At 42.4% G+C, this 72,089-nt stretch overlaps 1 protein-coding gene across 1 annotated transcript; it reads left to right on the top strand.

Annotated features, from left to right (window-relative positions):
* The first annotated feature begins 58,971 nt into the window (after positions 1–58,971).
* LOC311509976 (uncharacterized protein) lies at positions 58,972–62,490 on the top strand. Its single transcript, XM_084575437.1, has 4 exons — positions 58,972–60,132; positions 60,290–60,476; positions 60,821–60,948; positions 61,222–62,490. The coding sequence occupies exons 1-4, from the start codon at positions 59,902–59,904 to the stop codon at positions 61,537–61,539; spliced, it is 864 nt and encodes a 287-aa protein (XP_084431563.1). The 5' UTR covers positions 58,972–59,901; the 3' UTR covers positions 61,540–62,490.
* Positions 62,491–72,089: the final 9,599 nt, after the last annotated feature.

Here is a 72,089-nt window from a genome sequence, read left to right as displayed (position 1 = left end):
AAATTTCACCTAGAGACTTCATTTAAACTTTAAAATGTAGGTAAATTTGTCCTCTATAAAAGTTCTATTCAGATTTTTGATATCTTTTATACTTTTCGATCAATCACTCGTCAATCATCGTGATCAATCATGTGAAATTTCTGAGTTTATAATGGGTGTGTATTGCGTGGAATGTTCGGCCTAGAGTGGGAGACCTCAGAGGCTAGAGTGGTAGAGGCTGTCTGAAATTCACTGAAATTTTTCTCTTTCCACGCTGCTCCTGGGCACATCTTACATCGTAGACATTAGATTTTTTCCACTTTTGTAGAGGAACTTGTCCTGATTCATACAATGTGCTCGCCTAAGACGAGACATTTTCTGAATTTGAATGGCGTGCCCCAGAGTGAGGAGTGTCCCGCTCCAACTGCCAATAAACTCCCATTCAAAATATGAAGCTGATTTTCGAGGAAAGCTGAATCCACCCTCTTCTTATACTCGCCACAGTTTCCACAATATTTACTCCAGAGACACCAAAATTACATCAGTGTGTTCGGGAACTTCTCCTGCCAATCACTGTCTGTTTTTTTTTTCTGATGTGAGCTTTGGTTTTGCCTCAGTGAGCCCAAATGCGAGGACTGTCAGAGGGCAAAAAATCAAAATTTCTTCCTTCTCCTCTCCTGTGTCTGTGAGTAGTCATGGCAACCAGCAGAGTCACCATGGCAGCCTCAGGCCAGGGCCACAGCTGCAGCCATTTTTGTAGTCCTTGGCAGTTAATTTCAGTTTATTTAAGTAATTAGGCGTGTTCGACTTCATGCAGATCAGTTATTATGATATGCTCGTTATTTCAGTTGAAGCCATTTGATTTTACTTGTTGTACAGAATGTATTTTGTGGGTATTGTGAAGCTATACCACTAGGGTTGCCACCTTTCAGAAATGAAAATAAGGGACGCCCACCACGGCTCCTCGGGGCCATGACCACCACGGGCCGACTCCTGTGGGGCAGGGGGCCCGCAGCAGTGGTATGTTTTATTTTGTGCTGGTGTTTTTAGTAAAGAGATGGTCAAGAAAGCAATTAGTCATATTTAAAGCTTGAAATGCTTTATTAACAATAAACACATTCTTATGAAGTGCAGTTAATTAAATCTTAAATTAAATCTGTACCAATTTACTTTTTAACAACTTTATTTATTTATTTATTAACTGTTAATCTATTAGTATTTGTTTTTTTAAGTGGCCATATATAATATTTATATTGGCTAATACTACTGTATATTAAATAAATGATCATTCATAAACCACACATGTCAAACTCAAGGCCCATAACTGTATCAGGGTAGATAATATTTATATCTATCAGAACTGACCCGCAGGTATTTTGCGTGCGTCAGGTAGGTACGCCATTCGGCTCCTCCTCCCAACTTTACTGACAAACTCGTCAGTCTCATGGTTGCCTTGGCAACCGCTCAGCATATCGGTACGGCAGCGCGGCGCTCCGGTACAAGTATTAGAGAACTAAATACTAAAATATGTTAACGGAGATCCTGACACAGAGACGCAGTAACGCTGTACCAGTTAGCAGCGTTACTACTGCGTCTTTGTGTCAGACGTACCAGTTACTAGACAGTTTGCACACACGGCTAACAGAAAACTTACTATAAATGACAACACCACTGCAGCTAAACACCAGTCTGTTAACATACAGACACACTGAAAGTGTCTGTTAGCCAAATAACAGCAACATGTACAACACGGTATTAGCATTAGCATGCTAACTTAGCCCCGTGGCCCACTGTCCTAAACAACCAATCAAACCACAATAGTCTAATAAAGTCGGCTATGCCCATGAACTGAACATCTTCTGGCAAAATCATTGACCATTATTGTTAGATTTATTGTTGATGTGTGTGTGACAGACATGTGTTTTGGACATTTATGGACATACGGAACAAATCGCGTCCCGTATTGGTTCAATACCGGACGCAACATTTAATTGCCAATTAAGGGACGATTCCGTATTTTACGGGACGGGTGGCAACCCTATATACCACACTAAGCCAATGCTAAAATTAGTGGCTAGTGCATCATGCTAATTGCTAACATTAGCAGCTAATGCTAGAATTAGTGGCTCATGTGTGTAAATATACATGTTAAAAATTACTATTTGAGGGTATTGTGAAGCTATACCACACTAAGCGGGCAGCCGTGGCCTACTGGTTAGCGCTTTGGGCTTGTGACCGGAGGGTTGCCGGTTCGAACCCCCGACCGGTAGAAAGCGGCTGAAGTGCCCTTGAGCAAGGCACCTAACCCCTCACTGCTCCCCGAGTTGCGCTGTAGCATGGCAGCTCACTGCTCCGGGTTAGTGTGTGCTTCACCTCACTGTGTGCTTTGTGTTCACTAATTCATGGATGGGATAAATGCAGAGACTAAATTCCTTGTATACACAAGTATACTTGGCCAATAGACACTTAATCTTAATCTTAAACCAATGCTAAAATTAGTGGCTAGCGCATCATGCTAATTGGTAACATTAGCAGCTAATGCTAAAATTAGTGGTTTCACCATTTTGTCTCTCTCTGTCAGCATCTCCAGCTGACATTCTAACAGGTAGTTACAAGTAACTGCTTTGCTGATTAGGGCTGGCAGGCAGAAGTCCGCCGGTGTCCATTTTGGCTGTTATTGGCACTTAATATGAACTTGTCTGTGTAAAATGACAGAGAGAGCAGAGCAGCTAGTGCGTCAGCGCAAGCCACTAATTTCTAGCCACTAAAAATTAAATAGATGCTAATTGCTAGCACGTCAGCACTAGCCACTAATTTCTAGCCACTACAAATTAAAGACATGCATTAGCCTAATGCTAACATTTGGCGGCCATTTTAGTAGTTCTTAACACTTAATTTGAACATGTGTGTGTAAAATGACAGACAGAGAAAGCAGAGCAGTCAGCGCTAGCCACTATTTACTAGCCACTAAAAATTAAAAACATGCTAATTGCTAACACTAGGCGGCCATTTTAGCAGTTAGTGGCACTTAATAGACAGTAACACAGACACCTCAAGCAAGACATTTTCTGTAGTGACCGTCAATCTGCTCGTTGCTATGCCGATGATGCGACATATATCAGTCATCTGATTTGACAGTGAATCCAGCAGGACTGTGATTGGCTACTCGCATTTTTCGCGCGTCATATAAAAGCCCCCCTGCGGCTCTGCTCGTCCCCTTTGATTGCATCAGAGGTAAGTGCGTATGCTACGTTTTTTCTACTGGGCTAGCTTAATAACAGTAGCCTAAATTAGTAATCCAAAAATGTCATATAATTGTAGCTAGACATCAAGTTTTCTGGTATGAAGTAGGAATGTGCGATATGTCATCGTTAACGATATATTCCCCACGGTCAGCAGAGGAGCTCTTTCCTCACGCTCCGGCCGCCAATCAGAAACTCGGTCGGACCTCCACAGACAGCCTGAAATGTCTCTGAAGCAGAGACTAGGTGGATTCACGGACTAAACTCTGACAATCTACCTGTGTGTGTTCTCACTTTGTGTAAATCTGAGTCAGACTCGCAATTTACGCCGCAAAATATAGCGACACGAAGAAGTTTGATTTGTATTCACGGACTAAACTCTGATAATCTACCTGTGTGTGTGTGTTCTCGCTTTGTTTATTTCATGTACCACTTTCTAAATCTGAGTCTGACTCGCCATTTACGCTGCAAAATATAATGACATGAAGAAGTTTAATTTGATTTGTGTCCGATGAGTAGAGAGAGAGAGCGAGAGAGAGAGAGAGAGAGGTTTTGATAATGAGTAGGATCGTTTCCTCCACATAATTATGCTTATAGCCATATTTGACAATGCTATCCACAATTCTACGTAAATGTAATATTCTGTTTAATAGCTGTCCTCGGTTAACTATAAAAGTGTGTACATTCATACATGTCTAATTTAATTTTTGGTAATTAATGTACAGTTTTCTGATGATAAAATCCCATGTGATTTATTTTAATGTGTGGGGGTATATTTACTGGCACTGCTCTCTTTTACCTAGAGACTTCATTCAAACTTGTAATGTAAATAAAAGTCTACTCCACAGCCAGACCACAAAAAGTAAAGCTGTTTAAGATGTGCCTGTAATGCTGCTAGCCTGTTGCTAACACAGACTCGATCTAACAGAGTGAAATTCAATTTTATTGCAGGTTCTCTTTGGTCACGGTCAAAGTTTTCAAAGCGCTCATTGACAGCACTCATCAACGGAACTCATCGACAGAACTCATCAACGGCATCTGCACACATCACTCCTATTCATCACTGTCACATTACTATTCTGTTTTCTCCCACATATTATATATAATAAGACTAGATTATTTAAGGTTTATTTTAGTTAAATTTAGATTAGAGTACATTCAGTTGCTAGATTAATCTAGGTAGATTTAGTATTTTAGGTTAGGTTAGGTTAGGTTAGGTTGTACTTTTGGATTTGCCTTGTCTGTTTATCTCTCCAGCAGGATGCCCAGGAAGGGAAGGCGGTCCGAGGCAGCGAAGCTGAGATGGAGGAGGCTCAGCCAGGAGGAGCCAAGTCCATCCAGTCCCCCTCCGCAGGTACTTACACAGAAGACGTACTGCTGTGTTGCAGTGACAACTGTCTGCATGGAAATGTTGAAATTTAGTGTGTTGCATTTAGTGTTTTACATTTTAACGTGGTGTATTGTATATGTGTGTATGGTGTTCATGATCTAACTGCTATGACTTTTTTTTTTTTTTTGGTGTTAATGTTTCATTAGGCGGTCCAGACGGTGTCCCCCCAGGCCGAGGTGTCCAGGAAGGAGCCCATCCCAGCGAGACGGTCCAGGACCATGGACACCCCATCCCCTGCCCCCCGATCTCCTGTCAGCAACGTATGTTCCTCCCACAACTGACACACACACAAACTGATTTTAAACAACACGCTAGTGTTTATACTGAGACACAGTGTCTCTGTCACTGTTTAATTTGTTAATTATCTGTCAACAGTTGGTTGGATGGTCGCTGCCAACCAGACTGCTGTGGGGACCGGATGATGCGCGTGCCACCCTTGGTGCACGTGAGTATTTCCCTGTTTTATCCTTCAATGATAAATACACTTACTGATTAATTCATCCTCTGTATTTATTCTTGGTGTGTATATATATATGTGAAAACCTTTTCAATTACTTTTCTTTCTTGCTCTTTTTTAATTGTAGAAAAGAGTTATTCTTGTTTGATATTTCCTGGTTTGGGCTCCTACATAAATTTTACCTTACTCTGTTTTGTCTTTTTCTAAACAGGCCGCGGTACCGGTTACCGCCACCCAGCGAGGACATGGCCAACTTCGCTCTTCACTGGGCGGCAGCACAAGTTGGTCGTGCCACCCGAGTCTCCTGACAAGAAGGTATTATTATTTTCCAGTTTATGAGGAAATTGTTCATCATGAGAGGGATTAATGATTAAGAAATGCTAAAGAAATGATCTTTGTTTTTGCAGTTTGTTCTGATTGTTGGAGACTCCCATCTACGTGCCCTTGTAGATGGTTTGGTCGACATGCCAGAGGGATGCCTTTCCTTTGGTTTCATGTCCACCCCGGGGGCCTCTGCCTCTGAGCTGCGGACCGAGGTGCAACAGGCTGTGCTTCCTCGGATCCCTGAGGCAGTTTGTCTTCTGGCCCCCAGCAACAACCTGACCGCCAGCAGGACTGTCGATGAGGCTGCCATCGACTTTGCCAAGCTCCTCACTACGGTGAGGAACCGCTGGCCCAAGGTACGCTTTATTTCAGGTCTTGCTTGTTCTTTGGTCATTAGTATTTGCACTAGTAATAGTACATCGGCTACTCTAATGAGATTGAATGTATGAGCTTTTAATTAACAATGTATATTTATTATTACACGCATGTGTTTTTAAATGAAAATGTCATTTGGTAATGAACATGTTTTGTTCTCTACAGGTGTTTGTTGTCGATTTTCCTCCCCGCCTGAACGTCGAGGTGTCCTACCAAGACCTTCTTCGCCAGGAGTTCCACCGTGTTGCCGCGCGTATGGGTATGTATAAAAATGAACTATAATAATTAATGAATTAATTAATACAATAAATTATCTTTCACAGAGCTACATTTTAAACATGTTATATGTTCTTGGGCTAAAAGACTGGAAGAATATACTCAAATATGAACTGAGATGGAGTAATGTAGGGTGGGAAAAAAGCATATAATTGTTTTTTTCTTTTCTTTTTTTAAGGTGTGAAGTACTCCTCCGTGGTGGAGCACTTCCCTCTTACCCGACTGGAGCTGTGGAGCAGAAAGGATGGTGTAAGTAGAGTGGTAGTGAAATTTAAAAAAAATGTAGTGAAAGACTGATTTGCACTTCTTTGTTGTTGATATGGAAAAGCTCAGTGAACAGCAGCTGCTTTCTGGGGGTAAACTATGAGTTTGTAATTTCTGCAGGTCCACCTGAGCGATCGTGAGGGGATGGGGATCCTCGCCCAGTTGCTGTGGTCCACCGCCATGCAGCAGCTGGAGACACCACCACCAGCCCCCCAGGTCTCTCCCAGGCCCTCACGGCCAGTTAGGAAATTCTCTCCTAAGCTGGTTGTGACGGGAGATGTCCTTGCTCCACGGTCACCCGACCCGTTCCAGTGGAGGCCTGCTCGTCAGGGCAGCAAGGTAATTGTTACACAGTGTAATGTGTGTATGAGACTTGGTAAAAATGTTAGGATTTTCCTGAAATGATTTACAATTGCAAGCAAAAAGTTTTAAACAATATGATGATTTTTTTCACTCCAGATGAGCCAGCCTGGTGAACCTTCCCAGTCCCGGGGTTCAGCCCAGACCAGGATGGCTCAGCAGCAGGTTTGTTAACATTTCCTTGGGATGTGTTATTATTTTATACCTTGTGTATCTGACAAGACAACTCATCAGTGGTCTTTTTGTTTCACAGGAGGAGGAGTGCTTCTTCCCGCTGAACCCAGTCTGGTTCAGCAGCACAAACCTGCGTGCTATGGAGGAAGTCTCCCCTTCAAATCTCTCCCGCCCTGTGGACTGCCAGCCCTCTCCAAAGCCCAAGAAGGTAATTTTACTGATTAAGATTTTATCTGTTACTTTAGGGCCTGTAAAAAAGTGTCATCCTATCTACCACCTTATCTCCCTAACAGTCAATATTACTTATATTTTTCAAAAAGCATAACACTAATACTGTTGCTACTACTAATAATGAGAATAGTCTTTGAACTATCTCAACTATTTTCAAAAATAACTGTTATATATACACTATATTACCAAAAGTATTCACTCACCTGCCTTTACTCATTCTATGAACTGAAGTGCCATCCCATTCCTAACTCATAGAATTCAATATGATGTCGGTCCACCTTTTGCAGCTATTACAGCTTCAACTCTTCTGGGAAGACTGTCCACAAGGTTGAGGAGAGTGTTTATAGGAATTTTTGACCATTCTTCCAAAAGCGCATTGGTGAGGTCACACACTGATGTTGGTCGAGAAGGCCTGGCTCTCAGTCTCCGCTCTAATTCATCCCAAAGGTGTTCTATCGGGTTCAGGTCAGGACTCTGTGCAGGCCAGTCAAGTTCATCCACACCAGACTCTGTCATCCACGTCTTTATGGACCTTGCTTTGTGCACTGGTGCACAGTCATGTTGGAAGAGGAAGGGGCCCGCTCCAAACTGTTCCCACAAGGTTGGGAGCATGGAATTGTCCAAAATGTTTTGGTATCCTGAAGCATTCAATGTTCCTTTCACTGGAACTAAGGGGCCAAGCCCAGCTCCTGAAAAACAACCCCATACCATAATTCCTCCTCCACCAAATTTCACAGTTGGCACAATGCAATCTGAAATGTACCGTTCTCCTGGCAACCTCCAAACCCAGACTCGTCCATCAGATTGCCAGATGGAAAAGCGTGATTCATCACTCCAGAGAACGCGTCTCCACTGCTCTAGAGGCCAGTGGCGGCGTGCTTTACACCATTGCATCCGACGCCTTGCATTGCACTTGGTGATGTGTGGCTTGGCTGCAGCTGCTCGGCCATGGAAACCCATTCCATGAAGCTCTCTGCGTACTGTACTTGGGCTAATCTGAAGGTCACATGAAGTTTGTAGCTCTGTAGCAATTGACTGTGCAGAAAGTCGGCGACCTCTTTGCACTATGCGCTTCAGCATCCGCTGACCCCTCTCCGTCACTTTACGTGGCCTACCACTTCGTGGCTGAGTTGCTGTTTTTCCCAAACGCTTCCATTTTGTTATAATAGAGCTGACAGTTGACTGTGGAATATTTAGGAGCGAGGAAATTTCACGACTGGATTTGTTGCACAAGTGGCATCCTATGACAGTTCCACGCTGGAATTCACTGAGCTCCTGAGAGCGGCCCATTCTTTCACAAATGTCTTGTTTCACAGTCTGCATGCCTGAGTGCTTGAATTTATACACCTGGGGCCAGGCCAAGTGATTAGAACACCTGATTCTGATCATTTGAATGGGTGAGCGAATACTTTTGGTAATATAGTGTATATACATATATCCAGTGAGTTTATAACTGAAATTATTTAGATTTAATTGGTATTATGTTTTATTTGATATTTTGTGCAGGTGGCCTCCTCAGCAGCAGCCAAGTGCCCCAGGACCAGGACCCCCCGCAGCAACCGGCCTTCAGTGAACAATGTATGTTACCTCTTACCACACCTGACACACTCTCATCATTTATAAAATACACAGTGTCTTCACGGAGACACAACTATAGTGTCTACTCTGTCTGAGGTTTAATATATTATCTATCAACAGCTGGTTGGATCACCCCCATCCAGGTTGTCCTGGAGGTCGGAGGAGGAGGCCCCTTTCAGCCCGACTCCTTTGGCTCAGACGGTATGTTTTGTTGTTTGTGTTCTTTTTAGATCAAGTTGTTCCTTCTTCTTTTTGTAACCCTGTAGACTGCACAGCCTACACAGCCAAAGCAGAAGAGGTTTACTTACATATCGGAAGTTGTGTCTATTGATATAGGGTTTATGTGAAAGTGTCACCTAATTAAACCTCTGATAGTAGTTTTTGAATGAACTCCTTTGTGTAATTCTAATGAATTGATTGGTCTCATATATTGTTTGATGTCTCAGACGGCATCCCTGGCGCCAGTGAGACGGTCCTGGACCAAGGACAGCCCCCCCCCCCGTCCCCAACCTCCAGTGAACAACGTATGTTACTTCCTGCCACAACTGACACGCACACACACTCTCACAGAATACACAGTGACCTCACTGAGATCCACACTGTCTGAAGTTAAATATGTTTGTGATCATCTGTCAACAGTTGGTTGGATCACTCCCAGCCAGGTCGTCCTGGAGGTCGGGTGATGCGGAAACCCCCTGCTCTTCACCAGTTGCAAAGGTAAATATCACTCTACCTGAATTAAGTGTCTCATTTAAGTCTTCATTTTACTAAATTTGCTGTTATGCGTTCTCAGATGGCCAGGACTTCACCAGCCGGACCAGCCTGGACCATTATGGATGCAGCCTGCGACTCTCCTTCCCCTCCTAAGGTATTTTCTTCCTTCCACAATTGACACACACAGAATGTTTGTTTACAGTACAATAAGCTACATCTAAACTAAACTTTGCTTCATATAAAATCTCTGATACCATTATCTCTCTGCATTGCACAAATGTCAGTGGCTAATTGAAATAGATTTGGGAACAACAATATTTGTAACAACTTTTGTGTACATTGTGTTACATCATGTCTAAAGATTCATGGGTATTATGTTTTATTATAGACCACCCGAACACCGACTCCCTCACCAGCCAGTTGGCCCATGAGCTTCACCGATGCACCCTCCACCTCTCGTTCCCCAGCTACAGAGGTAAGTTTGTGTCCTCCTCAGCAGACACACAGGGCACATCCGGGCTTATCAGAGTCTCGATGTGTATGTGTGTGATTTACATGTTTAATCAATGGTCAATTGAAAAATGAGTGCAAAATGTAATCCAAATAACAAAACTAAGAGATTAACAAAGGTGAAATTCTCAACAAGATAACCATCAAGTAGTTTGACATAATTTCACTTATTATTTAAAGATAAATACAAGTAATGGAACAAAGTTTTTCTGAACATTATTATTATTTTGTTAGGTTCAGTTAATATCCTGAAGTATCAGTACTACCACTAGTAATGATAGTGATGCTATTGATGAAAACACAGTAATGATGATAGTATTAAGTAATCCATTTATAACACAATTTCAGGGCACAGCCAGGGAACAAGGTAAGTGTGTTCAAACGGTAAGGGCTAGTCATAGTCAGAGTGACAGGAGATACAAGCACTACTCCAGAAAACACCAATGCACCTGCATGTCCCTAACCTTTCTGGCTTACCAGAATGAGGGCTGCCAGTTCAACAGGACTGCCCTCGATAGAGTGCTGGCACAGGGAGACTCACTCTATGTGAAAACAAAACAAAAGTTAATTCGTGAGAAAAAATTCCAAAGTCACCATCTGACAGTTGAGGAAATGCCTAAAGAAGTCCCAACAGACAGAAATCTGTACAATGTCCACATGCCTGACATCAGATGTGGCTTGCTTAAACCTCAACCATCTAGCCCTGGAAGAGACCAGAGTTGGGTTCCCCTCGCAACACAGCTGGAGTCTCTGTCAACAGACGTCAGCCATGCTGTGATCATCGTAAGTCCAGAGTGCATTGCAGTTTTCCGAGACAAATCAGGACAGTATGGAGTCTTCGATTCGCACTCCAGAAATGCAGCAGGCTTACCCCACCACTTTGGAACTGCAATCACGAAGACCTTCCCCAAACTCAGTGATCTGGCTGACCACCTGCACAAACTGTTTGCAAACCGTGGAGGATTTGCAAGCTATGAGTTTGTGCCTGTTTGGTTTGAAGCTGTCGGTTCCAGTGAAAATCCCCAACAAATTGAAAGTGCCTTCTGCCCACTGCAAACAGAGGTTCCGACAGCCCAAATCTCTGACAGAAATTTGAAGGACCATGACATCTCCCCAGCAGTCCCACAGGCAACACCAAATTTCCCCAGGCTGATTAAACAACAGCGCCAAAAAGCCCAAACCCAAGACACCCTGTCTGAAACTGCCTTCTGCCCGCTGCAAGCAGAGACTCCGACAGCTCAAATCTCTGACGGAAATCTGAAGGACCGTGACATCTCTTCAGGAGTCCCACAGGCAACCCCAAATTTCGCTAAGCTGAGTAAACGACAGCGGAAAAAAGCCAGACGGAGAGCACGTGACGGTAAAGAGCACAGTGCACCACTGTCTCAACAACGAAATAGGACAAGAAGAAGCCGTTATGAAAAAAACAAGTATGCCAGCTGTCCAGAATTTAGAGCAAAAAAAATTCAGGCGGTGAAATCTAAATTTGCCAAAGACAGTCGTCATCACAGACAACGGCTACAGTCATTTAAACGTTATTATGCAGATCCCAACGTCCAAAGTAAAAAGAAGGAAGACATTATCAGGCGATACATGACAGATCCTGCCTTCAGAGGCAGACAGAAAAAGTACCTGACTGAAAAGTACAAGGCAGATCCTGCTTTTCAGACCAGGCAGAAAACATATGCGTCCCAGAGACTCAGCGCAAATCTTGAAGTCAGAGAAAATCTGAAAACATATCTGAAAAATAGATATGCATGCAGCCCGAGCTATAGGCAAAAACAAAAGCAAAATTTCAACACCAAATATCACAGCGATCCAGCATTCAGACTACGCTGTATACAACGCGTTAGCCAGCATAGAGTAACCAAATTGGCCACAAATGCTGCCTTTTGCATAAATTACAAATTGAAGAGAGCGTTGGGAATCAAAAGAAAATACAGACAGATTGTAACCCACCACCAGAAAACTCCCCAGCCCATCATCGATCCCGTGATGGAAGCAGCCATCGCATCATTTCGCGAGACCATTCGACACGGACCCACCTACATCTGCACCGTCTGTAACCGAGCACTGTTTCCGAATCAGGTCAAGCAATGCAAAAGAGGAAAGTATAGTAAAAATGCCAGAATAGCAGCAACATGCTTGACAGGAAACTATGTTCACTTCTGTGATGACGACTGCTCTTCCCCTTGCTCTGTTCCACCAGAGAGACTTGTAGAGTGGATCTGCCACACGTGTGACAACCATTTGACCAGAGGCAAAATGCCAACCATTGCGGTAGCAAACAACCTGGAATTGGCACCCATCCCTCCAGAATTGGCTGCACTTAATGTGCTCGAAAGGCAGCTCATTGCTAAAATTCTCCCATTTGCTAAAATCATAGCATTGCCAAAAGGACGACAGAGAGCTGTACACGGAGCAGTTGTGTGTGTTCCATCAGAGGTAGCAGTGACAGTGAACAGTCTCCCAAGGCCCAGCACTGAAGCACAGCTACTGCAAGTGAAACTGAAAAGACACATCAAATACAAAGGCTACCAGCACTTTTACACCGTCAACATGCAGAATGTGCTGGCTGGCCTGGCCAAACTCAAAGACATACATTCGGAATACAAAGATGTGTCTATTGATGAGAGTGCCACCTTTGAGAGTCTTCATGAAGATTCAGCTGACGAAGAAGACTCGCAGCTCATCAACGCAGAAGCTGTGCAACCAGAGCTGCACCGAGAGGAGATTGTAGAGGGTGAGATGGATTTGGAAGAGGTGTTCGGAAGCCAGAATGAGCCAGACCTGCCCGAGGAAGCCGACAAAGAAAAGGAGGAGCTGAGACCCGGTCTGGCTCTGGACACCTGCATGCAGCCACCAGACATTGCGCAAGAAATCCTTTCATACGGTGATGGAACATTCAGCATTGCCCCAGCCCAAGGCAACAAACCAGTGAGTTTCTTCACCGTACCAAAACTAGAAGCCATGGCCTTTCCCGTGCAGTTTCCAACTGGACAAAACACACTAGATGAAATCAGACCCGTCCCAGTGTATCCCAGCAAGTACTTCAATTCGAGACTGTTTTCTGCGGATACACGGTTTGCCAGTGACCAAAGTTACCTTTTCTTTGCGCAGTTTGTCACAGAGACCCATTTGGCCACAAATAGCATGTCGATTCAAATGCGCAAAGGGAAACCCAGAACCAAAGATGGCCGTAAAGTGAACAGCTTTATGCTCCAAAACAAAGAAGAGGTGGAGAGACTTATTCAAAACAAAGACGTGACGCGATTCATGCAACCCCTCAGAGGCACTCCGGCTTATTGGGAAAAAACACTAAAAGATCTCCACGCCATGGTTAGGCAGATTGGCAAACCAACGTTCTTCCTGACGTTCTCTGCTGCTGAGATGAGATGGCCCGAAGTCATCGACGTTATTAAAGCTCAGCAGGGGGAACTAGGCGAATTTTCAGAGCTTGATTGGAATGCAAAGTGTGACATTCTGCGCAGCAACCCCGTCACAGTGATGCGCATGTTTGAAAAGAGAGTAGACGCTCTCATGGCCAAGCTCATCCTCTCACCAGCACAGCCTATTGGCGAGGTAGAGGATTACTTTTATCGCGTCGAGTTTCAGGCCAGAGGCAGCCCACACATCCACATGCTCATCTGGATTAAAGACTCCCCCGTGTTTGGATTTGACTCTGACAGTAAGGTGTATAAGTTCATTGACAAATACATCACGTGCAAAATGCCTGACCCCGAGACAGACCCAGAGCTTTACAAAATTGTGTCCGAGGTTCAGATGCACAGCAGGAAACATTCAAAGTCATGCAAAAAAGGCAACGTTTCCTGCAGATTCGGCTTCCCTAAACTGCCCATGACAGACACAGTCATCACAACCCCCCCCATTGTTGATTGTAAAAGTTCAAAGGAAAACCAGGATGCAGCCGCTGAATTGAAGAAGCAGAGAAGGGAGCTTACAAGGATGCAAAGGGAAGCCAAGGCAAAGCTCAGTCCATTGAGGAAATTGCTCATGGATCCAGATGCCTCGTTCAGCAGCTTGTCAGACCTGCTCCAACAATGTAACCTCACTTATGCAGAGTATCATAAGTATGTTGTATGTCTGACAAGCGGCTGCACAGTTTTGCTTAAGCGTGATCCAAACGAATGTTGGATCAATGGCTACAATTCGGACCTGCTGCGAGCCTGGAACGCCAACATGGACATCCAATATGTAATTGATGATTACGGCTGCATAATGTACATGATGTCCTATGTATCCAAGCCGGAGCATGAAATGACTGAATTCCTCGACTCGGTCATCAAAGATGTAAAAAAATCCAAAGTAAATGAGCGTGAAGAGATGAAGCAGATCATGCAGGCATACGCTAAACACAGAGAGGTCAGTGCTCAAGAAGCTGTGGCTCGTACCTGCAGCTTACCTCTGAAAAAGTGCTCCCGTTCTGTTTTGTTCCTTCAGACTGATGAGGACGGTCTGAAAATGAGTCGTCCCGTTAGCAGACTCAAGGACATGCATCCAGATTCAGAGGAGGTGTGGATGTCAGGGCTGCCTGAAAAGTACCTAAACAGACCAGTTGAGTTTGACGGTATGTGCATGGCCAAATTTGCGTCCGAATACCGCGTAGTTTACGGCCAGCAAATTGAAAGTAAGAGTGCCATTCCCCTCCAAAATGACACAGGTTTTATTCAGAAGAGAACTGCCGGGAAAGTAGCCATAATCAGATTTGCGCGCTTCTCAGAGAAGAAAAACCCTGAGAAATTTTACAGACGGCTGCTCAAATTGTATTTACCACACCGATCTGATAAAGACCTCACAAATAAACAATATCCCACTTATGAGCAGTTTTACAAGTGCGGCCAGATGTGGGGTGTAGACGTCCACCGCACTGTAGACTGCAACAAACAAAATTACGAAGGTCAAGGCAAAAAAATTGACGCAGCGCTCCAACATTACCAGCTGTATGGTCCTGCCCTTAATGCTTGGAACACCTTCGCACCCGAGGTTGAAGTGGACCGGTTGGAGTGTCTTGCCGAGCGGGAACCATTGGAGACAGGGCATGAAGATGACGAGGACATCCCTGACTATAAATTTACCAATGATAGGAGGGGTGCCATGCCAAGAATCGATGCACCTCAGTTGAGTCCAGACTTTGTGAGAAAAATGTATCAAAGTCTGAATGAAACTCAGGCATCGATCTTCTACAGTGTGCGTGAGTGGTGCTTAAAACGTGTCTGGGGCCACAGCCCAGAACCGTTTTACTATTTCCTGTCAGGAGGAGCTGGCTGTGGCAAATCGCACGTCATCAAGTGCATTTATCAGGAGGCAACAAGGATTCTGCGTGAGCTGCCCAGATTCCGGGACCAAGCCGACATGTCCCAGCCTGCAGTGCTGCTGAGTGCGTTCACCGGCACGGCGGCATTCAACATCTCAGGCAAAACGTTGCACTCCATGCTCAAGCTCCCAAGGTCCTTGAAGCCACCATATCAGGGCCTTGGCAATGCACTGGATGAGGTGAGAGCAGCACTGTCCAACGCAGAGATTCTCGTCATTGACGAGATATCTATGGTTTCCAAAGAGCTGTTTGCCTACGTCCACTGGAGATTTCAGCAGATAAAGGGAAACAAGAGACCATTTGGAGGGATGTCTGTTCTTGCTGTGGGCGACTTTTACCAACTGCCGCCCCTCGGTAAAGCCAAGCCACTCTGCGTGTACGAGGAGACTGAGTTTGATCTGTGGAGGGATCACTTTGAAATGGTCAATCTGACAGAAATCATGCGTCAGAAAGACGACCGAGCCTTTGCTGAACTCCTGAACCGCCTTAGAGTGAAGCAAAAGGAAGATCCTCTGAGCGACGAAGACAGACAGTTGCTCATGCAGGCAGTGGCAGGCGTCCAGGATTGTCCAGCTGACAGGCTACACATCTACGCTACAAACAAAGAAGTCGACCATCACAATGCCCAAACTGTAGCCACCCTCCACAAGGATTTTCTAACTATTGAAGCTGAAAATTACAGAAAAGATCCCAGATCAGGCTGCATGTTGATCCTGCCCGAAAAGATCCGCGGAAGCAAACGAGACTTGCCTGACAACATAATGGCTGCTCAAGGAGTACGCGTTATGTTGATCAGGAATCTCGACGTGGAGGATGGCATGGTTAACGGCACATTCGGAACAATTTCACACATTGTGATGAGTGAGCGTGGACTACTGGCCGCCAGGCTGATTGGACTGCAGCTGGACAATCCTACAGCAGGACAGAGATTCCGCAGAAAGATCCTGGGTCCCTCAGATGACTTGGTCTACATTGAGAAATCTGAGGAGAACTTGGGCTGCAGGAAAGGAGTTGTGCGACGTCAGTTTCCCATCAAGTTGGCCTTTGCATGTACAGCCCACAAAGTGCAAGGCATGACCATGACGTCAGCGGTTGTGTGCCTCAAACGTGTGTTTGAACCAGGAATGGCATATGTTGCTCTGAGCCGCACAACCTCACTCCAAGGTCTCACCATCACAGACTTTGAAGAGAAAAAGATATATGCTGACCCCCAAATCGCAACAGCTATGGAAAATATGAATCATGCATCCTTCCAGAGTGCCAGGCCCCTGTTGACTCTCTTTAAATCAGTGGACCTGCCTCCAGAGACTCTAACAGTCATCCACCACAACACACAAGGACTTCCATCTCACATTGTGGACCTGAAAGTTCATCATGAGCTTAGACATGCAGATGTGTTGTGCCTCACAGAGACACACCTGTCAGGGTCCTCTGTATCCCCAACTTTCCATCTGGAGGGATACAACATGTTCACACGCAGCAGACAGCTGTCTTACAACACCTGTGTGGACATGGCAGGAAAAGATGGAGGTGGAGTTGCAGTGTATTGCAGAGGCAATGTTCAAGCAGAGCTTCGCAGGTACATGCATGGTGTGACTGATTTAGAGTTTCTTGTTGTCAAAATCGAGGCTCCAGTCAAAGTACTAATAGCCACTGTGTACAAACCACCAAATTTCCCACTAGAAAAATTTCTACCCAACATGAAAAGCCTCTTGGACGCATTGGACATATTAGATCACCAGCCAATCATTGTTTGCGGAGACTTTAACGAGGATCTCCTGTCTAAAGGAAAGAAAAGTATTAACAATTTGTTTCGGTCCAGAGGTTACACTCAGGTAATCACAGAATACACGACTGAAAAGAACACTCTGATTGATCACATTTATATTTCACATCCTGATAAATGTGTGCAGTCAGGTGTTCTCCAAACATATTACAGTTACCACAGTCCTGTTTATTGTATTTTGACTGGTTAATAGCCTCTCCAGCCAACACATGCCGCTAGCCATGTCTTAAATTCTAAATCATGAGATTTATGTAATGGTGCTTTTTTTAAGTGTTATTCAGCTTTTAAGTGACTATCTCCTCCCTCGCTCTTTTATTCTCTTTGGCCAGCCTCCTAACTCTGGCAACCTGTGTTAATAACTTGTGTCATTTCTAAATCTTTTTTTGAGTGTACAGTTTGTGAATGTTTAAATTACTCTACACAATAATCATGGTGTTGCACGATTGTGGGCTGGAAATGTGTTGGCTGGAAATAGTTAAGTCATAATCATGTTCATTCAAATAAAGTGTAAGTTTTCTTTTTTAAACACATTTATTTGGGGTCAGCAATATCTTTGAGACTGAGATGATGAGAAAGACAGTGCTAGTGTGCTCCAGTGTAAGACAGGAAGGTGCAGCTACACCAGCTAAGGACAGTGCCACAGTTGGACCACACCAGAGGATGCAGACCAGATAGGGACAGCAGTGTCAGAGAGGAAGCTGAACCCCAAAGGACGAGATCCAGGTGAATGCAAATAATAGAGTACTAGGTTAAGTTCAGGTCTGGATTACTCTCAATTGTTGCCGTTCTTTTTTTGATTTATTGTGAAACATAAAGTCAGTGTCAACACTACAGTCAAAAACATTACACTAGAACAATCTTTCTCTCTTAAGGAAGATTTGATTTTTGAAACTCAAATGTCGTCCTTAGCAGTCCAGAGAGGATGATGACAGATCCTGGAAGAAGACCCCCAGAGGACCGCACCAGATTTCCAGAGGACTTCACAGAGGATGCAACAACCTGACAGACGATGGGTGAGCAACACTTTCCAATATGTTTTAATGACAATAGTTTGTTTTGAAAAGTGTGTGTGATAAAATGCTTGAGCAAGATTTGATTTTTGAAACTCGATGTCGTCCTTAGCTATCCAGAGAGGAGGATGACGGATCCTGGAAGAAGACCTCCAGAGGACCTCAGCTGAAGAAAGCAACAACTAAGCAGAGGACAAGTAAGGGACATTAACCAATGTGTTTTCAACAACTGCCCTGTATCTGGATGAGTTTAACTCAACGCAATTCACGCTGCCATAAAGCTGTCTGTCTTATAGATGTCTCCTTTTGTGTGTTTGCAGACAACATGGAATATCAACAGTGCCCTGCCGCCAATCTTTCTTCTGCTACCTGCATCTTCTTCTTCTTCTTCTTCTTCAACTTCTGTTGCTTCTCTCAAGACTGTTTCCATTTTTGTTCATGAATTTATATTTACATGTATATAGTTGTAATGTTATATGTGAGTCTATGATGTTGAATTTATATTTATATGTATATAGTTATAATGTTATATGGTATATGTGATTCTATGCTACACTTTGTTGATGTTGAATTTATATTTATTATATTTATATACTTGTATGATTTTTTGTTACACTTAGTTGATGTTGAAAGCGAATAGATTGTTTTGTAAATAAACATGTGAAAAATGATTTTAGTAGTCCTTGGCAGTTAATTTCAGTTTATCTATCTAAATGACAAAGAGACAGAGAGAGGGTAAAAGACAGACAGGCAGTAACAGAGAGGTAAAGCAAGACATTTTTTGAGGTGACTGTCACTCTGCTTGCTCTGTGTGTACATCTGAGCTGAATGTTTTCTATTGTGTGTGTGCGTGACTGTGCTAATCTCTAGCCTTAGCCTAGTTTAGTGCGTCAGTGCCGCGCGTTAGCGTGGCAAATGGTAATGCCAACATTAGTAATGGTAATGCTAACATCTTTTTCCTTTTCTTTTTTTAATAACCCCGGCAGCAGGGAATCAGCGATGAAGGCACAGTCTTACAGTTAGAAAAACGTCAATATTAAACTTAACACATCCAGGCTGTAACAAGGAATCAGCGATGAAGTGAAGACCTTCAAACTGTCCTGTTAGTCCAGCTCTTTGTCTCATGATGGACGTCACCGCAGACTGTCTGGATCAGCTGGAGGAAAACTATAGGCAGACAAATAGACATGTCAAATAATGTTATGTAACATACTGAATATAACTCTTATGAGTGTTCAACAGCTCATTATTTATTTAATTAAAAATATCATATAATATTAAATTACTCCAATTATTTATATATACTGTCATTAATGTTGTTACAAGCCATAAACGTTTCCTACTTTATGTGGTGGAATAATATATTTTTCAGTTTGACACAGTTTTAGTGGCTAACCCCACTAGCCTCCGCGTTAGCTCGCGGCTAACTCCCGCGGCTAACTCGCGGTTAAGTCCCGCGGGTCCGCGGTTAAATCCCGGTTAGCTCGCGGTTAAGTCCCGGTTAGCTCGCGGTTAAATCCCGGTTAGCTTGCGGTTAGCTCGAGGCTAGCTCGCGGTTAGCTCGAGGCTAACTCCGCGGTTTAGTCCGCGGCGGTCAGCTAGCTGCTAGCTCCGCTAGCTCGCTAACATACATGAGCTATGCTGGAAGGCTAGCCTAAGGCTAAAACATTGGGCGGCTAGTAGTTAACTTCTATTAACAGTTCAGCTATGTTGGGCACAAACACTTAACATATAAATAATTCTAGAAACTCACTTACCTAATAAAGTGATAGCACCAACAGAGGAGGGAGGGAGAGAGAGAGGGAAGGAGGGAGAGGGAGAGAGAGAGCGAGGGGGGGGGGGGGGGGGGTCATGGAGTGTTCTGTCTCCCCATTGTAACAGTCTGAGAGTCCCTAATGTTTTGTCAGTCTGTGTCTGTAATGCTATAGTGGGAGGGGAGGTGGGGGGGTTGGAGTGGGGGGGTCATAGTGTCAGGTTCTGGCTCCCTACTATAGTCCTGTAATGGGTTTAGTAAAGACATGCTAATTGCTAACATTTGTGGTTAACGCTTTACTGCCATGAGTAGCTAGCGTGCTAGCCGCTCGTGGTAGTAAAGACATGCTAATTGCTAACATTTGCGGCTAATGCTTGACTGCATGTAAAGACATGCTATTTGCGTTAACCACAAATGCTAATTGCTAACATTTGTGGTTAACGCTTTACTGCCATGAGTAGCTAGCGTGCTAGCCGCTCGTGGTAGTAAAGACATGCTAATTGCTAACATTTGCGGCTAATGCTTGACTGCATGTAAAGACATGCTATTTGCTAACATTTGTGGCTAATGCTAGAATTAGTGGCTCATGTGTGTAAATATACATGTTAAAAATTACTATTTGAGGGTATTGTGAAGCTATACCACACGAAGCCAATGCTAAAATTAGTGGCTAGCGAATCATGCTAATTGCTAACATTTGTGGTTAATGCTTTACTGCCATGAGTAGCTAGCGTGCCAGCCGCTCGTGGTAGTAAAGACATGCTAATTGCTAACATTTGTGGTTAATGCTTTACTGCCATGAGTAGCTAGCGTGCGAGCCGCTCGTGGTAGTAAAGACATGCTAATTGCTAACATTTATGGCTAATGCTAGAATTAGTGGCTCATGTGTGTAAATATACATGTTAAAAATTACTATTTGAGGGTATTGTGAAGCTATACCACACTAAGCCAATGCTAAAATTAGTGGCTAGCGCATCATGCTAATTGCTAACATTAGCAGCTTATGCTAGAATTAGTGACTCATGTGTGTAAATATACATGTTAAAAATTACTATTTGAGGGTATTGTGAAGCTATACCACACTAAGCCAATGCTAAAATTAGTGGCTAGCTCATCATGCTAATTGCTAACGTTTGTGGTTAATGCTTTACTGCCATGAGTAGCTAGCGTGCTAACATTTGTGGCTAATGCTAGAATTAGTGGCTCATGTGTGTAAATATACATGTTAAAAAATACTATTTGAGGTGTGCTTTTTCAATACAGAACCCCGGCAACAGCCCACTCGGCACTCTCAAAATTTTCTGCGGGAATTTTCTAGTTAGTGCCGAGTGCCTATGACACGAGGCCACTCCTCCCATAGCAAGCTATGGGAGGAGTGGCCTCGTGCCATAGGCACGAGGCCACTATTGATCTTCTGCGTGTTTCTTTGCAGTTTTATTTTTTTTACTTATTATTCATTTTCCGCCCTTTTTCGCCGATTAATGCGGCCCGAACCGGCGAGAGGACCCCAACACATGATATATCAAAACGTGTGTTTTGATCCCGAATCCCGTGCTATTACTTTTATAAGGGATTCGTGAGTTTTTCGCGAATTTATTCGCGAAAAACCGCGATAAATTTCCCATTGAAATGAATGGAGAAGCCCGAAAAAATAAATAAATCAACAGACATTTTCAACAATGAACTGCTCTGGCATACTTTAACCGAGAGACTTCATTTGAACTTTAAAACGTAGGTACTCTTGCCTTCTCTTCAGAGATTCACTTCACTTGTCGACAACTTTTACCGTTTTTAAACTATGAAGCCTCAGAGTTGTGTAGGTTTTTACTCAAATTTCAGGGTTTATAATGGGTGTGTATTGCGCGGAATGTTTGTGCTAGAGTGGATGACATCATCAGCTAGAGTGAGGAGGAGAGAAGAAAATTAGTCAAAAAACTGTACAGAAACTGCTCCCATGGCCACAAATTTCACACGACAGACATAATTTATACATAGAAACGTAGGAAAATTTGTCTTCTCACTCATATCCGTCTGCTAAAGCTGTAAGTCTTATAGTTTTGGCGTCAGACACAAAGATGCGCCAGCAACACCCATCCACAGCTCCATAGACTGCCATGTTAAAAAGGCAGGGAAATTTCTGGAGGAAAGCAGAAGTAACCTTTTTTGAATCGCTTTAAATAGGTCACATTTCTTCATTTTACCCACAAATTGCATATGTAGACGTTCAGGAAAGCCTCAAGATGCCCAAAGTTAAGTCGGTTCAATGATTGGAAATACGGTTTGGCCACAAGTCCTTCCTGTTCGAGGCGTTTTTTCAGCATTTTCTCTCTCTCTCCCCGTCTTCCAACTGACATTCTGACAGGAGCAGTTGACCCTGGTAGCCATGACAACCAGACCCGAGTGGCGGGAAAAGAGCTCTGAGTGGATAACAGGATCTGCCAAAACATTAAAACCCCCTCAAACCATTACTGCAGTACTGTAGGGGGCCAGAACCTGACATTATGACCCCCCCCACTCCAACCCCCCCCCCACCCCCCCTCCCACTATAGCATTACAGACACAGACTGCCAAAACATTATGACCCCTCAACCCATTACAGGACTATAGTAGGGAGCCAGAATCTGACACTATGACCCCCCCCCCTCCACTCCATTTAAGCATTACAGACACAGACTGCCAAAACATTATGACCCCCTAAACCCATTACAGGACTATAGTAGGGAGCCAGAACCTGACACTATGACCCCCCCCCACCCACCCCCCACCCACCCCCCACCTCCCCTCCCACTATAGCATTACAGACACAGACTGACAAAACATTAGGGACTCTCAGACTGTTACAATGGGGAGACAGAACTCTCCATGACCCTCCACCCCCCCCCCCCCCTCTCCCTCTCCCTCTCCCTCCTTCCCTCTCTCTCTCTCTCCCTCCTCTGTTGGTGCTATCACTTTATTAGGTAAGTGAGTTTCTAGAATTATTTATATGTTAAGTGTTTGTGCCCAACATAGCTGAACTGTTAATAGAAGTTAACTACTAGCTGCCCAATGTTTTAGCCTTAGGCTAGCCTTCCAGCATAGCTCATGTATGTTAGCGAGCTAGCGGAGCTAGCAGCTAGCTAACCGCCGCGGACTAAACTGCGGAGTTAGCCTCGAGCTAACCGCGAGCTAGCCTCGAGCTAACCGCAAGCTAACCGGGATTTAACCGCGAGCTAACCGGGACTTAACCGCGAGCTAACCGGGATTTAACCGCGGACCCGCGGGACTTAACCGCGAGTTAGCCGCGGGAGTTAGCCGCGAGCTAACGCGGAGGCTAGTGGGGTTAGCCACTAAAACTGTGTCAAACTGAAAAATATATTATTCCACCACATAAAGTAGGAAACGTTTATGGCTTGTAACAACATTAATGACAGTATATATAAATAATTGGAGTAATTTAATATAATATGATATTTTTAATTAAATAAATAATGAGCTGTTGAACACTCATAAGAGTTATATTCAGTATGTTACATAACATTATTTGACATGTCTATTTGTCTGCCTATAGTTTTCCTCCAGCTGATCCAGACAGACTGCAGTGACGTCCAACATGAGACAAAGAGCTGGACTAACAGGACAGTTTGAAGGTCTTCACTTCATCGCTGATTCCTTGTTACAGCCTGGATGTGTTAAGTTTAATATTGACGTTTTTCTAACTGTAAGACTGTGCCGTAAACTGTTAAACTATTGCTCAGGTAGGAGTAATGAGTTTTATTGTTAAAATTATTATGATTAACGATCAATTATTACGATTTGCTCGTTCTTTGTCTGGGGATCCCAGTGAGATCCCTCCCACTCTCTTCCTTATTTGATGCTGGCTTTCAGGTGGAGCTGGGAGGGGTCTGCTGCCTGTACCTGCCCTTCAGTTTGTAGAAGGCGAAGCATAAAGGACGACCCTTCTCAGTGTTTCTCTCTCTCAGCCAGGCCTACTGCATCCTCCTCATCCTGTTTGGTTTGTTGTACCCTGCATGACATCAAACTCACACCCATGCAGTCAGAAGGAACCAGGCCTTAAATGACTATTTGAGTTGTGCTTTTTGTTATAGCTGCTGCTCATGGTAGTAAAGACATGCTACTTAGTAAAGACATGCTAATTGCTAACATAAGTGGCAAATGCTTTACTACCAAGAGCAGCCAGCGTGCTAGCTGCTCATGGTAGTAAAGACATGCTAATTGCTAACATTTGTGGTTAACGCTTTACTGCCATGAGTAGCTAGCGTGCTAGCCGCTCGTGGTAGTAAAGACATGCTAATTGCTAACATTAGCGGCTAATGTTTGACTGCATGTAAAGACATGCTAATTGCTACCATTTGTGGCTATTTGAGGTGTGCTTTTTCAATACAGAACCCCGGCAACAGCCCACTCGGCACTCTCAAAATTTCCTGCGGGAATTTTCTAGTTAGTGACTCGAGGCTACGCACGAGACACGACTCCCCATATAGCTCTAAGCTATATGGGGAGTCGTGTCTCGTGGCGAAGCCACGAGACACTATTGTTCTTCTGCGTGTTTCTTCTATATTATTATTCATCTTCCGTACCTTTTTTCGGTCTCTAACTCGCCCCGCAATTTTGGGGCGACACCGACAAAAATTACATCAAAACGTGCGCCTTTATCGGGAATGGTGTGCTATTACTTTTATAAGGAATCCACGAATTTTTCGCGAATTTATTCGCGAAAAACTGCGAAAATCGTCCCATTGAAATGAATGGGAAACTGCGAAAAAACGAAAAAACTGGCACTTTTGAGGGGCATTTTCAAAAGCTAACTCCTCCCGCAAAATTTCACCTAGAGACTTCATTTAAACTTTAAAATGTAGGTAAATTTGTCCTCTATAAAAGTTCTATTCAGATTTTTGATATCTTTTATACTTTTCGATCAATCACTCGTCAATCATCGTGATCAATCATGTGAAATTTCTGAGTTTATAATGGGTGTGTATTGCGTGGAATGTTCGGCGTAGAGTGGGAGACCTCAGAGGCTAGAGTGGTAGAGGCTGTCTGAAATTCACTGAAATTTTTCTCTTTCCACGCTGCTCCTGGGCACATCTTACATCGTAGACATTAGATTTTTTCCACTTTTGTAGAGGAACTTGTCCTGATTCATACAATGTGCTCGCCTAAGACGAGACATTTTCTGAATTTGAATGGCGTGCCCCAGAGTGAGGAGTGTCCCGCTCCAACTGCCAATAAACTCCCATTCAAAATATGAAGCTGATTTTCGAGGAAAGCTGAATCCACCCTCTTCTTATACTCGCCACAGTTTCCACAATATTTACTCCAGAGACACCAAAATTACATCAGTGTGTTCGGGAACTTCTCCTGCCAATCACTGTCTGTTTTTTTTTTCTGATGTGAGCTTTGGTTTTGCCTCAGTGAGCCCAAATGCGAGGACTGTCAGAGGGCAAAAAATCAAAATTTCTTCCTTCTCCTCTCCTGTGTCTGTGAGTAGTCATGGCAACCAGCAGAGTCACCATGGCAGCCTCAGGCCAGGGCCACAGCTGCAGCCATTTTTGTAGTCCTTGGCAGTTAATTTCAGTTTATTTAAGTAAATAACAAAGAAAGAGACAGAGAGAGGGAAAAAGACAGACAGGCAGTAACAGAGAGGTAAAGCAAGACATTTTTTGAGGTGACTGTCACTCTGCTTGCTCTGTGTGTACATCTGAGCTGAATGTTTTCTATTGATGCGGGTCAATCACGTGACCTTTTTGTTGTGGCCGCCATCTTTAGGACCATAGCGCCACTCAGCGGCGGGAGAAATGGCTAGCGTTAACGTTCAAGAAACGGGCTCTGCTAACGTTACTCAGATGATGTCGCATCTCTCTGACACAGAAAAGCAACGATATTAAAAAAAAATTTGATATTTTAGGTTTTGACCCGTATGTACTTCCGAATCAACTACTGACACCGCTGAAATCTGCCGTTAACTTGCCAAACATATCTTTTAGCGACATTTACATTTATCTGATCCACAACCCCTCCCCATACTCCGGCGAGTCCCTCAAGGCATACAAGAGCACGGAAGCCTTCATGTATTTCAAAGCAGGATGGGTGACAGATCCACGAGTTTATCATCTGGACATGAGGGAACTTTTCTTATTTACAGGAAAGGTAAGATATATGTTTACTTAAAGGGGAACTCCGGCGCAAAATGAACCTGGGGTTAATAACACGTCCGGCTATGCGTCCGGCTCGCATATCCAAGCGGGCGCCATCTTGGGGAAACTGAACTCTCTTCGTTCAGTGCTCTCAGTGCTTTCTTCCGGCAACAGACAGTTCAGATCCCCAAGATGGCGCCCGCTTGGATATGCGAGCCGGACGCGAACGGTACTGTATTCCTTTTTTAATAAACTGCCTGTATACTTGCAAAGTTATCAGTGCTTCGGTTTACATGTAGAGACCCTAGTTATGCTACCGTGTAAGTGTGGTGATATTGTGAGCCTTGTTAGTGGTATAGAAATAGCGATTTCTTTTTATGTGTCGGTGTGCCCCGAAGGCTAGCGTTATACGCTAATTAGCGTTTTGCAAGAAAACTGGTCACATTTGACTAACAAAACAAATGCATGGAAACAAATACCAGAGAACGGTCGAACTCGGTACACATGTGTTATTAACCCCAGGTTCATTTTGCGCCAGAGTTCCCCTTTAAGTTTACTACGCTACTAACTTGCTAGGTGGTGGTGCTACTGAGTGCTACAGAGCTGGTAGCCTCCTAGGTCAATGCTAGGATAATAATGGCATCTCGTTTTTTTAACTGACCTTAAATTTGTTAGCGAAAACATAGTAAAGTAAATTTAATTTAGAAAGCACTTTTACAAACAGCATAAGCTGACCAAAGTGCTGTACAGTGAACGACTAAACACAGCCTAAGCTAAGCAACACATACATACAGAGAATAAGCAGAAGTACAGGGTTAAAGAAAAAAAAATGCCAGGGAGTAGAGGTGGGTTTTTATCCTGGCTAACCACTTATGTCTTCTTTCAGCGTTTTTAGGAATGTTATAAAACGTATGTCCCGTTTTTTTTTTTTGACTTGCTGTTATCACAGCCCACAGCACAGCAGATAGAAGGCATTTTCTGTTTACTTCCTGTCACTGGCGGTCCCTGGGCGGTCCTAAAGATGGCGCCGGTATTATACAGTGACGTAACAAGATATCCACGTATTGTGTGTGTGCGTGACTGTGCTAATCTCTAGCCTTAGCCTAGTTTAGTGTGTCAGCGCCGCGCGTTAGCGTGGCAAATGGTAATGCCAACATTAGTAATGGTAATGCTAACATCTTTTTCCTTTTCTTTTTTTAATAACCCCGGCAGCAGCCCTCGAGTCACTCTCAAAATTTCCTGCGGGAATTTTCTAGTTAGTGACTCGAGGCTACGCACGAGACACGACTCCCCATATAGCTCTAAGCTATATGGGGAGTCGTGTCTCGTGGCGAAGCCACGAGACACTATTGTTCTTCTGCGTGTTTCTTCTATATTATTATTCATCTTCCGTACCTTTTTTCGGTCTCTAACTCGCCCCGCAATTTTGGGGCGACACCGACAAAAATTACATCAAAACGTGCGCCTTTATCGGGAATGGTGTGCTATTACTTTTATAAGGAATCCACGAATTTTTCGCGAATTTATTCGCGAAAAACTGCGAAAATCGTCCCATTGAAATGAATGGGAAACTGCGAAAAAACGAAAAAACTGACACTTTTGAGGGGCATTTTCAAAAGCTAACTCCTCCCGCAAAATTTCACCTAGAGACTTCATTTAAACTTTAAAATGTAGGTAAATTTGTCCTCTATAAAAGTTCTATTCAGATTTTTGATATCTTTTATACTTTTCGATCAATCACTCGTCAATCATCGTGATCAATCATGTGAAATTTCTGAGTTTATAATGGGTGTGTATTGCGTGGAATGTTCGGCGTAGAGTGGGAGACCTCAGAGGCTAGAGTGGTAGAGGCTGTCTGAAATTCACTGAAATTTTTCTCTTTCCACGCTGCTCCTGGGCACATCTTACATCGTAGACATTAGATTTTTTCCACTTTTGTAGAGGAACTTGTCCTGATTCATACAATGTGCTCGCCTAAGACGAGACATTTTCTGAATTTGAATGGCGTGCCCCAGAGTGAGGAGTGTCCCGCTCCAACTGCCAATAAACTCCCATTCAAAATATGAAGCTGATTTTCGAGGAAAGCTGAATCCACCCTCTTCTTATACTCGCCACAGTTTCCACAATATTTACTCCAGAGACACCAAAATTACATCAGTGTGTTCGGGAACTTCTCCTGCCAATCACTGTCTGTTTTTTTTTTCTGATGTGAGCTTTGGTTTTGCCTCAGTGAGCCCAAATGCGAGGACTGTCAGAGGGCAAAAAATCAAAATTTCTTCCTTCTCCTCTCCTGTGTCTGTGAGTAGTCATGGCAACCAGCAGAGTCACCATGGCAGCCTCAGGCCAGGGCCACAGCTGCAGCCATTTTTGTAGTCCTTGGCAGTTAATTTCAGTTTATTTAAGTAAATAACAAAGAAAGAGACAGAGAGAGGGTAAAAGACAGACAGGCAGTAACAGAGAGGTAAAGCAAGACATTTTTTGAGGTGACTGTCACTCTGCTTGCTCTGTGTGTACATCTGAGCTGAATGTTTTCTATTGATGCGGGTCAATCACGTGACCTTTTTGTTGTGGCCGCCATCTTTAGGACCATAGCGCCACTCAGCGGCGGGAGAAATGGCTAGCGTTAACGTTCAAGAAACGGGCTCTGCTAACGTTACTCAGGTGATGTCGCATCTCTCTGACACAGAAAAGCAACGATATTAAAAAAAAATTGATATTTTAGGTTTTGACCCGTATGTACTTCCGAATCAACTACTGACACCGCTGAAATCTGCCGTTAACTTGCCAAACATATCTTTTGGCGACATTTACATTTATCTGATCCACAACCCCTCCCCATACTCCGGCGAGTCCCTCAAGGCATACAAGAGCACGGAAGCCTTCATGTATTTCAAAGCAGGATGGGTGACAGATCCACGAGTTTATCATCTGGACATGAGGGAACTTTTCTTATTTACAGGAAAGGTAAGATATATGTTTACTTAAAGGGGAACTCCGGCGCAAAATGAACCTGGGGTTAATAACACGTCCGGCTATGCGTCCGGCTCGCATATCCAAGCGGGCGCCATCTTGGGGAAACTGAACTCTCTTCGTTCAGTGCTCTCAGTGCTTTCTTCCGGCAACAGACAGTTCAGATCCCCAAGATGGCGCCCGCTTGGATATGCGAGCCGGACGCGAACGGTACTGTATTCCTTTTTTAATAAACTGCCTGTATACTTGCAAAGTTATCAGTGCTTCGGTTTACATGTAGAGACCCTAGTGATGCTACCGTGTAAGTGTGGTGATATTGTGAGCCTTGTTAGTGGTATAGAAATAGCGATTTCTTTTTATGTGTCGGTGTGCCCCGAAGGCTAGCGTTGTACGCTAATTAGCGGTTTGCAAGAAAACTGGTAAAATATGACTAACAAAACAAATGCATGAAAACAAATACCAGAGAACGGTCGAACTCGGTACACATGTGTTATTAACCCCAGGTTCATTTTGCGCCGGAGTTCCCCTTTAAGTTTACTACGCTACTAACTTGCTAGGTGGTGGTGCTACTGAGTGCTACAGAGCTGGTAGCCTCCTAGGTCAATGCTAGGATAATAATGGCATCTCGTTTTTTTAACTGACCTTAAATTTGTTAGCGAAAACATAGTAAAGTAAATTTAATTTAGAAAGCACTTTTACAAACAGCATAAGCTGACCAAAGTGCTGTACAGTGAACGACTAAACACAGCCTAAGCTAAGCAACACATACATACAGAGAATAAGCAGAAGTACAGGGTTAAAGAAAAAAAAATGCCAGGGAGTAGAGGTGGGTTTTTATCCTGGCTAACCACTTATGTCTTCTTTCAGCGTTTTTAGGAATGTTATAAAACGTATGTCCCGTTTTTTTTTTGACTTGCTGTTATCACAGCCCACAGCACAGCAGATAGAAGGCATTTTCTGTTTACTTCCTGTCACTGGCGGTCCCTGGGCGGTCCTAAAGATGGCGCCGGTATTATACAGTGACGTAACAAGATATCCACGTATTGTGTGTGTGCGTGACTGTGCTAATCTCTAGCCTTAGCCTAGTTTAGTGCGTCAGCGCCGCGCGTTAGCGTGGCAAATGGTAATGCCAACATTAGTAATGGTAATGCTAACATCTTTTTCCTTTTCTTTTTTTAATAACCCCGGCAGCAGCCCTCGAGTCACTCTCAAAATTTCCTGCGGGAATTTTCTAGTTTTTACTTATTATTCATTTTCCGCCCTTTTTCGCCGATTAATGCGGCCCGAACCGGCGAGAGGACCCCAACACATGATATATCAAAACGTGTGTTTTGATCCCGAATCCCGTGCTATTACTTTTATAAGGGATTCGTGAGTTTTTCGCGAATTTATTCGCGAAAAACCGCGATAAATTTCCCATTGAAATGAATGGAGAAGCCCGAAAAAATAAATAAATCAACAGACATTTTCAACAATGAACTGCTCTGGCATACTTTAACCGAGAGACTTCATTTGAACTTTAAAACGTAGGTACTCTTGCCTTCTCTTCAGAGATTCACTTCACTTATCGACAACTTTTACCGTTTTTAAACTATGAAGCCTCAGAGTTGTGTAGGTTTTTACTCAAATTTCAGGGTTTATAATGGGTGTGTATTGCGCGGAATGTTTGTGCTAGAGTGGATGACATCATCAGCTAGAGTGAGGAGGAGAGAAGAAAATTAGTCAAAAAACTGTACAGAAACTGCTCCCATGGCCACAAATTTCACACGACAGACATAATTTATACATAGAAACGTAGGAAAATTTGTCTTCTCACTCATATCCGTCTGCTAAAGCTGTAAGTCTTATAGTTTTGGCGTCAGACACAAAGATGCGCCAGCAACACCCATCCACAGCTCCATAGACTGCCATGTTAAAAAGGCAGGGAAATTTCTGGAGGAAAGCAGAAGTAACCTTTTTTGAATCGCTTTAAATAGGTCACATTTCTTCATTTTACCCACAAATTGCATATGTAGACGTTCAGGAAAGCCTCAAGATGCCCAAAGTTAAGTCGGTTCAATGATTGGAAATACGGTTTGGCCACAAGTCCTTCCTGTTCGAGGCGTTTTTTCAGCATTTTCTCTCTCTCTCCCCGTCTTCCAACTGACATTCTGACAGGAGCAGTTGACCCTGGTAGCCATGACAACCAGACCCCAACCAGCTTACACACGTTCACACACGCAGCTGCTGGAAAACATGATCTGCCAAAACATTAAAACCCCCTCAAACCATTACTGCAGTACTGTAGGGGGCCAGAACCTGACATTATGACCCCCCCACTCCAACCCCCCCCACCCCCCCTCCCACTATAGCATTACAGACACAGACTGCCAAAACATTATGACCACTTAAGCCATTACAGGACTATAGTTGGGCTGCAGAATCTGACACTATGACCCCCCTCCACTCCATTTAAGCATTACAGTAATAGACTGCCAAAACATTATGACCCCCTAAACCCATTACAGGACTATAGTAGGGAGCCAGAACCTGACACTATGACCCCCCCACTCCAACCCCCCCACCTCCCCTCCCACTATAGCATTACAGACACAGACTGACAAAACATTAGGGACTCTCAGACTGTTACAATGGGGAGACTAAACCGCGGAGTTAGCCTCGAGCTAACCGCGAGCTAGCCTCGAGCTAACGGCAAGCTAACCGGGATTTAACCGCAAGCTAACCGGGACTTAACCGCGAGCTAACCGGGATTTAACCGCAGACCCGCGGGAGTTTGCCGCGAGCTAACGTGGAGGCTAGTGGGGTTAGCCACTAAAACTGTGTCAAACTGAAAAATATATTATTCCATCACATAAAGTAGGAAACGTTTATGGCTTGTAACAACATTAATGATAGTATATATATATAATTGGAGTAATTTAATATAATATGATGTTTTTAATGAAATAAATAATGAGCTGTTGAACACTCATAAGAGTTATATTCAGTATGTTACATAACATTATTTGACATGTCTATTTGTCTGCATATAGTTTTCCTCCAGCTGATCCAGACAGACTGCAGTGACGTCCAACATGAGACAAAGAGCTGGACTAACAGGACAATTTGAAGGTCTTCACTTCATCGCTGATTCCTTGTTACAGCCTGGATGTGTTAAGTTTAATATTGATGTTTTTCTAACTGTAAGACTGTGCCGTAAACTGTTAAACTATTGCTCAGGTAGGAGTAATGAGTTTTATTGTTGAAATTATTATGATTAACGATCAATTGTTACGATTTGCTCGTTCTTTGTCTGGGGATCCTAGTGAGGATGCCCCTCTTAAAGGTGGGGGTGTGACGATCCCTCCCACTCTCTTCCTTATTTGATGCTGGCTTTCAGGTGGAGCTGGGAGGGCTCTGCTGCCTGTACCTGCCCTTCAGTTTGTAGAAGGGCATAAAGGACGACCCTTCTCAGTGTCTCGCTCTCTCAGCCAGGCCTACTGCATCCTCCTCATCCTGTTTGGTTTGTTGTACCCTGCATGACATCAAACTCACACCCATCCAGTCAGAAGGAACCAGGCCTTAAATGACTATTTGAGTTGTGCTTTTTGTTATAGCTGCTGCTCATGGGAGTAAAGACATGCTAATTGCTAACATTAGTGGCTAATGCTTTACTACCAAGAGCAGCCAGCGTGCTAGCTGCTCATGGTAGTAAAGACATGCTAATTGCTAACATTTGTGGTTAACGCTTTACTGCCATGAGTAGCTAGCGTGCTAGCCGCTCGTGGTAGTAAAGACATGCTAATTGCTAACATTTGCGGCTAATGCTTGACTGCATGTAAAGACATGCTATTTGCTAACATTTGTGGCTAATGCTAGAATTAGTGGCTCATGTGTGTAAATATACATGTTAAAAATTACTATTTGAGGGTATTGTGAAGCTATACCACACGAAGCCAATGCTAAAATTAGTGGCTAGCGAATCATGCTAATTGCTAACATTTGTGGTTAATGCTTTACTGCCATGAGTAGCTAGCGTGCCAGCCGCTCGTGGTAGTAAAGACATGCTAATTGCTAACATTTGTGGTTAATGCTTTACTGCCATGAGTAGCTAGCGTGCGAGCCGCTCGTGGTAGTAAAGACATGCTAATTGCTAACATTTATGGCTAATGCTAGAATTAGTGGCTCATGTGTGTAAATATACATGTTAAAAATTACTATTTGAGGGTATTGTGAAGCTATACCACACTAAGCCAATGCTAAAATTAGTGGCTAGCGCATCATGCTAATTGCTAACATTAGCAGCTTATGCTAGAATTAGTGGTTCATGTGTGTAAATATACATGTTAAAAATTACTATTTGAGGGTATTGTGAAGCTATACCACACTAAGCCAATGCTAAAATTAGTGGCTAGCGCATCATGCTAATTGCTAACATTAGCAGCTTATGCTAGAATTAGTGACTCATGTGTGTAAATATACATGTTAAAAATTACTATTTGAGGGTATTGTGAAGCTATAACACACTAAGCCAATGCTAAAATTAGTGGCTAGCTCATCATGCTAATTGCTAACGTTTGTGGTTAATGCTTTACTGCCATGAGTAGCTAGCGTGCTAACATTTGTGGCTAATGCTAGAATTAGTGGCTCATGTGTGTAAATATACATGTTAAAAAATACTATTTGAGGTGTGCTTTTTCAATACAGAACCCCGGCAACAGCCCACTCGGCACTCTCAAAATTTCCTGCGGGAATTTTCTAGTTAGTGCCGAGTGCCTATGACCCGAGGCACTGCTCCCAGAGCTTGCTAGCTCTGGGAGCAGTGCCTCGGGCCATAGGCACGAGGCACTATTAATCTTCTGCGTGTTTCTTTGCAGTTTTATTAGTGCCGAGTGCCTATGACACGAGGCCACTCCTCCCATAGCAAGCTATGGGAGGAGTGGCCTCGTGCCATAGGCACGAGGCCACTATTGATCTTCTGCGTGTTTCTTTGCAGTTTTATTTTTTTTACTTATTATTCATTTTCCGCCCTTTTTCGCCGATTAATGCGGCCCGAACCGGCGAGAGGACCCCAACACATGATATATCAAAACGTGTGTTTTGATCCCGAATCCCGTGCTATTACTTTTATAAGGGATTGACGAGTTTTTCGCGAATTTATTCGCGAAAAACCGCAGAAAATTTCCCATTGAAATGAATGGAGAAGCCCGAAAAAAAAAAAAAATCAACAGACATTTTCAACAATCAACTGCTCTGGCATACTTTCACCGAGAGACTCCATTTAAATTTTAAAACGTAGGTACTCTTGCCTTCTCTTCAGCGATTCACTTCACTTATCGACTCCTTTTACCGTTTTTAAACTATGAAGCCTCAGAGTTGTGTAGGTTTTTACTCAAATTTCAGGGTTTATAATGGGTGTGTATTGCGCGGAATGTTTGTGCCAGAGTGGATGACATCATCAGCTAGAGTGAGGAGGAGAGAAGAAAATTAGGCAAAAAATAAAACAGAAACTGCTCCCGTGGCCACAAATTTCACACCTCAGATATAATTTATACATAGAAACGTAGGAAAATTTGTCTTCTCGCTCAAATTCGTCTGCTAAAGCTGTAAAGTCTTATAGTTTTGGCGTGAGACGCAAAGATGCGCCAGCAACTCCCATCCACAGCTTCATAGACTGCCATGTTAAATTTCTGGAGCAAAGCAGAAGCAATCCTTTCTTTGAATCGCTCTTTATAGCTCACATTTCTTCATTTTGCCCAAAAACTGCATATCTAGACGTTCAGGAAAGACTCAAGATGCCCAAAGTGAAGTCGGTTCAATGATTGGAAACACGGTTTGGCCACAAGGCCTTCCTGTTCGAGGAGGTTCGTTTCAGCATTTTCTCTCCCTCTAGCCATCTTCTAACTGAAATTCAAACTGGTAACCGTGACAACAAGGCCCCAACGGGCATACACACGCTCACAGGCAGCAGAAGAGGAGGGTCTCCACAGAAAGAGGCGGGAAACTTCCAACTGACATAAGTAACTGGTATGTGGGGCAGCCATTTTGGCTTTTGGCACCTAAGTTGAACAATGACAGGTGTCTGTCTGTCATTGGCTAGCGCGTCATGTTAATTGCTAACATTAGCGGCTAATGCTACTTTTTAGTGGCAAGAAATTGGTGGTAGCATTAGTGGCAGCATTAGCATGTTAGCGAATAGCATATTAGCAATTAGCATGTTAGCAATTAGCATGTATTTAATTTTTAGTGGCTTAAAAGACATGCTAACACTAAACCAATGTTAAAATTAGTGGCTAGCGGGTCATGTTAATTGCTACCATTAGCGGCTAATGCTAATTTTTAGTGGTAGAAATTGGTGGTAGCATTAGTGGCACCATTAGCATGTTAGCGAATAGCTAGCCACTAATTTCTTGCCACTAAAAATTAAAGACATGCATTAACCTAATGCTAACATTAGGCAGCCATTTTAGTAGTTCTTAGCACTTAATTTGAACATGCGTGTGTAAAATGACAGACAGAGAAAGCAGAGCAGCTAGCGCGTCAGCGCTAGCCACTATTTAAGCTCCCAGTGGAAAACAGGATCTGCCAAAACATTAAAACCCCCCAAACCATCCCTGTCTCCCTTGGTGCTGTCACACATCTGCTGGGCCTCTTAGCTATAGCTCTTCTCATTGACTGAATGACAACTTCATGTTTGACCTTTTCCTTTATTTTAAACACAAATTATATCTGGCTGCTTTGCTGAAACTCCTGACACAACATCCCTGACCCGTTTCCTTCATCTTATTAGGTCAGTGAATAGCTAAACTGCTAACAGACGCTAACGACTAGCCGTCCAGCATAGCGCATGTATGTTAGCGAGCTAGCGGAGCTAACGGAGCTAGCTAGCCGCTACCTTAACGCCGCGGACTCAACCGCGGAGTTAGCCTCGAGCTAACCGCTAGCTAACCGCTAGCTAACCGGGATTTAAACGCGGACCCGCGGGAGTTAAACACGAATTAGCCGCGGCAGTTAGCCGTGAGCTAACGCGGAGGCTAGTGGGGTTAGCCGCCGGCTAATTCGCCGCGTTGCTCGCGGGAGCTTATCACAGTAATAATGTTGAAGTTTTACAATTTAAAGGGAAGATATTTTTAAATGAAACTGTGTCAAACTGAAAAATATATTATTCCACCACATAAAGTAGGAAACATTTATGGCTTGCAACAACATTAATGACAGTATATATATATATAAGTGGAGTAATTTAATATATGATGTTTTTAATTAAATAAATAATGAGCTGTTGGACACTCATAAGAGTTATATTAAGTATGTTACATAACATTATTTGACATGTCTATTTGTCTGCCTATAGTTTTCCTCCAGCTGATCCAGACAGACTGCAGTGATGTCCAACGTGAGACAAAGAGCTGGACTCACAGGACAATTTGAAGGTCTTCACTTCATCGCTGATTCCTTGTTACAGCCTGGATGTGTTAAGTTTAATATTGATGTTTTTCTAACTGTAAGACTGTGCCGTAAACTGTTCAACTATTGCTCAGGTAGGAGTAATGAGTTTTATTGTTAAAATTATTATGATTAACGATCAATTATCACGATTTGCTCGTTCTTTGTCTGGGGATCCTAGTGAGGACACCCCTCTTAAAAGTGGGGGTGTGACGATCCGTCCCGCTCTCTTCCTTATTTGATGCTGGCTTTCAGGTGGAGCTGGGAGGGGTCTGCTGCCTGTACCTGCCCTTCAGTTTGTAGAAGGCGAAGCATAAAGGACGACCCTTATCAGTGTCTCTCTGTCTCTCAGCCAGACCTACTGCATCCTCCTCATCCTGTTTGGTTTGTTGTACCCTGCATGACATCAAACTCACACCCCTCCTGTCAGTAGGAACCAGGCCTTAAATGACTATTTGAGTTGTGCTTTTTGTTATAGCTGCTGCTCATGGTAGTAAAGACATGCTACTTAGTAAAGACATGCTAATTGCTAACATTAGTGGCTAATGCTTTACTACCAAGAGCGGCCAGCGTGCTAGCTGCTCATGGTCGTAAAGACATGCTAATTGCTAACATTAGCAGCTAATGCTTGACTGCATGTAAAGACATGCTAATTGCTAACAATTGTGGCTAATGGTAGAATTAGTGGCTCATGTGTGTAAATATACATGTTAAAAATTACTATTTGAGGTGTGCTTTTTCAATACACAACCCCGGCAACAGCCCACTCGGCACTTCAAAAATTTCCGCGGGAATTTTCTAGTTAGTGATGCAGTGCCTGCAATGCAAACTATTGACCCTCATAGCAAAGCTATGGGAGTCAATAGTTTGCAGTGCGAAGCACTGCAAACTATTGTTCTTCACTACGTTTTTTCTTCTTATTAGTGATGCAGTGCCTGCAATGCAAACTATTGACCCCTCTCATAGCAAAGCTATGGGGGTCAATAGTTTGCAGTGCGAAGCACTGCAAACTATTGTTCTTCACTACGTTTTTCTTCTTATTATTATTATTATTATTATTAAACTTTTTCCTACGGCCGATTTTCGAAACCTTTCAACTCAAATACCGTTCGTCGCACACAGACACAAAATACGTCAAAACGTGCGTCTCGATCGGACTCGGTGTGCTTCTATACAGTTCTTTCAAACAAGATTTTTTCGCGACGTAGTCGCGAAAAAACTGCGACAAATTTCCCAATTGAAATGAATGGAGAAGCCCGAAAAAAAAAATATTTCAACAGACATTTTCAACAATGAACTGCTCTGGCATACTTTAACCGAGAGACTTCATTTAAACTTTAAAACGTAGGTACTCTTGCCTTCTCTTCAGAGATTCACTTCACTTGTCGACAACTTTTACCGTTTTTAAACTATGAAGCCTCAGAGTTGTGTAGGTTTTTACTCAAATTTCAGGGTTTATAATGGGTGTGTATTGCGCGGAATGTTTGTGCTAGAGTGGATGACATCATCAGCTAGAGTGAGGAGGGGAGAAGAAAGTTAGTCAAAAAACTGCACAGAAACTGCTCCCGTGGCCACAAATTTCACACGACAGACATAATTTATACATAGAAACGTAGGAAAATGTGTCTTCTCACTCAAATTCGTCTGCTAAAGCTGTAAGTCTTATAGTTTTGGCGTCAGACACAAAGATGCGCCAGCAACACCCACCCACAGCTCCATAGACTGCCATGTTAAAAAGGCAGGGAAATTTCTGGAGGAAAGCAGACGTAACCTTTCTTTGAATCGCTTTAATAGGTCACATTTCTTCATTTTACCCACAAACTGCATATGTAGACGTTCAGGAAAGCCTCAAGATGCCCAAAGTTAAGTCGGTTCAATGATTGGAAATACGGCTTGGCCACAAGTCCTTCCTGTTCGAGGCGATTTTTCAGCATTTTCTCTCTCTCTCCCCGTCTTCCAACTGACATTCGAACAGGAGCAGTTGACCCTGGTAGCCATGACAACCAGACCCCAACCAGCTTACACACGTTCACACACGCAGCTGCAGGGGACGAGAGGCGGGAAAAGAGCTCTCAGTGGAAAACATGATCTGCCAAAACATTAAAAACCCCCAAACCATTACTGCAGTACTGTAGGGGGCCAGAACCTGACATTATGACCTTTTCCTTTATTTTAAACACAAATTATATCTGGCTGCTTTGCTGAAACTCCTGACACAACATCCCGGACCCGTTTCCTTCATCTTATTAGGTCAGTGAATAGCTCAACTGCTAACAGACGCTAACGACTAGCCGCCCAGTGATTTAGCCGACGACTAGCCTTCCAGCATAGCGCATGTATGTTAGCAAGCTAGCGGAGCTAACGGAGCTAGCTAGCCGCTACCTTAACGCCGCGGACTCAACCGCGGAGTTAGCCTCGAGCTAACCGCTAGCTAACCGCTAGCTAACCGGGATTTAACCGCGGACCCGCGGGAGTTAAACACGAATTAGCCGCGGCAGTTCGCCGTGAGCTAACGCGGAGGCTAGTGGGGTTAGCCGCCGGCTAATTCGCCGCCTTGCTAGCGGGTGCTTATCACAGTAATAATGTTGAAGTTTTACAATTTAAAGGGAAGATATTTTTAAATGAAACTGTGTCAAACTGAAAAATATATTATTCCACCACATAAAGTAGGAAACATTTATGGCTTGCAACAACATTAATGACAGTATATATATAATTGGAGTAATTTAATATAATATGTTTTTAATTAAATAAATAATGAGCTGTTGAACACTCATAAGAGTTATATTTAGTATGTTACATAACATTATTTGACATGTCTATTTGTCTGCCTATAGTTTTCCTCCAGCTGATCCAGACAGACTGCAGTGACGTCCAACATGAGACAAAGAGCTGGACTCGCAGGACAATTTGAAGGTCTTCACTTCATCGCTGATTCCTTGTTACAGCCTGGATGTGTTAAGTTTAATATTATTGTTTTTCTAACTGTAAGACTGTGCCGTAAACTGTTAAACTATTGCTCAGGTAGGAGTAATGAGTTTTATTGTTAAAATTATTATGATTAACGATCAATTGTTATGATTTGCTCGTTCTTTGTCTGGGGATCCTAGTGAGATCCCTCCCACTCTCTTCCTTATTTGATGCTGGCTTTCAGGTGGAGCTGGGAGGGCTCTGCTGCCTGTACCTGGCCTTCAGTTTGTAGAAGGGCGTAAAGGACGACCCTTCTCAGTGTCTCTCTCTCTCAGCCAGGCCTACTGCATCCTCCTCATCCTGTTTGGTTTGTTGTACCCTGCATGACATCAAACTCACACCCATCCAGTCAGAAGGAACCAGGCCTTAAATGACTATTTGAGTTGTGCTTTTTGTTATAGCTGCTGCTCATGGTAGTAAAGACATGCTACTTAGTAAAGACATTCGCGACGTAAGTCGCGAATACTTTCATACCTGTCTTGACCTGACCATTACTTTTTGAAGTCAAACATGAAATTATTTGCAACGTAAGTCGCAAATATTTTCACCAGGATTATTCATATATATGAACAGGTGATCATTAAAGCATCATAGCATCTTAGTATAATTGCATTGTAGCATCTTAGCATCGTAGCAACATAGTATCTTAGCTTTGTAGCATCTTAGTATCATAGCATCTTAGTATCTTAGCATCATAGCATTGTAGTAGCATCTTGGCATAGTGGCATCATCATAGCATCGTACTGTTACAGCAATATAGCATGGTATCGCAGACTGCTGCGGCCACTGCATCACTCTCGCGATTTCCCGCAGGGGAATTGTCTAGTTATTATTATTATTATTAAACTTTTTCCTACGCATTTTCGAAACCTTTCAACTCAAATACCGTTCGTCGCACACAGGTCAAAATACATCAAAACGTGCGTCTCGATCGGACTCGGTGTGCTTCTATACAGTTCTTTCAAACAAGATTTTTTCGCGACGTAGTCGCGAAAAAACTGCGACAAATTTCCCAATTGAAATGAATGGAGAAGCCCGAAAAAAATAAAAATTCAACAGACATTTTCAACAATGAACTGCTCTGGCATACTTTAACCGAGAGACTTCATTTAAACTTTAAAACGTAGGTACTCTTGCCTTCTCTTCAGAGATTCACTTCACTTGTCGACAACTTTTACCGTTTTTAAACTATGAAGCCTCAGAGTTGTGTAGGTTTTTACTCAAATTTCAGGGTTTATAATGGGTGTGTATTGCGCGGAATGTTTGTGCTAGAGTGGATGACATCATCAGCTAGAGTGAGGAGGGGAGAAGAAAGTTAGTCAAAAAACTGCACAGAAACTGCTCCCGTGGCCACAAATTTCACACGACAGACATAATTTATACATAGAAACGTAGGAAAATTTGTCTTCTCACTCAAATTCGTCTGCTAAAGCTGTAAGTCTTATAGTTTTGGCGTCAGACACAAAGATGCGCCAGCAACACCCACCCACAGCTCCATAGACTGCCATGTTAAAAAGGCAGGGAAATTTCTGGAGGAAAGCAGACGTAACCTTTCTTTGAATCGCTTTAATAGGTCACATTTCTTCATTTTACCCACAAACTGCATATGTAGACGTTCAGGAAAGCCTCAAGATGCCCAAAGTTAAGTCGGTTCAATGATTGGAAATACGGTTTGGCCACAAGTCCTTCCTGTTCGAGGCGATTTTTCAGCATTTTCTCTCTCTCTCCCCGTCTTCCAACTGACATTCGAACAGGAGCAGTTGACCCTGGTAGCCATGACAACCAGACCCCAACCAGCTTACACACGTTCACACACGCAGCTGCTGGGGACGAGAGGCGGGAAAAGAGCTCTCAGTGGAAAACATGATCTGCCAAAACATTAAAACCCCCCAAACCATCGCTGTCTCCCTTGGTGCTTTCACACAGCTGCTGGGCCTCTTAGCTATAGCTCTTCTCATTGACTGAATGACAATTTCTCAGTCATGTTTGACCTTTTCCTTTATTTTAAACACAAATTATATCTGGCTGCTTTGCTGAAACTCCTGACACAACATCCCTGACCCGTTTCCTTCATCTTATTAGGTCAGTGAATAGCTTAACTGCTAACAGACGCTAACGACTAGCCGCCCAGTGATTTAGCCGACGACTAGCCTTCCAGCATAGCGCATGTATGTTAGCAAGCTAGCGGAGCTAACGGAGCTAGCTAGCCGCTACCTTAACGCCGCGGACTCAACCGCGGAGTTAGCCTCGAGCTAACCGCTAGCTAACCGGGATTTAACCGCGGACCCGCGGGAGTTAAACACGAATTAGCCGCGGCAGTTAGCCGTGAGCTAACGCGGAGGCTAGTGGGGTTAGCCGCCGGCTAATTCGCCGCCTTGCTAGCGGGTGCTTATCACAGTAATAATGTTGAAGTTTTACAAATTTAAAGGGAAGATATTTTTAAATTAAACTGTGTCAAACTGAAAAATATATTATTCCACCACATAAAGTAGGAAACATTTATGGCTTGCAACAACATTAATGACAGTATATATATAATTGGAGTAATTTAATATAATATGTTTTTAATTAAATAAATAATGAGCTGTTGAACACTCATAAGAATTATATTAAGTATGTTACATAACATTATTTGACATGTCTATTTGTCTGCCTATAGTTTTCCTCCAGCTGATCCAGACAGACTGCAGTGATGTCCAACATGAGACAAAGAGCTGGACTTGCAGGACAATTTGAAGGTCTTCACTTCATCGCTGATTCCTTGTTACAGCCTGGATGTGTTAAGTTTAATATTATTGTTTTTCTAACTGTAAGACTGTGCCGTAAACTGTTAAACTATTGCTCAGGTAGGAGTAATGAGTTTTATTGTTGAAATTATTATGATTAACGAGCAAATTGTAATAATTGATCGTTAATCATAATAATTCACCTGTTCATATAGTCATAATATAATCCTGGTGGGGGTGTGACGATCCCTCCCACTCTCTTCCTTATTTGATGCTGGCTTTCAGGTGGAGCTGGGAGGGGTCTGCTGCCTGTACCTGCCCTTCAGTTTGTAGAAGGCGAAGCATAAAGGACGACCCTTCTCAGTGTCTCTCTCTCTCAGCCAGGCCTACTGCATCCTCCTCATCCTGTTTGGTTTGTTGTACCCTGCATGACATCAAACTCACACCCATCCAGTCAGTAGGAACCAGGCCTTAAATGACTATTTGAGTTGTGCTTTTTGTTATAGCTGCTGCTCATGGTAGTAAAGACATGCTACTTAGTAAAGACATTCGCGACGTAAGTCGCGAATACTTTCATACCTGTCTTGACGTGACCATTACTTTTTGTAGTCAAACATGAAATTATTTGCGACGTAAATCGCAAATAATTTCACCAGGATTATATTATGACTATATGAACAGGTGATCATTAAAGCATCATAGCATGGTAGCATCATTAAAGCATCTTAGCATCATAGCATTGTAGCATCATTAAAGCATCTTAGCATTGTAGTATCTTAGCATCATAGCATCTTAGTATAAGGAAAACACACACTTTATGACAACTACAGATGTTTAACATGTGTCTGCTTTGTTATTAGCTTGTTGCTTACATTTACTTATAACATTTGAAAGACATTTCAATTTTTTTGCATTGTCTTTGATAGGATTAAAGGGTTCCTGTGCTTCGACAGCTGAGAGTGATCATCGTTGATTCATCGCCCTCAACCATCGCAGAGCAGTATCGCCACCTCACCCACACACATACATTCACCACACCTTCATCTACACAGATTTAATTTAAGTATAACATATTACATTAATTTGTCTTAGATTAGATTATTTTACATTAGGTAGTTAGAGTTTAGGTAAAGGTTAGGGTTTAGGTTAGTTTGATAGGTTTGCCTGTTAAGCTTTGAAAAGTATTTTGTCTTGTTTTTTTTTTCTGTCTATTTTTTTGTCAGCAGGATGCCTAGGAAGTCCAGACGTTCCATGGCGGTGAAGCAGCGCTGGAGGAGGCTCGACCTGGAGGAGCTGAGGTCCACCCCTTCCCCCCTGGAGGTATTTACACAGTAGATAAGCTTCTGTGCCACAATGACATCTGTCTGCGTGAAAATGGCTCTAGAAATGTTACATCTATTGTTTTCTCCTTAACTGCTGAGTTCTGTATGTGTTTGGTCTTAATGTTTCATCAGACCTCCCCCCCGGCCGGAGAGGAGCCTTCCCACCGACCCTGCTCTCAAGCTCGTCCCCCCGTTCGTGCTCGTGAGTATCTCTCAATGATCAATAAATTAATTCATTCATTCAGCATTGTAGCATCTTGGCATAGTAGCATCATCGTAGCATCGTAGCATCGTACTATCACAGCAATATAGCATGGTATCGCAGACTGCTGCGGCCACTGCATCACTCTCGCGATTTCCCGCAGGGGAATTGTCTAGTTAGTGATGCAGTGCTACGCAATGCAAACTATTGACCCTCATAGCAAAGCTATGGGAGTCAATAGTTTGCAGTGCGAAGCACTGCAAACTATTGTTCTTCACTACGTTTTTCTTCTTATTATTATTATTATTATTATTAAACTTTTTCCTACGGCCGATTTTCGAAACCTTTCAACTCAAATACCGTTCGTCGCACACAGACACAAAATACATCAAAACGTGCGTCTCGATCGGACTCGGTGTGCTTCTATACAGTTCTTTCAAACAAGATTTTTTCGCGACGTAGTCGCGAAAAAACTGCGACAAATTTCCCAATTGAAATGAATGGAGAAGCCCGAAAAAAAAAAATTTCAACAGACATTTTCAACAATGAACTGCTCTGGCATACTTTAACCGAGAGACTTCATTTCCACTTTAAAACGTAGGTACTCTTGCCTTCTCTTCAGAGATTCACTTCACTTATCGACAACTTTTACCGTTTTTAAACTATGAAGCCTCAGAGTTGTGTAGGTTTTTACTCAAATTTCAGGGTTTATAATGGGTGTGTATTGCGCGGAATGTTTGTGCTAGAGTGGATGACATCATCAGCTAGAGTGAGGAGGGGAGACGAAAATTAGTCAAAAAACTGTACAGAAACTGCTCCCGTGGCCACAAATTTCACACGACAGACATAATTTATGCATAGAAACGTAGGAAAATTTGTCTTCTCACTCAAATTCGTCTGCTAAAGCTGTAAGTCTTATAGTTTTGGCGTCAGACACAAAGATGCACCAGCAACACCCATCCACAGCTCCATAGACTGCCATGTTAAAAAGGCAGGGAAATTTCTGGAGGAAAGCAGACGTAACCTTTCTTTGAATCGCTTAGAATAGGTCACATTTCTTCATTTTACCCACAAATTACACATCTAGACGTTCAGGAAAGCCTCAAGATGCCCAAAGTTAAGTCGGTTCAATGATTGGAAATACGGTTTGGCCACAAGTCCTTCCTGTTCGAGGCGATTTTTCAGCATTTTCTCTCTCTCTCCCCGCCTTCCAACTGACATTCGAACAGGAGCAGTTGACCCTGGTAGCCATGACAACCAGACCCCAACCAGCTTACACACGTTCACACACGCAGCTGCTGGGGACGAGAGGCGGGAAAAGAGCTCTCAGTGGAAAACATGATCTGCCAAAACATTAAAACCCCCCAAACCATTACTGCAGTACTGTAGGGGGCCAGAACCTGACATTATGACCTTTTCCTTTATTTTAAACACAAATTATATCTGGCTGCTTTGCTGAAACTCCTGACACAACATCCCTGACCCGTTTCCTTCATCTTATTAGGTCAGTGAATAGCTAAACTGCTAACAGACGCTAACGACTAGCCGCCCAGTGATTTAGCCGACGACTAGCCTTCCAGCATAGCTCATGTATGTTAGCAAGCTAGCGGAGCTAACGGAGCTAGCTAGCCGCTACCTTAACGCCGCGGACTCAACCGCGGAGTTAGCCTCGAGCTAACCGCTAACTAACCGCTAGCTAACCGGGATTTAACCGCGGACCCGCGGGAGTTAAACACGAATTAGCCGCGGCAGTTCGCCGTGAGCTAACGCGGAGGCTAGTGGGGTTAGCCGCCGGCTAATTCGCCGCCTTGCTAGCGGGTGCTTATCACAGTAATAATGTTGAAGTTTTACAATTTAAAGGGAAGATATTTTTAAATTAAACTGTGTCAAACTGAAAAATATATTATTCCACCACATAAAGTAGGAAACATTTATGGCTTGCAACAACATTAATGACAGTATATATATATAATTGGAGTAATTTAATATAATATGATGTTTTTAATTAAATAAATAATGAGCTGTTGAACACTCATAAGAGTTATATTAAGTATGTTACATAACATTATTTGACATGTCTGTTTGTCTGCCTATAGTTTTCCTCCAGCTGATCCAGACAGACTGCAGTGACGTCCAACATGAGACAAAGAGCTGGACTCGCAGGACAATTTGAAGGTCTTCACTTCATCGCTGATTCCTTGTTACAGCCTGGATGTGTTAAGCTTAATATTATTGTTTTTCTAACTGTAAGACTGTGCCGTAAACTTTTAAACTATTGCTCAGGTAGGAGTAATGAGTTTTATTGTTAAAATTATTATCAATTGTTACGATTTGCTCGTTCTTTGTCTGGGGATCCTAGTGAGATCCCTCCCACTCTCTTCCTTATTTGATGCTGGCTTTCAGGTGGAGCTGGGAGGGGTCTGCTGCCTGTACCTGCCCTTCAGTTTGTAGAAGGGCATAAAGGACGACCCTTCTCAGTGTCTCTCTCTCTCAGCCAGGCCTACTGCATCCTCCTCATCATGTTTGGTTTGTTGTACCCTGCATGACATCAAACTCACACCCATCCAGTCAGAAGGAACCAGGCCTTAAATGACTATTTGAGTTGTGCTTTTTGTTATAGCTGCTGCTCATGGTAGTAAAGACATGCTACTTAGTAAAGACATTCGCGACGTAAGTCGCGAATACTTTCATACCTGTCTTGACGTGACCATTACTTTTTGTAGTCAAACATGAAATTATTTGCGACGTAAATCGCAAATAATTTCACCAGGATTATATTATGACTATATGAACAGGTGATCATTAAAGCATCATAGCATGGTAGCATCATTAAAGCATCTTAGCATCATAGCATTGTAGCATCATTAAAGCATCTTAGCATTGTAGTATCTTAGCATCATAGCATCTTAGTATAAGGAAAACACACACTTTATGACAACTACAGATGTTTAACATGTGTCTGCTTTGTTATTAGCTTGTTGCTTACATTTACTTATAACATTTGAAAGACATTTCAATTTTTTTGCATTGTCTTTGATAGGATTAAAGGGTTCCTGTGCTTCGACAGCTGAGAGTGATCATCGTTGATTCATCGCCCTCAACCATCACAGAGCAGTATCGCCACCTCACCCACACACATACATTCACCACACCTTCATCTACACAGATTTAATTTAAGTATAACATATTACATTAATTTGTCTTAGATTAGATTATTTTACATTAGGTAGTTAGAGTTTAGGTAAAGGTTAGGGTTTAGGTTAGTTTGATAGGTTTGATAGCCTGTTAAGCTTTGAAAAGTATTTTGTCTTGTTTTTTTTTTCTGTCTATTTTTTGTCAGCAGGATGCCTAGGAAGTCCAGACGTTCCATGGCGGTGAAGCAGCGCTGGAGGAGGCTCGACCTGGAGGAGCTGAGGTCCACCCCTTCCCCCCTGGAGGTATTTACACAGTAGATAAGCTTCTGTGCCACAATGACATCTGTCTGCGTGAAAATGGCTCTAGAAATGTTACATCTATTGTTTTCTCCTTAACTGCTGAGTTCTGTATGTGTTTGGTCTTAATGTTTCATCAGACGTCCCCCCCGGCCGGAGAGGAGCCTTCCCACCGACCCTGCTCTCAAGCTCGTCCCCCCGTTCGTGCTCGTGAGTATCTCTCAATGATCAATAAATTAATTCATTCATTCAGCATTGTAGCATCTTGGCATAGTAGCATCATCGTAGCATCGTAGCATCGTACTATCACAGCAATATAGCATGGTATCGCAGACTGCTGCGGCCACTGCATCACTCTCGCGATTTCCCGCAGGGGAATTGTCTAGTTATTATTAAACTTTTTCCTACGGCCGATTTTCGAAACTTTTCAACTCAAATACCGTTCGTCGCACACAGACACAAAATACATCAAAACGTGCGTCTCGATCGGACTCGGTGTGCTTCTATACAGTTCTTCCAAACAAGATTTTTTCGCGACATAGTCGCGAAAAAAACGCGATAAATTTCCCATTGAAATGAATGGAGAAGCCCGAAAAAAGCGGCAACATTCCAAAATTTACAGCTTGGCTTTGTCGAGTGATTACTCGGCCATGCTTTGTAGTAGAAACTTGCTTGGAAGTTTGTACGAGGCACGGGAAGTGTAGCTTTCTCTTCCTGAAAACGGCGTTTCGATACCTTTTACGGTTTGGTCAGGGTCGCAGTTTACGTTTGGTGAAATTTGGGGAAAAAAATTAAAAATCCCTCCCTCTGAGCCTCACTCTAACTTCAGAGTTTCGGTGATATTCTGAAAAAAAAAGGTTCAATCTCACGTGGTGGCCACATTTTTTGAGGTACAGAGATAAAAAATACATAAAAACGTAGGGATTTTTGTTGGCTTTAAGATGGTGTTGGTTTGATATGTGTGGGACGTACGGTTTGGACTGGAGGCTCCTCTGAGAGAGGAGTGCGGCGACAGCTTTTCGAATTTTTCCCCATGTGTGTGTATGTGGAAATCGAGAGGGATTTCTCGACGATTTTTTCGTGTCGCATACTTTCTTTCCAAAACGACTACGGCCACAATTTTGGCAGTACGCGCGTGGCGACAACACTAAATTGTAGAAAACCCTTGGCTGACGCTCACGATGTGTTTGTTTTCTCGATAGCACTTGTAGTTTTTGAGATACAAGCATTTGTTCGGAGGGCAAATCCTAGTCTGCACTTTCCCTCTGACTCAGGCAGAGGTGAGAGGGAGAAGGAGAAGGAGCAGCAGTTGACCCTGGTAGCCATGACAACCAGACCCGAGTGGCGGGAAAAGAGTTCTCAGTGGATAACAGGATCTGCCAAAACATTAAAACCCCCTCAAACCATTACTGCAGTACTGTAGGGGGCCAGAACCTGACATTATGACCCCCCCACTCCAACCCCCCCCACCCCCCCTCCCACTATAGCATTACAGACACAGACTGCCAAAACATTATGACCCCTCAACCCATTACAGGACTATAGTAGGGAGCCAGAATCTGACACTATGACCCCCCCCCCCACACTCCATTTAAGCATTACAGACACAGACTGCCAAAACATTATGACCCCCTAAACCCATTACAGGACTATAGTAGGGAGCCAGAACCTGACACTATGACCCCCCCACTCCAACCCCCCCACCTCCCCTCCCACTATAGCATTACAGACACAGACTGACAAAACATTAGGGACTCTCAGACTGTTACAATGGGGAGACAGAACACTCCATGACCCCCCCCCCCCCCCCCCCTCTCGCTCTCTCTCTCCCTCTCCCTCCTTCCCTCTCTCTCTCCCTCCCTCCTCTGTTGGTGCTATCACTTTATTAGGTAAGTGAGTTTCTAGAATTATTTATATGTTAAGTGTTTGTGCCCAACATAGCTGAACTGTTAATAGAAGTTAACTACTAGCTGCCCAATGTTTTAGCCTTAGGCTAGCCTTCCAGCATAGCTCATGTATGTTAGCGAGCTAGCGGAGCTAGCAGCTAGCTAACCGCCGCGGACTAAACCGCGGAGTTAGCCTCGAGCTAACCGCGAGCTAGCCTCGAGCTAACCGCAAGCTAACCGGGATTTAACCGCGAGCTAACCGGGACTTAACCGCGAGCTAACCGGGATTTAACCGCGGACCCGCGGGAGTTAGCCGCGAGCTAACGCGGAGGCTAGTGGGGTTAGCCACTAAAACTGTGTCAAACTGAAAAATATATTATTCCACCACATAAAGTAGGAAACGTTTATGGCTTGTAACAACATTAATGACAGTATATATAAATAATTGGAGTAATTTAATATAATATGATATTTTTAATTAAATAAATAATGAGCTGTTGAACACTCATAAGAGTTATATTCAGTATGTTACATAACATTATTTGACATGTCTATTTGTCTGCGTATAGTTTTCCTCCAGCTGATCCAGACAGACTGCAGTGACGTCCAACATGAGACAAAGAGCTGGACTAACAGGACAGTTTGAAGGTCTTCACTTCATCGCTGATTCCTTGTTACAGCCTGGATGTGTTAAGTTTAATATTGACGTTTTTCTAACTGTAAGACTGTGCCGTAAACTGTTAAACTATTGCTCAGGTAGGAGTAATGAGTTTTATTGTTAAAATTATTATGATTAACGATCAATTATTACGATTTGCTCGTTCTTTGTCTGGGGATCCTCGTGAGGACAGCCCTCTTAAAGGTGGGGGTGTGACGATCCCTCCCACTCTCTTCCTTATTTGATGCTGGCTTTCAGGTGGAGCTGGGAGGGGTCTGCTGCCTGTACCTGCCCTTCAGTTTGTAGAAGGCGAAGCATAAAGGACGACCCTTCTCAGTGTCTCTCTCTCTCAGCCAGGCCTACTGCATCCTCCTCATCCTGTTTGGTTTGTTGTACCCTGCATGACATCAAACTCACACCCATCCAGTCAGAAGGAACCAGGCCTTAAATGACTATTTGAGTTGTGCTTTTTGTTATAGCTGCTGCTCATGGTAGTAAAGACATGCTACTTAGTAAAGACATTCGCGACGTAAGTCGCGAATACTTTCATACCTGTCTTGACCTGACCATTACTTTTTGTAGTCAAACATGAAATTATTTGCAACGTAAGTCGCAAATATTTTCACCAGGATTATATTATGACTATATGAACAGGTGATCATTAAAGCATCATAGCATCTTAGTATAATTGCATTGTAGCATCTTAGCATCGTAGCAACATAGTATCTTAGCTTTGTAGCATCTTAGTATCATAGCATCTCAGTATCTTAGCATCATAGCATTGTAGCATCTTGGCATAGTAGCATCATCGTAGCATCGTAGCATCGTACTATCACAGCAATATAGCATGGTATCGCAGACTGCTGCGGCCACTGCATCACTCTCGCGATTTCCCGCAGGGGAATTGTCTAGTTAGTGCCGAGTGCCTATGACCCGAGGCACTACTCCCAGAGCTAGCAAGCTCTGGGAGTAGTGCCTCGTGCCATAGGCACGAGGCACTATTAATCTTCTGCGTGTTTCTTTGCAGTTTTATTATTCATTTTCCGCCCTTTTTCGCCGATTAATGCGGCCCGAACCGGCGAGAGGACCCCAACACATGATATATCAAAACGTGTGTTTTGATCCCGAATCCCGTGCTATTACTTTTATAAGGGATTGACGAGTTTTTCGCGAATTTATTCGCGAAAAACCGCAGAAAATTTCCCATTGAAATGAATGGAGAAGCCCGAAAAAAAAAAAAAATCAACAGACATTTTCAACAATCAACTGCTCTGGCATACTTTCACCGAGAGACTCCATTTAAATTTTAAAACGTAGGTACTCTTGCCTTCTCTTCAGCGATTCACTTCACTTATCGACTCCTTTTACCGTTTTTAAACTATGAAGCCTCAGAGTTGTGTAGGTTTTTACTCAAATTTCAGGGTTTATAATGGGTGTGTATTGCGCGGAATGTTTGTGCCAGAGTGGATGAGATCATCAGCTAGAGTGAGGAGGAGAGAAGAAAATTAGGCAAAAAATAAAACAGAAACTGCTCCCGTGGCCACAAATTTCACACCTCAGATATAATTTATACATAGAAACGTAGGAAAATTTGTCTTCTCGCTCAAATTCGTCTGCTAAAGCTGTAAAGTCTTATAGTTTTGGCGTGAGACGCAAAGATGCGCCAGCAACTCCCATCCACAGCTTCATAGACTGCCATGTTAAAAAGGCAGGGAAATTTCTGGAGGAAAGCAGAAGTAACCTTTTTTGAATCGCTTTAAATAGGTCACATTTCTTCATTTTACCCACAAATTGCATATGTAGACGTTCAGGAAAGACTCAAGATGCCCAAAGTGAAGTCGGTTCAATGATTGGAAATACGGTTTGGCCACAAGTCCTTCCTGTTCGAGGCGTTTTTTCAGCATTTTCTCTCTCTCTCCCCGTCTTCCAACTGACATTCTGACAGGAGCAGTTGACCCTGGTAGCCATGACAACCAGACCCCAACCAGCTTACACACGTTCACACACGCAGCTGCAGGGGACGAGAGGCGGGAAAAGAGCTCTCAGTGGAAAACAGGATCTGCCAAAACATTAAAACCCCCCAAACCATTACTGCAGTACTGTAGGGGGCCAGAACCTGACATTATGACCTTTTCCTTTATTTTAAACACAAATTATATCTGGCTGCTTTGCTGAAACTCCTGACACAACATCCCTGACCCGTTTCCTTCATCTCATTAGGTCAGTGAATAGCTTAACTGCTAACAGACGCTAACGACTAGCCGCCCAGTGATTTAGCCGACGACTAGCCGTCCAGCATAGCGCATGTATGTTAGCAAGCTAGCGGAGCTAACGGAGCTAGCTAGCCGCTACCTTAACGCCGCGGACTCAACCGCGGAGTTAGCCTCGAGCTAACCGCTAGCTAACCGCTAGCTAACCGGGATTTAACCGCGGACCCGCGGGAGTTAAACACGAATTAGCCGCTGCAGTTAGCCGTGAGCTAACGCGGAGGGTAGTGGGGTTAGCCGCCGGCTAATTCGCCCCGTTGCTAACGGGTGCTTATCACAGTAATAATGTTGAAGTTTTACAATTTAAAGGGAAGATATTTTTAAATGAAACTGTGTCAAACTGAAAAATATATTATTCCACCACATAAAGTAGGAAACATTTATGGCTTGCAACAACATTAATGACAGTATATATATATAATTGGAGTAATTTAATATAATATGATGTTTTTAATTAAATAAATAATGAGCTGTTGAACACTCATAAGAGTTATATTAAGTATGTTACATAACATTATTTGACATGTCTATTTGTCTGCCTATAGTTTTCCTCCAGCTGATCCAGACAGACTGCAGTGACGTCCAACATGAGACAAAGAGCTGGACTCACAGGACAATTTGAAGGTCTTCACTTCATCGCTGATTCCTTGTTACAGCCTGGATGTGTTAAGTTTAATATTATTGTTTATCTAACTGTAAGACTGTGCCGTAAACTGTTAAACTATTGCTCAGGTAGGAGTAATGAGTTTTATTGTTAAAATTATTATGATTAACGATCAATTGTTACGATTTGCTCGTTCTTTGTCTGGGGATCCTAGTGAGGACACCCCTCTTAAAGGTGGGGGTGTGACGATCCCTCCCACTCTCTTCCTTATTTGATGCTGGCTTTCAGGTGGAGCTGGGAGGGGTCTGCTGCCTGTACCTGCCCTTCAGTTTGTAGAAGGGCGTAAAGGACGACCCTTCTCAGTGTCTCTCTCTCACAGCCAGGCCTACTGCATCCTCCTCATCCTGTTTGGTTTGTTGTACCCTGCATGACATCAAACTCACACCCATCCAGTCAGAAGGAACCAGGCCTTAAATGACTATTTGAGTTGTGCTTTTTGTTATAGCTGCTGCTCATGGTAGTAAAGACATGCTACTTAGTAAAGACATTCGCAACGTAAGTCGCGAATACTTTCATACCTGTCTTGACCTGACCATTACTTTTTGTAGTCAAACATGAAATTATTTGCAACGTAAGTCGCAAATATTTTCACCAGGATTATATTATGACTATATGAACAGGTGATCATTAAAGCATCATAGCATCTTAGTATAATTGCATTGTAGCATCTTAGCATCGTAGCAACATAGTATCTTAGCTTTGTAGCATCTTAGTATCATAGCATCTTAGTATCTTAGCATCATAGCATTGTAGCATCTTGGCATAGTAGCAACATAGTATCTTAGCTTTGTAGCATCTTAGTATCATAGCATCTTAGTATCTTAGCATCATAGCATTGTAGCATCTTGGCATAGTAGCATCATCATAGCATCGTAGCATCGTACTATCACAGCAATATAGCATGGTATCGCAGACTGCTGCGGCCACTGCATCACTCTCGCGATTTCCCGCAGGGGAATTGTCTCGTTTAATATAATATGATGTTTTTAATTAAATAAATAATGAGCTGTTGAACACTCATAAGAGTTATATTCAGTATGTTACATAACATTATTTGACATGTCTATTTGTCTGCCTATAGTTTTCCTCCAGCTGATCCAGACAGACTGCAGTGACGTCCAACATAAGACAAAGAGCTGGACTAACAGGACAGTTTGAAGGTCTTCACTTCATCGCTGATTCCTTGTTACTGCCTGGATGTGTTAAGTTTAATATTGACGTTTTTCTCACTGTAAGACTGTGCCGTAAACTGTTCAACTATTGCTCAGGTAGGAGTAATGAGTTTTATTGTCAAAATGATTATGATTAACGATCAATTATTACGATTTGCTCGTTCTTTGTCTGGGGATCCTAGTGAGGACGCCCCTCTTAAAGGTGGGGGTGTGACGATCCCTCCCACTCTCTTCCTTATTTGATGCTGGCTTTCAGGTGGAGCTGGGAGGGGTCTGCTGCCTGTACCTGCCCTTCAGTTTGTAGAAGGCGAAGCATAAAGGACGACCCTTCTCAGTGTCTCTCTCTCTCAGCCAGGCCTACTGCATCCTCCTCATCCTGTTTGGTTTGTTGTACCCTGCATGACATCAAACTCACACCCATCCAGTCAGTAGGAACCAGGCCTTAAATGACTATTTGAGTTGTGCTTTTTGTTATAGCTGCTGCTCATGGGAGTAAAGACATGCTACTTAGTAAAGACATGCTAATTGCTAACATTAGTGGCTAATGCTTTACTACCAAGAGCAGCCAGCGTGCTAGCTGCTCATGGTAGTAAAGACATGCTAATTGCTAACATTTGTGGTTAACGCTTTACTGCCATGAGTAGCTAGCGTGCTAGCCGCTCGTGGTAGTAAAGACATGCTAATTGCTAACATTTGCGGCTAATGCTTGACTGCATGTAAAGACATACTAATTGCTAACATTTCTGGCTAATGCTAGAATTAGTGGCTCATGTGTGTAAATATACATGTTAAAAATTACTATTTGAGGGTATTGTGAAGCTATACCACACTAAGCCAATGCTAAGATTAGTGGCGAGCGCATCATGCTAATTGCTAACGTTTGTGGTTAATGCTTTACTGCCATGAGTAGCTAGCGTGCTAGCCGCTCGTGGTAGTAAAGACATGCTAATTGCTAACATTTGTGGTTAATGCTTTACTGCCATGAGTAGCTAGCGTGCTAGCCGCTTGTGGTAGTAAAGACATGCTAATTGCTAACATTTGTGGCTATTTGAGGTGTGCTTTTTCAATACAGAACCCCGGCAACAGCCCACTCGGCACTTCAAAAATTTCCGCGGGAATTTTCTAGTTAGTGATGCAGTGCTACGCAATGCAAACTATTGACCCCTCTCATAGCAAAGCTATGGGGGTCAATAGTTTGCAGTGCGAAGCACTGCAAACTATTGTTCTTCACTACGTTTTTTCTTCTTATTAGTGACTCGAGGCTACGCACGAGACACGACTCCCCATATAGCTCTAAGCTATATGGGGAGTCGTGTCTCGTGGCGAAGCCACGAGACACTATTGTTCTTCTGCGTGTTTCTTCTATATTATTATTCATCTTCCGTACCTTTTTTCGGTCTCTAACTCGCCCCGCAATTTTGGGGCGACACCGACAAAAATTACATCAAAACGTGCGCCTTTATCGGGAATGGTGTGCTATTACTTTTATAAGGAATCCACGAATTTTTCGCGAATTTATTCGCGAAAAACTGCGAAAATCGTCCCATTGAAATGAATGGGAAACTGCGAAAAAACGAAAAAACTGACACTTTTGAGGGGCATTTTCAAAAGCTAACTCCTCCCGCAAAATTTCACCTACAGACTTCATTTAAACTTTAAAATGTAGGTAAATTTGTCCTCTATAAAAGTTCTATTCAGATTTTTGATATCTTTTATACTTTTCGATCAATCACTCGTCAATCATCGTGATCAATCATGTGAAATTTCTGAGTTTATAATGGGTGTGTATTGCGTGGAATGTTCGGCGTAGAGTGGGAGACCTCAGAGGCTAGAGTGGTAGAGGCTGTCTGAAATTCACTGAAATTTTTCTCTTTCCACGCTGCTCCTGGGCACATCTTACATCGTAGACATTAGATTTTTTCCACTTTTGTAGAGGAACTTGTCCTGATTCATACAATGTGCTCGCCTAAGACGAGACATTTTCTGAATTTGAATGGCGTGCCCCAGAGTGAGGAGTGTCCCGCTCCAACTGCCAATAAACTCCCATTCAAAATATGAAGCTGATTTTCGAGGAAAGCTGAATCCACCCTCTTCTTATACTCGCCACAGTTTCCACAATATTTACTCCAGAGACACCAAAATTACATCAGTGTGTTCGGGAACTTCTCCTGCCAATCACTGTCTGTTTTTTTTTTCTGATGTGAGCTTTGGTTTTGCCTCAGTGAGCCCAAATGCGAGGACTGTCAGAGGGCAAAAAATCAAAATTTCTTCCTTCTCCTCTCCTGTGTCTGTGAGTAGTCATGGCAACCAGCAGAGTCACCATGGCAGCCTCAGGCCAGGGCCACAGCTGCAGCCATTTTTGTAGTCCTTGGCAGTTAATTTCAGTTTATTTAAGTAAATAACAAAGAAAGAGACAGAGAGAGGGTAAAAGACAGACAGGCAGTAACAGAGAGGTAAAGCAAGACATTTTTTGAGGTGACTGTCACTCTGCTTGCTCTGTGTGTACATCTGAGCTGAATGTTTTCTATTGTGTGTGTGCGTGACTGTGCTAATCTCTACCCTTAGCTCAAAGTAAATTCTACAGTGTTAAATATGCAATGTCAAAGTACATTGACTCCTTCAGAGTTATTACAACAACAGCTGGAGTAAGATACCGCCCAGTGTTGGTGAAAATATACGTCGTTAAACTACGGAGTGTCAAACGTACTCTGGAAAGCTCCGCCCACCCCCCTCGTCTAATGGAAATTTCAGGCCGCCATTTTCTTCGTGCCGAAGGACTGCGGTAAGTGTCTCCTAATTGACTATTAAACGCATTATTTGTCCTTTCAACAGAAGCAGCATTTTAGAATGACTTTATATCACTGTTAACTGTGAACTTTAACTCGTTTTATGTCTTCAAATGCCGAATTTCAGACGGCTAATGTGTAGTGGCCGAGTGAATGTCAAGTCCATGTGCGAGCAGCATTAAGGTAGCTAACGCTAGCTAATTAACATTAACTAGCAAACACTCAAATTATCAAGAGTTATGTTAACTTTGTTAATACAGTGTGGATGTGTGATTGTGTAGTTCTTTGTGACGTTCAAATATTATAGTGGAATAGCGAAGATTGCTAGTGTGGGGAGTTGGCTAAACTAGCTAAAGTTCATGTTAGCTGGACTATCCGTTGCCTTTGCATGAGCGGTTAGACATTAACTCTGGGTACTGAGTAAGCGTTGTCTTTTGTATTTTAAAGTTACCGCAGGTGTTACTGACAGACGTTGTCGTTTTTAATGTGTTGGAGACATTAAATTTAACCCCGAAACCCGCACGTCTCTGTCACGTGACGCTGTTTTGGTCGGTCCTGCACGCGACTTCAAACCCTAGCGGGAGCGTTTCAGAAGCGTTTAGCCCGCCAGACTTTGTTTACTTGCTCAGATTTTTGTCATTTTCTTTCGTTTATGTGCTTCTAGATCTGCTTCTCCGTGTGTAAATATGCTACGTAGTTAATTAGTTTCTCTTTTGTCTGTTTTTACTACCGGTAGTTTGCGCGGTGTGTTTTATTTTGAAAATCGACCGGATCCTCTCTGCTTTTTCTGTGTCCGGCTTCTGCCCGCTCGAGGTGCTCTGTGTTGAAGCGGGCTGCCCGCGGTGTCCGTCAAAAATAGATCAGCGGAGGCCCGCTTTGGTGACGCTTCCCGTACCACGGCTGCCGGTGGGTTTTGAAACATTGAATAGCACATGTAATGCGGACGCGCCCGGTGGTTTTTGTATTGTAACGGTAGGATTAAGTAACGTTACTACAGCAATGTAAAGTAAATCCGTATGACAGTTGGGCACCTTCAGGAAGATGACATGATTAAGTTAAATTAAATCTTACTGGTCATTTCTGCAAAATAGCTGATTATTTCCCAGCAGTTTGGTGGCTTGAAACAAACTTTATTATATTCAAAGTGAACGTGATTCACCTCAAAAGGTGGCCTCGCTTCTGGACTGTTCAGTTGAAATGCATGATATTCTTATGTATGTTATGTATATTCTCAAATTTGAGGGAATACAGTGCATATAGTTTTTGTTTATTGTAATAATGAGCACATGAACTTTAACCATGAACTGTGCTGATACTCTCTGCAGGGAATTAAGATTTGCACAAGGAGCTTTAAATGCTAATAGTAATAGTAGCTGTTTAAAATTGATATACTGGAATATTAATATAAAATGATGGAAAATTTTAAGTTCTTGGATTTTGGAATTAATCAATATCTTACAAACGTCTATATGTGTTTTGTGTTACCCTTTCTAACCACACCCTTAACTTTGGATGCATTGCTTAAAGTATAGTTGGTACAAAAACATAAAAAATAATTTTAATTCACATTAAGTGTTTGTTTGAGCCCTACTGTAAAAGGTAATCCAGATTCAGTGAATATTAAGTGAGTAGTGAAATGTTATCATTAGATAAGCAATGGTTTTCTTGTTTACACAAGCTTTTGTTCCTGTGTCCTAGCATTTGCACAGTTTGGTGTCCCAGCTGTAACAGAAGGTGTGAAAGTTGTCGACAGTTCAGGGACTGAGTTGGATGAAGATGTTTTTCAGGATGTAGTAACGGATCCCTCAACTGGGGTGTTAACCATCAAATATGACTCAGGTTTGTTTCTGTTAAATTTCTATTATGTTATGATGTTTATTAGAAGTGACAGGTTAGGGTTATCAGCAAACTCTATATAATGTGTTCTTATTTCGATTTCTCAATTCATGATTAGAATCTGTTTCCACGGTAGCCTCTCCTGAGCAATCCCAACCATCATCCCTCAATTCCTTGGACTCTGAGGACACAGACATCATTTCCGATAGTCCCTCCAGAAAACGCCAGAGGTTGGACGCAGAAGCTGAGCAAGTAAGTTCTTAGAAATAAGTTCTTATGACATTTACGTGGTTGGAAGACATTGTTGATCTCATTATGTCTTGAAGTTTTTTGTTTTTTAGCTCCTGAAAGTTTTTTATTTTATTATAATAAAGTGTACACTTCAAGTACATCAAAGTTATTAAAATCAATTAAATTTATATGCTTGTTTTTATTATTATTATCTTTAACAATAAAATATAAATTAACAAATCCTCTCTGTAATCCTTATAACCTTGTCACTGTCTGGATGGAGCTCTTCAGTGTTTGTTACTTCGGTGCAGCCTTTACCTGAATTAATAAACTGTCTGTAGTCTGCTGATTGTTCCGCCGATATCTTTGAGATTGAATCGGGACATCTTTAGCCATGATATGAATTTATTTCCAGCATTTAAGTGAACTCTGATTTGCAGTGGATGTAGTCCTAATGTGCCAAGTTGGTGGAATCCGTTCTTAATAACAAACCTGGTGGGGAACGTGTAATAAATGAATACAACCGAACCAAATCCTTGACTGATGAAACCAGACGAAAAATGGTCAACATACTAGCAGCTGACATGACAGAAAAGAATGGGTAATTTGTTAACAGTCCTTGTGTTCTGCTTAGAGATTAATTTGAAATCGAAATTAAATCCAGTGAATATAACCGCAAACCCCTTTCTCCTTGCAGTACATCCCCACCCAGACAAGTGAAAGAAATGTACGCCAGAGGAATAGTGACCTTATTCCCCTACCTCAGTGACCCATTCTCTAAGAGTGGCTATGTGAGTTGCACACAGTAATGGTTGTAGTAATGTTAAATGCTGTATTGAAAAATTTTGAATCCTATCAGAGCCTGTTGTTTTCACTTTTAAATGTTATTAATGAATGTCTTTTTTTTTTGTTATCCTTTCATCCTCCAAGGAGCACTATTATGATGGTGAGAGTGGAACTGGGTACTTGGCCTGGAGGATTAAAACTATTCAGAGAGGCACAGCTAAAGACAGGCGATCGTCGTTTGGAGGTAATACTGGAAAAATGTATGGAACAAAACAGTCGCAAGATCAGTTATTGCATTTGTTGCACATAATGTTTAAAATAATACAATATTTTTCTTGAAGTCTAACTACACCCTTCAATTCCTCTGACTTTGTCTACAGGCTGGCATGGCAAATTTTAGGGTGATTCAAAACAGTAGACATTTTCAGCCACTTTCAATGCACAAAATAATAGTAATAATCATAAGTTGTGAAGAAAAAAATGTCAATATTAACACCAGCACTGATATGTTTCATCACAGTACAGTCAGTAATTAAGTTTATACTTTTGGTGTAAAGAGTAAAGAGTACCTCTTTAAAAGTTTGCCAGGTTTCTAAAACTGTTTTTGATATCAGTATTTATAATACTGTATTTTCCCATGTTATGTAGAATCAGCCAAAGGATCATCTGGTGAAGCCATGTCTGGAGGACCAACTGTCAGACGAGAGTCCGAGTTCGATCCAGAGACTGCCCTGACTGAAGATGAGTGCAACGAAGCAATCTCATTGATGAAACATTCAGCTGATGAGGACACTGTCGAGAAGAAAATGAAACTGACGTTTGTGTATCGCCGCAACATGGTCCTTGACCCCCAGCAGTCGAGCAACATACTGTCTGACTTTCCACGTTTTAAAGACGTCAAAGGCTTGGTAATTATCTATCATTATTTTGAAAACATTATGACAGTTGAATAGTTTTTATAAGACGGTAGACAGGCGTTGTAGTAATACCCCAATAACTATCACCCGTTAACTTTGGTTGCCTGTCGGATAATTGAAATTGTCACCCATCACCACCCCACCCCAGGTTGAACAGGATTTCATTCTGATGTTTGGAGAGGATACCTCAAGCAAGCTTCTGGAGAGGTGGCCGGTCATGTTCAAGAAAAAGATCATCCAACAATGCAGAAAGCTTCTATCCACAAGTGAGCTTGAAGAACTCTTGCTGGCAGCTGATCCTCCTGAGGATGGCACTGAAGTTGATGTTGACTTTGGTAAGATAATTGTTCGTGTTCTTCTTCTGCTGCTCTCATATACTTGGAATATATAATTATCATATCTAAACATTTACATATCTGGATGTGTGATAAATGTAAGAGGACATTATGTACGCAGTATATTGAACAAAACTTCAAAAGCACTGAAGTGTTTGTCCCATGGTTTGATTTGGATAACTTCTTGTGATGATATAAAACTGCTATCTTTCCGTTATTGTTTTTTTTTTATTGTTTTTTTTTTTATTTATTTAAATGCTACTGCCATTGCAGAGCCACTGAATTTTGTTGACAGCACGCATAACTGAAGTGTGTTGAGATTGAACACACGATTGTTGTTACAGGTTGGGACAGTGACCTTTCGTCGGTTTTATTGCTGCTACACCTGATTCCACCCTCTGCTCAGGGTCGGAAGAGACCAGGAAAGGTTTCGGCATCCCAAGCAGAGAAGCATCTTGTGGTCTTCAAGAAGGTTTGTGTTTTTGGAGGTTATTGAGGGACAAATCTTATATAATTGCCTAATAGTTGTAGAATATGGTCATGCACAATAAGGCATTAATAAAGTGCTTTGTAATGAGTACTGACAGCCAATATGATGCTAACGTGTATTCTAATAAGCAACTAGTTGGTGGTGAATATGTCTCACTTAAAGTATTATTATTTAGTTTTTCTGTTCTTTTTGTTTTGGTTTTATGTATTACAATTGTCCAATTGTAATCATATCTTCATGTGTTTGTCTTCGCAGAGTGGAACAAACATTCAAGAGCATCTCGATGCCATCACCACCAGAGCTCAACCCTATCTCCTGGCTGTTGGAGTTAAGAAGAATGCAATCCATCAGTTCTTCATCATTCTTGACAAGAATGCCATACCTTGCAGGTCAACCTCTTCTCTTGGTGCCTTTGATGAACTGTTTAAGGCTCATTTTGTGTTTGGCACATCATACAACAGCATGCTCCACAACATGTACACTTTTATCCAAACCACAGTGTACAACATTGATGTCGGCAAGGTCAAGGAAAGTCCTCGTGTCTCTGAAGTTAGGGCGAGGTTGCTTCATTAGTGCTTGAAGTTTCTCCTCTATCATGCAGTGTTTTGTTTGTCAGGCTGAGTTAACAAGTTCAAATATGCTTGTTAGGCATTTACGATTAGTTCATGGTTACTTACCTGGAAAAAATCTCAGGCTTAAATGTGCCCAGACTGGATGTGGATGTGTGTTTGGTACATTTTCTGGTTTTAGGAAACATTTAAACACCAAACACACTGAGTATATTGACCAGGAGGTTGACACTGATGTTAATTTGAGCACAGGAGAGGTGGTGACAGCTAATGTAGATGAGACAGCCACAACATCGCTGACGGGTAACAAAGATGAGGTAACCACAACATCTGAACTGTTGAGAAACTCCAATAGGAGCACTCTAGATATGTGTGCTTCTGCTGTTGCACAACTCAAGGCAGCCGGATTAAGTCAATCTGCTGTAAATAGTTTTGTTTCCTCTATGGAAGAAGTGTGTTCTGAGATTCATAGTCAAGCTAAAGATGCAGCTTTACAGTGCTTATCTCCACAGGAAACAGAGGTCAGGCTGCATCCTGACAGGGTTCTAAAGATGTTGAACATAAATGAGCTGCGTTACTTCAGACCATTTGATGTACAATTGAAGTATGGAACGACAGATTCTTCTTTCTATGTTGTTCCATATTGTCATTTTATGCAGACTTAAGGTCAATGTTTTAAATGTAGATTTGTATTCTACATGAGATGTTTTGATGAGATGATATTTCAGCCTGACATAGTTGAGAGCTGCTAATAAAGTTCTTAAATGCATTATTTTGTGGAAACTTGTGATTTTTACTCACTTAATGGTGTTGCATGTAAGTTGACACTACAAAAGTGTAAAATTAACACTGCTAAGATTTATTTTCAGAAATGGTGTCAAATTTCATTCACACTATACAGTGTTAGAATTTTACTCTATAAGAGCTTGTTTTTCACTGCAAGAGAGTAAATTATCAACACAGCAGTGTGTAATATCAACACTTATTAGAGTGTTAATCTGTACTGGAATGGAACTCAATCAGAATTGATTTGACACCATAGAAGAGTGAATTATCAACTCTACCAAGAATAATATTTACACTCTTCAGTGTTATTTAACCTTTGGTGTAAAATTTCAATAACACTATTCAGTGTAAGCGAGTGTTAAATTTTTACTCTATTTAGAGTTAATTTAACTCTAAATTCTAAACACTATGGTAAGAGTTAATTTAACACTAATTCCGAGTTGGACCAAATACACTCGGAAATGGTGTTAAATTTAACTCTTTAAGTGTTACTTTAACACTGCAAAATTTACTGTGTAGTTTAGTGCGTCAGCGCCGCGCGTTAGCGTGGCAAATGGTAATGCCAACATTAGTATTGGTAATGCTAACATCTTTTTCCTTTTCTTTTTTTAATAACCCCGGCAGCAGCCCTCGAGTCACTCTCAAAATTTCCTGCGGGAATTTTCTAGTTATTATTATTAGTGCCGAGTGCCTATGACACGAGGCCACTCCTCCCATAGCAAGCTATGGGAGGAGTGGCCTCGTGCCATAGGCACGAGGCCACTATTGATCTTCTGCGTGTTTCTTTGCAGTTTTATTTTTTTTTACTTATTATTCATTTTCCGCCCTTTTTCGCCGATTAATGCGGCCCGAACCGGCGAGAGGACCCCAACACATGATATATCAAAACGTGTGTTTTGATCCCGAATCCCGTGCTATTACTTTTATAAGGGATTCGTGAGTTTTTCGCGAATTTATTCGCGAAAAACCGCGATAAATTTCCCATTGAAATGAATGGAGAAGCCCGAAAAAATAAATAAATCAACAGACATTTTCAACAATGAACTGCTCTGGCATACTTTAACCGAGAGACTTCATTTGAACTTTAAAACGTAGGTACTCTTGCCTTCTCTTCAGAGATTCACTTCACTTGTCGACAACTTTTACCGTTTTTAAACTATGAAGCCTCAGAGTTGTGTAGGTTTTTACTCAAATTTCAGGGTTTATAATGGGTGTGTATTGCGCGGAATGTTTGTGCTAGAGTGGATGACATCATCAGCTAGAGTGAGGAGGAGAGAAGAAAATTAGTCAAAAAACTGTACAGAAACTGCTCCCATGGCCACAAATTTCACACGACAGACATAATTTATACATAGAAACGTAGGAAAATTTGTCTTCTCACTCATATCCGTCTGCTAAAGCTGTAAGTCTTATAGTTTTGGCGTCAGACACAAAGATGCGCCAGCAACACCCATCCACAGCTCCATAGACTGCCATGTTAAAAAGGCAGGGAAATTTCTGGAGGAAAGCAGAAGTAACCTTTTTTGAATCGCTTTAAATAGGTCACATTTCTTCATTTTACCCACAAATTGCATATGTAGACGTTCAGGAAAGCCTCAAGATGCCCAAAGTTAAGTCGGTTCAATGATTGGAAATACGGTTTGGCCACAAGTCCTTCCTGTTCGAGGCGTTTTTTCAGCATTTTCTCTCTCTCTCCCCGTCTTCCAACTGACATTCTGACAGGAGCAGTTGACCCTGGTAGCCATGACAACCAGACCCCAACCAGCTTACACACGTTCACACACGCAGCTGCTGGAAAACATGATCTGCCAAAACATTAAAACCCCCTCAAACCATTACTGCAGTACTGTAGGGGGCCAGAACCTGACATTATGACCCCCCCACTCCAACCCCCCCCACCCCCCCTCCCACTATAGCATTACAGACACAGACTGCCAAAACATTATGACCACTTAAGCCATTACAGTACTATAGTTGGGCTGCAGAATCTGACACTATGACCCCCCTCCACTCCATTTAAGCATTACAGTAATAGACTGCCAAAACATTATGACCCCCTAAACCCATTACAGGACTATAGTAGGGAGCCAGAACCTGACACTATGACCCCCCCACTCCAACCCCCCCACCTCCCCTCCCACTATAGCATTACAGACACAGACTGACAAAACATTAGGGACTCTCAGACTGTTACAATGGGGAGACTAAACCGCGGAGTTAGCCTCGAGCTAACCGCGAGCTAGCCTCGAGCTAACGGCAAGCTAACCGGGATTTAACCGCGAGCTAACCGGGACTTAACCGCGAGCTAACCGGGATTTAACCGCAGACCCGCGGGAGTTTGCCGCGAGCTAACGTGGAGGCTAGTGGGGTTAGCCACTAAAACTGTGTCAAACTGAAAAATATATTATTCCATCACATAAAGTACGAAACGTTTATGGCTTGTAACAACATTAATGATAGTATATATATATAATTGGAGTAATTTAATATAATATGATGTTTTTAATGAAATAAATAATGAGCTGTTGAACACTCATAAGAGTTATATTCAGTATGTTACATAACATTATTTGACATGTCTATTTGTCTGCATATAGTTTTCCTCCAGCTGATCCAGACAGACTGCAGTGACGTCCAACATGAGACAAAGAGCTGGACTAACAGGACAATTTGAAGGTCTTCACTTCATCGCTGATTCCTTGTTACAGCCTGGATGTGTTAAGTTTAATATTGATGTTTTTCTAACTGTAAGACTGTGCCGTAAACTGTTAAACTATTGCTCAGGTAGGAGTAATGAGTTTTATTGTTGAAATTATTATGATTAACGATCAATTGTTACGATTTGCTCGTTCTTTGTCTGGGGATCCTAGTGAGGATGCCCCTCTTAAAGGTGGGGGTGTGACGATCCCTCCCACTCTCTTCCTTATTTGATGCTGGCTTTCAGGTGGAGCTGGGAGGGCTCTGCTGCCTGTACCTGCCCTTCAGTTTGTAGAAGGGCATAAAGGACGACCCTTCTCAGTGTCTCGCTCTCTCAGCCAGGCCTACTGCATCCTCCTCATCCTGTTTGGTTTGTTGTACCCTGCATGACATCAAACTCACACCCATCCAGTCAGAAGGAACCAGGCCTTAAATGACTATTTGAGTTGTGCTTTTTGTTATAGCTGCTGCTCATGGGAGTAAAGACATGCTAATTGCTAACATTAGTGGCTAATGCTTTACTACCAAGAGCAGCCAGCGTGCTAGCTGCTCATGGTAGTAAAGACATGCTAATTGCTAACATTTGTGGTTAACGCTTTACTGCCATGAGTAGCTAGCGTGCTAGCCGCTCGTGGTAGTAAAGACATGCTAATTGCTAACATTTGCGGCTAATGCTTGACTGCATGTAAAGACATGCTATTTGCTAACATTTGTGGCTAATGCTAGAATTAGTGGCTCATGTGTGTAAATATACATGTTAAAAATTACTATTTGAGGGTATTGTGAAGCTATACCACACGAAGCCAATGCTAAAATTAGTGGCTAGCGAATCATGGTAATTGCTAACATTTCTGGTTAATGCTTTACTGCCATGAGTAGCTAGCGTGCCAGCCGCTCGTGGTAGTAAAGACATGCTAATTGCTAACATTTGTGGTTAATGCTTTACTGCCATGAGTAGCTAGCGTGCGAGCCGCTCGTGGTAGTAAAGACATGCTAATTGCTAACATTTATGGCTAATGCTAGAATTAGTGGCTCATGTGTGTAAATATACATGTTAAAAATTACTATTTGAGGGTATTGTGAAGCTATACCACACTAAGCCAATGCTAAAATTAGTGGCTAGCGCATCATGCTAATTGCTAACATTAGCAGCTTATGCTAGAATTAGTGACTCATGTGTGTAAATATACATGTTAAAAATTACTATTTGAGGGTATTGTGAAGCTATACCACACAAAGCCAATGCTAAAATTAGTGGCTAGCTCATCATGCTAATTGCTAACGTTTGTGGTTAATGCTTTACTGCCATGAGTAGCTAGCGTGCTAACATTTGTGGCTAATGCTAGAATTAGTGGCTCATGTGTGTAAATATACATGTTAAAAAATACTATTTGAGGTGTGCTTTTTCAATACAGAACCCCGGCAACAGCCCACTCGGCACTCTCAAAATTTCCTGCGGGAATTTTCTAGTTATTATTAAACTTTTTCCTACGCATTTTCGAAACCTTTCAACTCAAATACCGTTCGTCGCACACAGGTCAAAATACATCAAAACGTGCGTCTCGATCGGACTCGGTGTGCTTCTATACAGTTCTTTCAAACAAGATTTTTTCGCGACGTAGTCGCGAAAAAACTGCGACAAATTTCCCAATTGAAATGAATGGAGAAGCCCGAAAAAAATTAAAATTCAACAGACATTTTCAACAATGAACTGCTCTGGCATACTTTTTTTTTTTTAACACTTTATTTATGGTGTTTTTTCACAAAACGGACACATGTGTAGATTACCATGTGATATTTCACAATCAAAACAACAACCACAACAATTGACGCAACACCTAATAGACAAATACATACAAAGGAAAAACAAAACAAAACAAACAAACCCAAAAAAAAATAATAATAAAACATAAGGGGTGCATCACTGTATAAATACAATAGGTAAGTAGGATAGAGCAACAACAGTCTAAACATGAGGTATATGTTCACAGTTCCAGACCAGGTAAGGTATTCACATATTGTATAAAAGGGTCCCACGTTTTATAAAATTTGTGAACAGAGCCATTGAGAGTACATCTAATCTTCTCTAGCTTCATATTTAGCATGACGTCTCTAATCCATTGACTGCTTGTTGGAGGAATTGAATCCTTCCATTTAAAAAGAATGGCACGTCTAGCTAATAAGGATAGAAAGGCAATGACCCTTTGCAGGTGTGCTGGGAGAGTGGACCCATCTGAACACGATGCAATACCAAAAATGGCAGTTGTTGGAGAGGGCTCAATATTACTATTGTATGATTTGGAAATTGTGTCAAAAAAGGAATCCCAGAAAGGGGCCAATTTAGGACAAGACCATAGCATATGGTAGTTACTAGCAGGGGCCTGTTTGCACCTGTCACAAATGGGGTTTATTGTTGGAAATATTTTTGCTAGTCTAACTTTGGAAAAGTGCAGTCTATGAAGGACCTTAAATTGTATTAAAGCATGTCTAGAACAAATAGAAGATGAATGGACCCTAAGCAGAGCCATGTCCCATTCTTCATCTGAAAGTGGGACCCCCATATCACTTTCCCATTGCTCCCGAATATGAGATACAGAGGGACTGAGCGTATCCATTATCTGTGAATAAATCATTGACACCCTACCTTTTTTAAACAAATTCACCCTTAACAGAGAGTCAAGACAAGACAAAGGGGGAATGTTTGGGAAATTGGCAAATTTCTTACGCACAAAATCCCTGACTTGTAAGTAGCGGAAAAAGTGAGCATTGGTCAGCTCATATTTTGCAGACAGTTGTTCAAAGCTTGCAAAAGTATTTTCAATATATAAATCCCTAATGCTATGTATACCTTTGTCATGCCAGGTCTGGAAGCCTTTATCTAATAAAGATGGCTGAAAAAGGTGGTTGTTTACTATGGGAGAGTGGGAAGAGATGCTCTGGACACCCAAGCATTTTTTGAATTGTTTTAAAATATGTAATGACTGAGTTACCATTACATTTCCACTCACATTATTAACTGTTGGTGGCAGGGATGCACAGAATAAAGCAGGGAGTGAGTGTGGACTGCTAGTGGCTCGTTCGATTTGAAGCCACGCAGGAGCTGTGCCACTCCAATCTTTCAACCATAGAGAGATAGCATTCAGATTTGCAGCCCAATAATATGAACGAAGGTTTGGTAAGGAAAGTCCACCACAAGTTTTTGGTCTCTCCAAAAATTCTTTCCTTATGCGTGCTGATTTATTATTCCAAATAAAAGGAGAGATAGTTTGATTAAATGCCTTGAAAAATGACAGTGGTATAAAAATAGGTACAGCTTGAAATAAATAAAGATATTTGGGTACTATGTTCATTTTTACAGAGTTTATTCTCCCGATAAGGGATAATGGTAAAGTGGACCAGCGCTTGATGTCTTTTTTGGTCTGTTCCAGAAGAGGGGCAAAATTGTTCTTAAATAAATGATGGTAGGACTTGGTAACTTTTACTCCCAGATATGTAAAAGAGTCAACTGAGAGTTTAAATGGTAGGTTGGGATAATTTTCAGCAGTTTTATTAATGGGAAAGTACTCGCTTTTGTTATAATTAAGTTTGTACCCTGATATTTTTCCAAAGTTTTCCAGGACAGTTAGAGCTTCAGGTATGCTCGCGATAGGATTAGTGGTATATAATAATAAATCGTCGGCATAGAGTGAGACTGTGTGTGTGAGGCCACCACGCACAATACCTTGAATGCGACTATTGCTTCTTAGAGCTATTGAAAGTGGCTCTATAGCTAAAACAAAAAGTAGTGGACTTAGTGGATCTCCTTGTTTGGTCCCCCTGTGTATAGAAAAGTAATCAGAAGAGATTGAATTGGTATAAACCGATGAAGTTGGGTCAGTGTATATCAACTTAATTAGTTTAATGAATTTATGGCCAAATCCAAATCTAGACAATGTATGGAAAAGATAGTCCCATTCGACCCTATCGAATGCCTTTTCAGCATCAAGTGATATTACAGCTTCCGGGGATAGGTTATTAGGTTTAGTATATAAAATGTTAAACAGGCGCCTCAAATTAAAATAGGACTGCCTGTCCTGGATAAATCCAGTCTGGTCTTCTGAGATTAAGCAAGGAAGGGCTGACTCAAGGCGAAGTGCAATAACTTTTGAGAATACTTTACCATCGCAGTTTGTCAAACTGATGGGTCTGTATGATGAGCAGTCAAGCGGATCTTTGTTTTTTTTCAGCAGTAGTGTGATAGATGCCTGACGGAGCGTTGGCGGGAGAATTTTGCTTTCTAGTGCTTCCTTATAGACTGAGAGAAGAGGAGGGGCGAGTTGGTCCTTAAATTTCTTATAGAATTCTGTAGGGAATCCGTCAGGGCCAGGGGCCTTACCACTTTGTAGAGACATTATTGCGGTGAATATTTCTTCTTGTGTGATTGGCTGTTCTAATTTTGCCTCGGTTTCAGAATCAATTGTGGGAATATCTAAATTAGAGAAAAAAGTGTCGAATTGGTGTTGATCCGGTTCTAAGTCTGATGAGTATAATTTGGAGTAAAACTCTTTGAATTGATCATTGATGGCTTGATGATCCTCAGTTACTGAGCCATCAGATAGTGTAATTTGTGAGATGACATGCGATGCTGCTTTCTGACGAAGCTGACTGGCCAATAATTTTGAAGGTTTATCGCCCTCTTCGTAGAATCTAGAGCGGGATTTAAAGATTAACCTTTCTGCCTCAGTAGTTGACACAAGATCAGCTTCAGTTTGCAAGCCTATTCTCGCCTTGACCAGATCTGGAGTTGGAGAAGCCGAAATGAGGCTATCCAGAGCCTTAATTCTAGAGGACAGATCTGCAATGTTATTTCGGTGAATTTTCCTTGTATATGCTTCATGAGCAATGATCTGTCCTCTTAGATATGCCTTAAGTGCTTCCCATAAAGTTGAAGCTGAGACGTCATCAGTAACATTTGTATCTAAGTAGATATTTATTTGTTCTTCAACAAACAGTATGCTCTGGCATACTTTAACCGAGAGACTTCATTTAAACTTTAAAACGTAGGTACTCTTGCCTTCTCTTCAGAGATTCACTTCACTTGTCGACAACTTTTACCGTTTTTAAACTATGAAGCCTCAGAGTTGTGTAGGTTTTTACTCAAATTTCAGGGTTTATAATGGGTGTGTATTGCGCGGAATGTTTGTGCTAGAGTGGATGACATCATCAGCTAGAGTGAGGAGGGGAGAAGAAAGTTAGTCAAAAAACTGCACAGAAACTGCTCCCGTGGCCACAAATTTCACACGACAGACATAATTTATACATAGAAACGTAGGAAAATTTGTCTTCTCACTCAAATTCGTCTGCTAAAGCTGTAAGTCTTATAGTTTTGGCGTCAGACACAAAGATGCGCCAGCAACACCCACCCACAGCTCCATAGACTGCCATGTTAAAAAGGCAGGGAAATTTCTGGAGGAAAGCAGACGTAACCTTTCTTTGAATCGCTTTAATAGGTCACATTTCTTCATTTTACCCACAAACTGCATATGTAGACGTTCAGGAAAGCCTCAAGATGCCCAAAGTTAAGTCGGTTCAATGATTGGAAATACGGTTTGGCCACAAGTCCTTCCTGTTCGAGGCGATTTTTCAGCATTTTCTCTCTCTCTCCCCGTCTTCCAACTGACATTCGAACAGGAGCAGTTGACCCTGGTAGCCATGACAACCAGACCCCAACCAGCTTACACACGTTCACACACGCAGCTGCTGGGGACGAGAGGCGGGAAAGGAGCTCTCAGTGGAAAACATGATCTGCCAAAACATTAAAACCCCCCAAACCATTACTGCAGTACTGTAGGGGGCCAGAACCTGACATTATGACCTTTTCCTTTATTTTAAACACAAATTATATCTGGCTGCTTTGCTGAAACTCCTGACACAACATCCCTGACCCGTTTCCTTCATCTTATTAGGTCAGTGAATAGCTAAACTGCTAACAGACGCTAACGACTAGCCGCCCAGTGATTTAGCCGACGACTAGCCTTCCAGCATAGCTCATGTATGTTAGCAAGCTAGCGGAGCTAACGGAGCTAGCTAGCCGCTACCTTAACGCCGCGGACTCAACCGCGGAGTTAGCCTCGAGCTAACCGCTAACTAACCGCTAGCTAACCGGGATTTAACCGCGGACCCGCGGGAGTTAAACACGAATTAGCCGCGGCAGTTCGCCGTGAGCTAACGCGGAGGCTAGTGGGGTTAGCCGCCGGCTAATTCGCCGCCTTGCTAGCGGGTGCTTATCACAGTAATAATGTTGAAGTTTTACAATTTAAAGGGAAGATATTTTTATATTAAACTGTGTCAAACTGAAAAATATATTATTCCACCACATAAAGTAGGAAACATTTATGGCTTGCAACAACATTAATGACAGTATATATATATATAATTGGAGTAATTTAATATAATATGATGTTTTTAATTAAATAAATAATGAGCTGTTGAACACTCATAAGAGTTATATTAAGTATGTTACATAACATTATTTGACATGTCTATTTGTCTGCCTATAGTTTTCCTCCAGCTGATCCAGACAGACTGCAGTGACGTCCAACATGAGACGAAGAGCTGGACTCTCAGGACAATTTGAAGGTCTTCACTTCATCGCTGATTCCTTGTTACAGCCTGGATGTGTTAAGTTTAATATTATTGTTTTTCTAACTGTAAGACTGTGCCGTAAACTGTTAAACTATTGCTCAGGTAGGAGTAATGAGTTTTATTGTTAAAATTATTATGATTAACGATCAATTGTTACGATTTGCTCGTTCTTTGTCTGGGGATCCTAGTGAGATCCCTCCCACTCTCTTCCTTATTTGATGCTGGCTTTCAGGTGGAGCTGGGAGGGGTCTGCTGCCTGTACCTGCCCTGCAGTTTGTAGAAGGGCGTAAAGGACGACCCTTCTCAGTGTCTCTCTCTCTCAGCCAGGCCTACTGCATCCTCCTCATCCTGTTTGGTTTGTTGTACCCTGCATGACATCAAACTCACACCCATCCAGTCAGAAGGAACCAGGCCTTAAATGACTATTTGAGTTGTGCTTTTTGTTAT

This window comes from Chelon labrosus, assembly GCF_963514085.1.
Source record: "Chelon labrosus genome assembly, contig: SCAFFOLD_41, whole genome shotgun sequence".
Lineage (NCBI taxonomy): Eukaryota > Metazoa > Chordata > Actinopteri > Mugiliformes > Mugilidae > Chelon > Chelon labrosus.
Note: the sequence above shows the minus strand (reverse complement) of the source record. Positions and strands in the feature narration are given on the sequence as shown.

What these genes read in the sequence shown, in the direction of transcription:
- LOC311509976 (XM_084575437.1), top strand. Translation starts at nt 59,902, where the DNA reads ATGTCTGGAGGACCAACTGTCAGACGAGAGTCCGAGTTCGATCCAGAG. An exon ending in TGAAGTTGATGTTGACTTTG is followed by an intron (nt 60,477 to 60,820) that starts GTAAGATAATTG and finishes TTGTTGTTACAG; the next exon opens with GTTGGGACAGTGACCTTTCG. An exon ending in ATCTTGTGGTCTTCAAGAAG is followed by an intron (nt 60,949 to 61,221) that starts GTTTGTGTTTTT and finishes TTGTCTTCGCAG; the next exon opens with AGTGGAACAAACATTCAAGA.